Consider the following 71497-nt stretch of genomic DNA (forward strand, 5'->3'; position numbering starts at 1 on the left):
TGTTTCAGTCTGCCTTGCTCTTCAGCAATATGGGGCAGCCCTAATGGCTGTTTCTATTCTCCACAGTGGCCACTGTTCCTCGTGGTTTACCAGTCCTAATCCAGCAACAGGAATATCAGATTTAGGTTCTGATCTCAGGCATAGGGATAGGCACACGTATACATCCAGCAACCAAAGAATGACTTACAAAACAAAAAATCCAAACCCTCCAGACAGCTGGACGTTCTGTAGCTAGGAATTGCACTTTATTAGTCAACATCATCATCGTCATCATCAATGGTTATTCCAGTATTTTATGAAAGGTATACAAACAGTTTCACAGAATGGCATGTATATATTACATAACTTGGTCATTTAGTTTATAACATATTCTAGGAGGGAGCTGTTCTTCTTGAATAGCTGTATGATCAAAACAAAAAACCTTAAGGTCAACAGCATAAGAAAACTTAGACAAAGCACAATTTTCCAAGGCTTATTAATTCAGTATTAAAGATTTAAAATTCTACATGGGATAAGTCAGCTATTACTGATATGTGAATGCAATAATTATAACTATGTTTGGCTGCACACTTCACTCAGTTTTAGGCTGAAACTTATTCACTTGAATTTATAAAAGCATCCAAATATCTTGTCCAAGCCCCAAATGGTATCTGAACGAGACTAAAGTTCCAGAGAAAGAACAGTTCAATTAACTGAGCACAGGAAAATTATGAGCAAAGTCTCCTTTCAAAAGCCTCTTTAAAACTGAACTGCTTTTTCACACATAACATGTGAAAGCGCCACTGTTGATGTTAGTCTTTTTGTATTAATAGTGTTAATCATCCATAAACACAAGCCTTTGCTCACACAGGTTTATATATGCCCCACTAAGGACACCCCTAACGCTTTGACCATCGCTATTACTAGCTCCAGTGATTTTAAGAAAACAAGGATTTTATAATGCAATTTTTTTTTCTTCCATCACCAGACACAAAATGGATTTTTTTACCTTATGTATAACTACTGAAAATTTCTATTAATAAATCAGGCCAAAATTGCTAACTCCGTATAAAAAAGTTAAGCTTCCAACTCTGTATTAGGCATCCACACCGTAATGACCTATCCACAGACACTGAGATTATGTAGCTCCTTGTCATTTCAGGGAGCTTTTAATGTCAACACTGAAAAAATATTCAGAAGACAAGGAGGATTTTAAATCCCATTGGAACAATTAGTTTCAGGCACTTACATTTCAGCAGTTTTTGTTTTTAAATATGTAGCCTGATTTCCCATATAAAAGTAGCAGTTTGAAAACATCCACATTCAGACACCACACTTTAAGTATTTGCATGAATATGTCAAAACTTTTTTTTCAATTCCTCCTCACACTTTAGTAGTAACATTCAAGAACTGACAGATTTATGGAAAAAAAACCCTCTCAAGTTGGCCATTAGCTAGAAGTCAGTGATTTACATATAATTATCTAGACATCCACAACAGTGCAATTAGCCAAATAAATGGAACACTAATGTGACAGCTGAATCCTAATCTCCACATCTTCCTTAGAATAGTTTAAAAAATAACAGCAACAATGGGAAACCAGCCTTGATACAAGGAGACTTAGAAATTTAATTCACCAAATCTAATAATCTCTAAGAAGGATTCCAGTAAATCATTAATCATAAAACATCAAAATAATTTTCAATGAAAAACACCTCAACCCTCCAAAATTGCTGTAGACCTTGCCTGCAGATTAGGAAAAATACTTTATTGCTTTTCATTTCACCGGAAAAGGTAAGTCATCTGCACTGAATCAGCATTATCAGATAATGCTCAGAGAGAAATGTTGCTTTTGGAGGGTCCATATGCTCTTAGGGAGCACTTGAAAGGTTTCTTCTCTCAGATGGTTTGTTAGAAGTTTGTTCTCTCAAGACCACAAACTTTCATCACTCCTTGCTTCCACATGAATTATGCCTTTTTTTTTTTACATGACCTGTTGTCCTCATCAACAAAAATATTTAAAATACTTAACTCCTATTAAATTTAATGATTAACTGGATTTTTGTAACCTTCCTGCATGTTGACCCCTACAATCTTACCCAAACCTCGAGGGAACTAAACAAAAAAAAAACGCAGTTCTGCTCTTAGTACTTAGGTAAACAGCCACAAAACATCAGGAAATGTTTTCTATGCAAGCCCAGCCAGGAATGGAAATTGGAGTCGGACGGTGGTTTAATGAGATAATTGCCACAAGAAGAAGCTGAAATGCCCCTCAGTTAAAAACCACCAAACTGAGCAAGTTAGAACAAGATGTCTTGACTGTGAGAACCACTGAGCATGTGCTAAGCCCTCGAAGCTGTTGCACACAAGAGGAAGAGCAGGCAACCAGCTCAGGCAGCTTTCTACCCAGGCTTACCGCTGATTTTGCAAGGAGCGTTTCATAAGATGGAATTTTTATCGCTCTTCACGTAGGTGGCTGCAACACTAGAATACAGCAGGACAAGTGCCAGGCAGGCCAGATCTCCCGAGATTTGTGGCAGCTGTTTGAAGCACATTTTCCTGATGGAAAACACTGAATTGGGACTGGATTACTCAGGACTCAGCATCCCCATATAAACCCGAGATTTATCTTTTTGTGAGGGGGACACAGGGCAGCTGCATTTTCACCTTCTTCCTTCTCAGTTTCCAAAACGGAAGCTGGCATTTGTGCACTTGGAGACAAATATTGCTGTGCTGTCACTACTATCCCAGGTACATTCCTCATGGAAGTTTCCAGCTGAACACACAGCCGTGTCTTTTGGCGTGTGTGGATGTATCTGACGTACAGCAAAAACACCAGGAGATGCCGGTTTTTGGACATGCAGACTCACAGTGCGGGCTGATAATTGGTGTAATACAGACTGCCCCATCAGTCAGCCCGTCACTGCTTTTAGAGGCTTCAAGGATCTGGGGCTTTTTTCATCTCACTATAATCCTTATTTACAAGCTTTTGGTATGCTATAATTTTTTACTTTACCAAATTTGTAAAAAAGCAGCATTTCACTGCTTCATAGTCTTCAAAAATTTTCTTTACTCACTGAAACACAAAATTGTCATGCAGTCTACTTTTTTTTAAATGGCAAAGTTATTTTTCAGGTTGGGTGGTGGGGTTTTTTTTGTTTTGTTTTTTTTTTTTAACCCCATAAATATACATTACCTTGCACACAATCCAATACTGAATAACAACAAAAGACGACTTAGGAGCTATAGTAATTTTTGTCTCTTTTCTCCTTTGGTGAATTATGAATTATTCTACATGCAAAATATGGGAAAAAAGAGGCTAATTGGTGTTGTGATATATATGTGGAACACACTTCTTGATCTCAAACTGTACTATCGCCCTTTCATGCTCTTCAATTCAGGAAAAAATATCAGAATTAAAAACAAACAACCCCCTCCCCCCAAAAAAGAAATCAACCCAAAAAAGAGTGAATACATAGCCAGTATGTATTGAAATTGTACATTTTAAATGGCTTGTCTCTTTTTATTAAAAAAAAAAGAGGAATGAAAAATAGCAGTGGTGAGTCTCAGAGTCTTGCATATGCAGCAAGTACAGCCCTGATAAATACAGTTTTTCTCCCAGTATTCACTGAAGGTTCTTGGCGGCTGCTCTGCAAAATTTGGGTCCTGTTAGACTGGGATTAGCAATTACAGTGACACCTCTTTGACATCTAGCTCCTAACAGGTCTTCTCACAACCTGCTTCTGACAGACCCCTGTGTAACATTGCCATGCCATGCCATGCAAGTCTAAATAAACTCAAAAATAATCTGAAAGGCATCTTCAGTAAAACAAAGATTTCGTTTTTCTAGTATGTTTCTGAGCATGCAGCAATCTTGGGGAGAAACACTGCATGCCTTTCACGGTCCCCTTAAAAAGAGGAGGAAAAGGGTACACCAAGGTTACGTTTGTTCAACCCCATGATTCCAATTTTCTTTTTTATATTGAAGAGTACTTTCACCACAGAGACATGACAATTTAGAGCACATCAGATATTTTCAGTGCAAATATCTTATATCTCATCTCTGACATACAGCCCAGTGATTTACCAAACATTGTCTGAGGCTGTGTATCGGCAATCTTCCTTGACACGGAAGATGCAGAGAAGATGGATGTGACATAACATTGGGATAATGAGCCTCCAGAAAGCCAAATAAATGTGCAAGCATGGAAATAGGTAACTCAAGCTGAATGTCGGTGGCACATCATGTAAGAGCTGATCAATGAAACAACACCCAGTGGAACAGAGTCGAAACAGACACATCTCAAAGCAGCTGATGTACATCAAGCTGTGTTATGGTGTGATGACACTCAAATTCAGCTGATGAACTCGAGAGCAGAGGCATCCCTAGATATTGAATCACTTAATAATACAACATGCTAATAAAATATTTTGAGATCTCCACTATCTTTTTTCTAAAATTAGTTACAGAAAAATATACAAATGGGCCCTTAGTGAAGAGTCAGAAAATCTTTGTAGATCAGACCACCAAAATATTGCACTCCATATATGCATAAATTGTTTCTGGAGGAGCACTCATTAATACAATCATATCAACCTTAAAAATCTGTGTACAGACAGAAATTTCAGACAGATTGAAAGAGCAAAATTAAACACACACACAAAGGCATGAAAATCCCTAGAACGGCAGGATGTTTCGAGCACACCCTACATTCTACAAGTACCAGAAATCTGCACTAAATACAGTATTTTGTCTTTTGGGGGAATGCTGCCTTCACATCTGCTGTGTCAGTAAATAATAGTAAAGCTAACTTCTCTCTATTTTCAGATAGATTCCTATTGAGCATTCTCTCTCGTGCATTATATAACCTGCGGAATGCAGACCAAGGACACGACTGATGATCCTTCCGTAATTAGAGCTCCCTAATGATGCCGACATGGGTTCCACAACAAAGACTTGGCTACAAAGTACCTTGCTCTCTTCTGAGCCCTAACAATCTCTCATGCAGGCAGCAATCATAAGCCACTAGAGAGAACAAAATAACATAATTTATTTATATTTTTATGAAGAAACTCGAAGATATTACTCAGTTCATTTCAAAACTGATGATATCTACAATCTTCCTTATATATCCAACACATTCTTATAGAAGTTCCCCAAAGAATACATTTTAACAAAGACCAAAGAGAGTTCATTACTGCCTCGCTGCACTCTATCATTAAAACTGGAAACAATGTATTTCAGGGATCTCTGTATTTAAGAGATGAAGCTTGTATTTGTTTGCGTGGTAGTTGACTTGCACAGTTCATTGATAGCAATCAGCGGCAAAGCTGCTGCAAAGTGAACCACCCTTGAATACAGATTATGTAGAATATTAATCAGCAATAATTGGGTACTTGGAGGTTCACAGGTAAAGAGACTAATGTATTATACATCTTACATTATGCTGTGAGAGGTTAGAGGACTTTGAAGCCTTACAAGACCAAAACCATTAATAGTGAATATTGCATTGTCAAGAGGGAAAAAAACCCTGAACTTCTAAGACACACAAGATCAACTCGGACAAATGTAGGGGAAAAGTAGAAACCTTACACAGTAAAGCCACCCTTTGGAAGCAAACAATCGATACCTGCATTGTTTAAACTTTTAGAAAAGTCACAAAAGCATCATCAGTGTAATACTGCAGCCCACATATAATTAATATGGATTGAAACATTTTCTTCTTTTAGAGATAAAGGTAACCAAAGAGGTGGTTTCATCTATGAATACAGTTTCAAGAAACTGCTCTCAGGCAACTTTAAAAAACCCGAACCAACCACAAAATGAAAACAAAAGACCAAACCCACAAGTGCAAACCAACAAACCACCACCCTGTTCCACAGGCAACAAGCCAGGATGTCCTACCCAGCTTCAAGCTGCTGCTCCAGAAGGATACAGATCTGTGGATCTTCCCTTAAGCTGCCAGCCCTGTGCAGATGTCACAGGCTGTGGTGGGGGATCTGAAGTGGCCCCAAATCTCTATGTGCTACTACCAACTGATTGCCACCTAAGGAGACGCAATCTGACCTATGACTAAATTCTGAAAACACAACCTGATTTAACCATTCATTCAAAGTCACATTTCCAGGCAATGAAAGGCCACAGATACAGTCATCACAACTACGAACATTGCAGGGTCTGAACTGTGTGTGAAACCTCAAGTTTATTTACTTGCATTACAAAAGAAGAGTGGACTCCAAGTGAAGAATGATCCCAGATTATCCATGGATATTCTAACCAGCGACAGCTTGTATTTCTGATGCTGGTCTCCGGTTCTTTGTCAGTCTCTCACATGTTAATGCTGTAAATACTCCCATTTTTCTTTCCTTCTGTTTTCCCTCCCACAAGGCGGCGATCCAAGAAATCCCTTGGCTAACTTGGACAGGGTATTTTGTGGCAAGGTACAAATTTGTTTTTAAGGGAGAAGTCCAGGAAGGAACAGTATTTAAAACTCCCTTCTCTTCTACCTCAGAGGCCACGGACTTGCTAAAAGAAGCTTCCCAGAGAAGCACACCACCCAAAACTCGGCTGCCATGCTATGATTTCCCTGACAACACATCGAGTAAGATGCTTAATGCAGTGAATTTAAACACACTTCTCTGCCCAGGCCTCAGGGCAGCTGGCTTCATACAGCAAGTTCCACATCCTTTTTTTGTTTGAAAACATTATAAAGTATAAAAGGCAGCTGGCTGACCATCTGGGCTCCACAAAGGATACAGTATGTGTCTTTAGAGAACATAACTTTATTTAATAGAAGGTTTTTTTGCTCCAATATACAAAATAAGGGACTGCAATCCCAATTAACATTTACATAGTTACACAGCAAATAAATTCCACCATTTACAACGACTGACAACTTTCCTACACTCCTCACTGTATTACAGTCAAGAAAATTTCCTATAACGTTTTACATACCAATCAGTTATATTTCATATTTCTGTCTCTTAATTCCATTTTAAGTTGCAGTTTCTGACATCAATTTAATTAAGAACTTGCAATTATTTCAGCTGAACTAAAAGAAGAACGAAATATATAATTTGGAATACTATGTCAAAACTCCTATACAAAATAAAAGTCAGTATCTTATAAAAATACAGAGCAGGAATAAAACCAGTGAAACAACAAAAATGCTTTGAATTTTGCTAAGGTATAAAATGTTTATCAACAAGCCTCAGCTTTTAACTACATTAAAACAAAAGAAAACGAAAACAAAAGAAAACAAAAGGAAATAAAAAGAAAAAAAAAAAAAAGACCAAACAAATTAGCAAAAGGTACTATGATGGGTTTTTTTGCAATCCTGTACCTTTAGTATGCAAAGGACTTCATCCTTCTAACATCCATTATCAAACTGATTTACCCCTTTAACCCTTTTTCTATTGAAAGCCGAAAACAAATGTTAACATTATTTGAATCCTTTCAGATGAATCCAATCACATTTTTCTGAACGTCCCACAACGCTTAGGCTTTATTTCACAATGCTGGTAGTTTAATAATGATACATAATCTTTTATAAAAGAATTCTAGCCAAACCAAGGCATTAGAAACTCTGCATCTTACAAAAGCGATTTGTTATAGTATGACAGTTGCTAAACAGCCCAATTTAGTTAGTGACCCCGTTAAAGATTTGTTCAGCTGAGTGAATCGGTGAAGTCATTTCCTGAGCTAAAAGATACAGGTAAGTAAATAGTCAGTTATAGCAGCAGACAGGAGACATTCTTTTTAAAAGTTGTAACAGTATCAATAAAATAACCTTAGAAAATTACAGTAATGTAAAAATCACTAGCTGACGAGGGAGTGAGAAGGACATCGAAGACCTGATTGCCATAATCTGGAATGCACATCCAATGACCTTCCAGAAATTACATTCAGCTACTGTCAGACAATGTACTCCTAAGTGAAGAATGTCAAATAGTTCACATTTCTTACAGATCAGGTGTTTTGTCAAGATTTAATTCTTAATGCTGTTTCATAAACCTAAAGCAAGGTAAACTGCTTAGTTTCAAAAACTTCCACTACACAGGACTTAAATATTATTACTTTTACAGGAATGTGGTATCTTCAGTCTCATGAAATTCCAAACCTATTTCTTCTTATTACTCAGACTTAATTTAATGTTTAACAGAAGTTGATCTACTTTTAGGAGAGGAAATAATATTCTTTAAATTGTTTACTTCGATCCAAACCATTCTAATTTGCCTAGAGTAGGAACCATTAACAAATGATCAAGGAACTACAAAGACCAGTAAACCACCACTGCATCAACATTTTCTTATGATTTAAGTCTTTTACACAATAGTTGGATCACTTTTTTCACCCATTAATGGGAAGAGTCTATTCTGATTTAATTAAATAAAGTACCTGAGTTAGATACCAGTTCCTCCAGAAGGAAAGCTCTCCTCTGTGTTACAAATATTTTCAGATATTGTAAGCGTCATTTTTGTAATTTTCATTGTCTCTCCTTTAGTATTTAAACAGAATTAGTTTAAATTCAAAATGAATATATAAAATTTCCAATACTTGTTAGAATAAAGGACAATACACAAGATCTTACGTTACAATGATTTATAAATATAAATAAACTATTACAAACCCAATCTTTCCCCATACGGAGATTAAAAGCCATAATCTTGACTGATTGTTCCCGATCACACATTATAAATAATGTAAGCTTCTCCAGAGAAGCAAAGCATCCTTGCCCTGATACCAGTTTACACCTTCAGTTAAGAGGCAATCAAGAAGGCAATTGAGTTGGGCCCAGACATAACTTCTTGCTCACATTATTAACCCTCCAAACCACATTCTTTCAAACTTAAGCACAGAAAACTAACGTCAGAGGGAATCCTTTACCTTTTCTACACAAAGTCTGTATAAAATACAGATTTCTAACACTCCTGACTGCACCAATCCGGCAGCGCAGTGAGAACCCGATTCAAAGGCCACCGAAGTCCATGGAAGGCTTCAATGGGGTTTGAACTAGGACCACAGAAATGGTATTCCCCAAAGGAAAGCTCCTGCAAGAGCGGCTGGTATCTCTATTTTTGCTTATGTGATGCAGTGGAGATGTGCAGTCAGCATGATACCTGAGCAAATAAAATGAAAAGGATACAAAAGTTTTAAGAACCCCAAACTCTTTCCTTAGTTCTGTGCAAACTGTGCTATTGCCCCAGAGCTCCCTGCTTTCCTTCTCTTCAGTGCTTGCTCCATTCCAAGATAGAAAAGATGCGAGACACAAAAATCTCTCTTCACTACAGTTCCCCTCAGTCCCGAGACTGATAGAAGAGGATGTAACCAGACTCAGAGTTCTTTGAGATGTCTGATGTCAACCCGTAGAATTCTTCAATAGCTTGTGCATCAATTTTCTGGATGTAAAAACACAAAAAATTGAAGTAGCAATGTCTTGCATAACACACACATAAAATTAGGTTCTGCTCTAAAAGTTATCGTCAAACTGAATTAACTTTCACATAATTACATAAAATAATAAAATCCAAATAATTCGTAAACTTGTTATGTTCCAGCTTCCCCTCAGTCATCAACTGCACAGAGGGTATCAGCTATGTACATTTTATCTATAAATTTTTAAGTGTTGTTGTAAGTATTGCATTAAGTTCCTATGTATTGTAAGCTAAAACCCAACTTACCTATACCATTATTTGTCTTCCTGCCACAGAACAGTTTATTAAACAATGGTGAAAGACAGTGGTCATACACAAAAGAGGTTCTTTGAAGTATAAAAGCCTAAATGCAATTCAAAGTGTTGTACAGTCGAATTGTAAGGCACAGCTCTGCACGCACAATTATTGCTCATTTAGACTGGGGTTGGAGCCTCTTCTCATCAGCACACCAGTCATTCTACTTTAAATAACCATATCCACAAGTGGGGTACATGTGTTCTGGTTGGGCTTACCTCAACAATATCATCATCAAAAAGCAACCAAAAATCATGACTCTTCACTATTGCAATATAATGTCCTCTGTTAGGGCCACTGTAAAATAAAATTAGGAAAGAACATAAATCATAACACACATATATGTGGAGATGCATTCCCTTTAATTGTTCTTGTAGAAAAGCAATTATTTAACAGTAATTAAAATGGCTACCACTACAAATTCTGTTTGGATGTGTCTTGTCTTTTTTCTTTTACTCTCTACTTACTTCATCCTCATAATAAGGTCTTACTTATTATGCTTAACAAAGAATTATAATTTCAAATAAGGAATGAGCAGCACAGGCACTGAAAATATAAATGAAATCTTAAACAGAGACAGAGAAGAGAAATCAAGAAAGCATTCTGGTATTTCATACCAGAACAGACCCCAAACTATTGCTGATCTTCAGAAAGAAAAAAAGCCAGTAGAGCTGCTGCTCATCTTCAGTCTTTTTATCTGGTCCACAGTAAACAGAAACTGAATTAAACTGGGAGTTTAGGAGTCTCCAGAAGCTCAGCAGTGAGAAGGACTCCCAATTAAAAATGTTACAATGCTCAGCCTCTTCAGTTTTGGTAGACAAGAAATTTCTCCACGACTGTGCCAGAAAAGACAACCCACCAAAACTTTGTGAGTGTCTTATTTCTCAGGATGTTTCCAGCAAAAGAGTAGTACAACTCCTGAAACAGCTGAACCTTACAGCTGATAGTGTAAAACTGAGTTAAAGTGTTGGAGTCCAGGGCATTCCTTTGGTTGCCCTGGAGGGTCAGGGACCTGGGCAGAGGGGTCTGGGACCCCAGCCCAGAGCTCAGAGAGACACTGGCTTTGATTTCAGTCCATGGGAGAGGCTTCTTGCACTGCAAGAGGGTTTACAGGCCATAAAAGTGTGAAAAGTAGTAGTTTAGTATATCACGGGGTGAAAAAACAGTGGGTTTGGGATTTTTGGCATTGAAGTGAATGGGGCAAGATGGAGAATTTGGGGCGTTGTCTCCTTCTTCTTCCTTCTTGTTCCCTCACTCCATTTCTGCAGTGACATTGGCACAAAGTAGTTAGTGAGGATTGGGTCAGAGTAAAGATGACCTTTTTAGTAATAGTGATAGACATTGGTAAGAAATAGTAAATAAAGAATACGTAGCAATTAGTATAAAAGATAAGGACAGCCCAGAGACAGGGGGAGTCACCAGATGTCCGAGCCGCGGCAAACATCTTTTGGACACTGAGAAAATTGTAAGATAAGAAACAATAAACACAAAGCATGCAACCTTGAAGACTCCGTCTCTTTCATCTGTTTGGCTCAGAGCTTTGCAGAGGGCAAAAAAGACTCTAAGACCACCTGAATGCCGGGGAATTTAAACTCCTGCAAAGGAGCCCCCGACAACTGCTGTCCCTGTGAGGGCAGAAACATTAAAGCAGTTCTGGAACTGCCTTAACTGGCTAGCAGCACTCCTGTAACTTTTGTGCCCAGATCAGGGAGGAAGGTTGCCATCCCTGGGGGAGATGTCTGTGCACCAGATCACCAACACCATGAAAACAGGGGCCATCCCTGCCCGCGGCTGCAGCTTCAATGAAGGAGGCAAAAATGGTCAGAACGACCAGAAAGAATTCCCCTTACAATCGAGAACAAGAGTGTCCCAGAAAACCATGGCACAGAGGCTTATTTTCCAAAATTGTCCAATTGAGATCTATTTATCCTAACTCTACTCTTTAGCCACCGTGAGAACACTGAATAACTGGAGCAAATTGCCCAAAGAGAAAGTGAACTTAGGATTCCTTGTTCTGAAACTGGGACCAGAGCAACCTAACCTAATGTCAAAGTTATCCTGCTTTGAGTTTTAGTTGACCTCACAACACAAATTACTCTGTGATTCTAGATGTCAAACTGTAATTTTCAACTTTGAGGCTTTTACCTACTCAATAAGCAGTTTGTAGAACAACCTGGTTTTAAGCCTTGAAGCCACAAGAACATTTTGAATGTAGCATAATCAAATACAAATCTAATGATCCTATTTTGAAAGCAAAAAACAAAGTAATCAACAAATCTCATAATATATGGATATATTTCAGAAAATATTGCTCAAGCCTTAAGAAAAAAAAAAACAACGAAACACCCTAAAGGAAATGCTTTGTAAATTAATCTTTCTATAAAACTTTCCTTCCTAAAAAAGTTATTTTTTTTTTCCTTAGAAACTGTTGTTAAATATTATTATATGATATTGTGCATTTTGTGTTGAGTTTTTTTTAAACATAGTTGAGTTCACATAAAGATCTGTAATGTGAAATTCACATAAAGATCTGTAATGTGAAATACAGTTACCACTTTTCACAATGATCTGTCAAAGCAAGTAGGCCATAATTTCTGTCAGGACTAGCAGTTTCTCCCCACATCACTTTTTTCCTAAAAAAGTTTTCTTTTTAAGGTCTTTAAATGCTATTGATTTATATGATACTGGCTTTGTGTTACTCTTTTAAGCACAGTTATGCTTACAGAAAAATCCCTTGCTCAAAACAAGAGTTATTACCTTCCACAATGAACTACCACAGCAACAAGGTCATACATTCTGTCAGGATTGGTGGCATCTCCTGAGGTGTTAAATAAACGAAGCTCTAAAGGAAAAACTACTCTATAAGAGAGTTTTGTGTATCGATGCAGCTGATCCATGTACTTAAATCTCTTCAAATGGAGAGCTAGAATCATAGGCAGCTTTTTTACTTTCATCCTGGAAAAAAGAACAAACCCAGAAAACCAGCAGTATTTCCAGTATTCATCCAAAACATTCAGTCAGTATCAACAAATAAGAAACTTGTTTTACAGAAGTATTTCAAAACTTTTGCAAGCATTAAAAGAAACCAAAATAATCAGCTGTTTAAAAGTATGTGTTGCTAAACAAAATGGAGATTTTTAACTGAGAGAGAGAACTGAAAATGTATTTAAAATAGTAAGATAGAGTATATGAAAACAGCCGTGATGAACTCGCGTAATAATTTAGACATAAAGATCACAGAGCACGGAATTCAATTTTTAATTCTATCTACCCACAGCTTTCCAAAGTTCCCAAAAGCAAAACCTACATCCCACTTGATACACAGTGCAGGTATTACAACAGAGCTATTTCAGAGGTCCTGTTCCAGCTGAATTTCCCAGTAAACCAGCCAAGTCAAACAAGCTCTTTGAAACAAGCTTTGTTACACCACTTTGTCACACAAGCATTACTCCAAGCTTTCCCAGCCATTCATTTAAAATTTCCAAGGAACACGACTAGTCCACAGTTATCCACCCACCTCCTGCTATCCAAAGGAGATAAGGCTGTGCTCTGGCACAGTAATTTTGTACAAATGCTGCAGCAATGTTTTAAGGCACTCAGAGCCAGAAAGTGACCTAGTTTTCCTGAGGGCTCAATAGCCCTTTTCCCTAGCATGAGATCCAACATCAGTGCCTACAAATGCTCCCCAGCCAACCATAGCTGGCCTGGCAGCACAGACCCCCGGATCTCTGGGCAATAAATGTGCCCATCCTAACAGAACAGGCAAACCAGAACGCTCTGCTTCTTGGCACAGCCTTAGATCAGCACAGTGCTGGTTTTTCAAACTTCCAGCCCCAAAAGGCAGCTCAAAGGTCTCTGCAATACAGCCCAGGTTTCAGACACGTCTATTAAGACCATACTTTCGGAATGTCAGGAAATTTGTAAAAGACAATCCTTTTTCAAAAGACTGTGGACAAATTCCTTGACAACCGACCTGACCACAAGGGAACTAGGAAATGAAAACAGCTGGAGCTGGGCAGAAAGATGATGGAAGCAACTATTTTTTAGGGAGAGTTACACTTTTATTATACTACAGCTACAATTTCTACTCTCTTTTCAAAACTAAGTCCTCCTCTTATAATTGCGTTTGGTAATAGGAGCTCTTTTATTGGTGAAGAAATTTGGTACAATATCTCTGCTAGCTGAGTAGTCCCCATCCCAGATAAACTGTTTTACAGAGATAGAAGAAAAATACGACTGTAGTGAAAATGAACTTATGCCCCACGTGAAACCCAAAATACAAACAATCAAAGCTGTGTTTTGCTAATGCAGAAGTGCCTACAGTATGGGTTTATGTCATGCCAGTTTGTACTGGTCAGGGATCACATTGCCTCCCACACAGAAAAAGAGCTCAGGCAGCAGAAAACAGGCCAGGCCTGGATTCACAGCCTCTACCAGACACCAATTAGTAAGCTCAGGCAACGTGTGGAGGCAGACTTGGCAGATGAGATACGCAAAAGCTGCGTGCACAATCTATGGTAAACCAGATAAGCAGCAGCTGTGGTATAACCAGTGTTCCATGGCAGAGTTCCCACTCCTTCAGCCAAATACTTTCTCAGATAATAAATAACCGTACAGTACACAAATTGACAGGTTTTTCAAAGGTGTAAACAAGACTAGAACCATTAGGCAGGCAAGAATTGTTTTTAAACAAACATAATGATTTTCAGGCTTCCACGGAGCTTCTGATGACTTTCAGGAGCCCTGTCAAGCAGTTTAGCACAACTAATCAAACAAGCTTAAGAAATCAGAAACTCAGTTAACAACAGTAATTACCAAAAAAATCTATCAAATTGATTCTTTCAGCAACTGGAAAAATTATTTTATTCTCAAAACAAAACTAAGTTTGAAAAGTCACATGCAACCATTGACTTTTCATCATTGTTAATTATCTTTGATTAGTCACTGCCTGTTTCAACTCAGCTTTTTAACTTATTTTTTGTCTTAAGACTATTAATTTTCTCATTTGTAAAATAGATATTGATTAAAGGAGTCCCAAAATGATTTACACAGATTCTCACTACTCATGGAAAGAGACATATTGATTTCCAGCAAGAGGAATGAAGGAAAGTTACTTTTAAGTGGAAGAAGAGTAGAAAAATTAAGGGGAAAAGGGTTTTACCTCCTTGACACACACACACAAAAGAAATACCAGAGTACTTTCATTAAATGCATGGGTTATTTTTCTCCTTCCCTAACTGTGACGTACCTTTTATGCGCTTCTTGCTTACTGCGACACTCTTCACAGTAATACTTGTATTCACTGCACAGAGTTTCTGTGTTGCTGAAACCCCTGAGGAAAAAAGAAAGCTGTAAATACTAGTGATTTTTATATGAAATATCCATATAAATGTACAGCATCAACATAACTTTATACATGCAAATCTATATAAGAACTGTCAGCTTTGAGTTTTATCTCTTGTTCTTTAGGTAACAGGTAAAGACAAATCACAAAAATTCAGATTTTTCTGCCTACCTTAAACAGTGAGTGATTGAAGTATTCTGCTCCACATCAACTGAAAGGTCTAGGAAGTCTTCATCCTTGCTGCTGACCTGCATGAAAATAAGACCCAACAGAACATAGTTAAAACAAGTAACACTAATTTACCTCTTTTTCAGTACCACTTTCTGTGGACAGATGGTATCTTTTACCCTATAACATCCTTTTTAAAAAGTTTTGCAAATGGCCTTTCCATTTCAGAGATTTGCTGTATTTTCTGATTTTTTTTTCAGGAAGGGTGAAGTGTGTATGAGTCTCTGGGCGTATAAAATGCCAGTCATCATTATGCTGTGATTTCAGATCCACAGTATTAATGACAAGTTTCTTCTACACCTCAGATTTTTCAAAAGAACAGAACCACTGTGATTCTTCTGCTTAGTGCTCTCACTTCTGTTCTTCTCTGACTCCTGTGAACCAAAAATTATGTATTTGCACGTCACAGTGTACCTAATAAACAGCATGAATATTTTGAAGCCTCTTCCTGAGTAGACTCATATTCTTAAAGGAGAAGCAGACAGTAAATTTGGCAAATGAGAGCTTGGGGCTTGGTCTGATAGAGGCAGAATAGTAGCCAATTCTCACAAAAATGTAAGAGCAACAAGAAAGTAAGACAGAATATTCTAGAAGCAGAAAATAGATTCCACCACAAATCCTAACAAATGATGAAAAAAATCCACAGGTGCCCTGAAAACCAAATGTTACTGAAGTTTTAAAAACCAGTAATGTGCAACCTTTTCCCTGCTAGTGTGTCCTCTCTGTATCTAAAGATACCCAATGTCACTCGTGAGAATGTCCTCTGCCTAGATACAGAAGTAAATAATGTAGAAAATTTCTTGACTGAATGCAGGAAAATTTCTTGAATGCAGTGCAATTTCTTGACTGAATGCAGGAAAAGTGAAATGGCTACAGGGAAATAATGTAAGTTGATCTTTTAAACAAAATGAGATTTACATTCCCTCTTCAATTCAGAATAATAATAAAAAGAAGTGGAAAGTTGTTTCCTGATAATCAAGAGATGAGAAACACACAGCTTCTAAGGGCAGCGTAAATGGAGCAAAAAAGAAAAAAGCAGATGGTCAAGACAACTATATTTGAGAATTAATACCACAGGGCAAATCCAAACATTCATGAAATTAAGTTGAAAGCTTCTGTTAATACCTGTGAGAGGGCTCCCACTGTTCTGCTCCTAATCTTTCCAAGAGTTTAGTGTGCATGTCAAAAAATGCCACTATGTCAGCACATATAATTTTTCCTGCAATATTCAGATGTTCAAGTGTAATGTTTATACTTTTAGAGAGATCACAGAACACATGTGGAAAACTTCCAAAATATTTAGAGTGGGTGGAATAAAAAGCCACCTGCACCTTCAGTGTGCTGCACATTTCCCATATTCAGGGATGCATTATGGTTTAGTTGTGTGGACAATTCTTCAAAATGTCCCCTGGAAATTCACTCTTGCAGTTACCAGACCTGTGTTTATAACACGAAGAGCTCTGGTGGAAATCATTGTAACTGGGGATTAAGAATGGCTCAGAAAAAAAAAAAAAAAATCTCTTCTAGAAAATACTCAGCGGCTGCAGTCTTCAGCTAGGACAGCTGGAATTAGGGAGTCATGTGATCAGTGTAATTCAGACATGCCATTAGATAATTCTTCCTCGTTTGGTCTAATCAAAGAAAATTACGTGAAACAATACAGATTTCACAGGCAGCTCTATCCCACACAGAAGCTGTAAGGGCAGAGAGGATGTGGAGAGGAGGGAAGGGATGCGTTCTACTTGGTTAAAAAGAGATTGGTACTGAGAACAGAAGTTCTCAAAAGGACAATTTCCATTCTCTGGGATAAAATGGCCTTAAAACACCTCACTCAGGTTAGCCAGCCCACTGTGCACTTTCGGATCATGAGGAAACATTAAAGGCTTTATTGCAAGAACAGCCAAGTGGATTTTTTTCCATTTTTGCTGGCGATTTATAAATTGCTATTCTTAATTTTTAAGACTCTTTGAGCCTTAGTATTTGAACAGATTTTTCTAATATGAACTCATACCATTTTAATTAAAAAAAAAATAAAAAAAAAAAAGCCACTCTGGAGTCTTACAAGCGCTCTCCTGTTTGTAAAGGCTCTGATTCAAATAAACATCACTAAGCTTCTTAGACTACAGTCAGCAATGCTATATATTTCAATCATCTACAGAATGAAATAGAGATGGGCATGATCCAAAAACCTCATCACCTGCAGAACTGAGCCCTGATGTGTTCAAGAAGCTGTCTGAGTGCTCATAACAGGAAGATCTGAGTACTAGTGAGGAATTTGGATGTTCCAGTGTTCTGGCTGAAGAGGATGGTGTGCTGCTCTCAGATCAAGGACATAATCTGCACCCACATAGCTCAGCTGTACTCTGATGACCAAAGCTGCACAGAACACAAAGCTCAGAAGGCTGACACTCACAGAATCCATTATTTCTTACAGCTGGGAATTTCACTGGCAATGTAATTCTCCTCACTGGCAAAAGAGCTCTTGCAGCTAGAGACTGCCATGTGTGCTAAAACAGAAAGCAGTTTTAAAAGAAGCTGAAACAAAGTGTGTGATTTATCTTGGTTTAAAAAAAAAAAAAAAAAAAAAAAAAAAAAGAGAAATTAAAATTGGGCATAGCTAAAGGCTCTGTAATACTCATACGAGAGAGAACACTGGGATTTCCCTTATTGCTTTCTCTCAGTCCAAAGCAGAATTGAGCCACAGAATTTTATGCCTTGTAGAGTCATTTGAACCCACAAGCAAGACCTGCAGACTGATACGGTGGTTTTGACAATTTCCTGTATTTCTCTGTAGAAGTACTGGCCACATTTAGCTGTTTGAAATTTAATCTTAATGGAGCCAATTACAATACTTTCTGGTTTGTTGTTATTCTTCCTTCCTTCTGAGAGAAATCTGTAAAACCAATTAACTTCTTGATCATTTCCATAAATTAGCCATAAAATTTACATTCGCTTCATCATTCTGCCTCTATCAAGGAAGGGCGAGGGCATTATAAAGAGAAATCACATTAAAACATGTAAAGACAATTTACAATCCTTTTGTAACATATTCATTTAATAAAGTGGCATGATTCACAACACAAATCTCTGTTAAAGAATCGTATCTGTTCCTTATACTCCACTGTCCATTTAAACTGAGGATGCATCTTTAGCCAGTTCAATTTTTATCTTTAAGATGGGCTAATGAAAACAGTGCATCTGGAAAGATGCTCTTTTCCAAAACCAGGACAACTAAAGTTAGAATAAAATTTTGCTCATTTTAGGAACATTGAGGAGGCTTGTCCAGTTAGAAGATAATGACTGTCACTTTGAGCAAAGATATATGTTATGCTTTATATTTAAATATGCAATAAATTTCCAATTTAAATTGAAAATATACTAGGGCTCTTGTCTTTGTCGTTAAGAAGAAGTAATTCATCCACTATTGCTTATAATCTTGTACATGAGCTATTTCCAAGTACCCCTAACATTTTAACTTATATTTCTAAACACAGAAAAAATCTAAATGCCCACAGCTTCTAATAAACATCAAAACAATCATATATACTCAGTATTTTTGAAAATACAGTAAATATTTTTGAAAATATTCACAGTAATATTACCCATTAATGTGTCCAAATGTGTTTTTAAGTGTTGATTTTCAGGCCACTGTGTTTTAGACACAAGCTGATACACTAAAAAGACAGAAACTGATAAAATAGTTTCCAGATTACTTTGATTACTATCTTGTTCAGCAATAGCTGAATACTTCTATTAGCTATAGCTAATAGGAAAAAAAAAAAAAACAGAAAATGAGCAGTGTTAGTAGAATTCTCAAAATAGTGACAGGCCTGATAACTAATAAAACATGCTGGTAAAGAGCATATCAGTGTTTTAAAATTGCATTAAAGATGGTACCTAGATCAAAATCCTGACAGCAGCAATTCATAATGTCACAGTGAGGAAAGATAATGATGCCAGTTGTGTCAAAAGACACAGTGAACTCATGTTTCAAGGAAAAAAAAAGCTCAAGAACTAGAAGAGAAACAATTGACAGTTGCCAAGAAATACTTATTAGGGAGGGGAAATCTGCCAGAAAAAAAGTATGGTAGCATGGAATGAGTGCCTAAATTACTCATAGTCTGCAGTTACATTATACATGACATTATGGAGCTCTTTTCTTTGAAATAAAAGAGGTGGGTATTTCTAGAAGGCTGAGAAAATTACATGAGAAATGTACAGGTTTGATTAATTCTTCCTTTCCAACGTCATGCTGACATATCTGCATTACCTAATTAAGTTAAAGAAAACTGGTACATAGAGTTACACAAAAACCACAGTCATTTAGCTTTTTTACAATCTCTAAGGAATAGATCATGACATAATTGCTGTAATTTTCAAATTGTGCTGCTTTTAGTCTTTCTCAAGCTGGTGAAATCCAATTTTAAGTTTTTATGAAATATATTCTTTCTCTTATTGTAGAACTTATCAAAAAATATTTTAGTGTATCATACTCAGAGAAAGAGTTTATTTCTCAGGGTGTAACATTAGAAGAATTCCTGTGGACAGACATTTAGGAAAGGATTACTTTTCATGAACATGAAGGTATGTTTTTTGAGAATCCCAGTCTACTATCAAAGTGCCAAAAGCCAACCATCAGTATCTTGATTTCAGTGGCTTTAAACTTAAAAATTAGGAATTCACGGAAACTGATTCATAATACTTAGTTATGAGATGTATCATTAAGCATGACATTAGGTTACTAAGACCTTAAATTTGAGAACAACCTCATACCCTCAAATGACAGACTTTATTTTGTATAAGAATACACCACTTTAGAATTTTCTGATCTAAATTTTGATCACACTGACAAAAAATCCAGTTGGGCATTTTCTTAATATTGATCAAATGTCTCTTCCTACAATTCATGCATCAGCTGCTGGAATGTTCTCACTAACAAAGAAAAAACCCACAAATATTCACACAAAATATAAAGATTAGACACTAATCTTTAAACTAAACTAACCTAAGCTAAAGAAAGAAACCGATCTAATGCCTTGGTCTAAATGAACCGTGAAGCACGCCGTTCTGAACCACGGCAGAATTCGTGCTTACGAAGCACGCGACAACTCACCGTTTCACAGGTAAGACATCTGGTTTCGTTAGTTAATGTTCCCTGAAAGATTTCGTGCACCCAGGTGGGCTCTGGCGGGCTGTTGTTCTCACTGTCCACGTTGCCATTAGGCAGGCGCCCGTTCTGCTTCTCTTGCTTTCTCTCCTCTTGCAAGATGTCCGCGATGGTATTTAAAAGATAGTTCAGGAACTCGTGTGCATCCTGCTGCATGTAGTTGTCAAAAAGCTCTGCCGGACGAAACAGAAGGTTTACTAATGGATCAGTTAGTGCTATACTACAGAAAGGTTTTTAAGAGTCAGATTTCTAAACCGGTCCTTTATTTCACATCTCGAATCATTCACGGCAATAGAACATCAACCCAAAATGCCTACTTGATAAGCTAAGCCAAAAAAATAGGGGGTGGGAAGAGGGGACAGCAAGTCAGCTTGCACTGAGAGAAATCACTCAGCTGATTGGAATTACCAGAAAACTGAACCATACTGCAAGAAAACCAGGGCACAGTTCCATGGCCTAAACACAGGCGAACGTGGAGTGCCACCTGAAGTGGCATAGGTCATCCTGCCCAGCCTCCAGGTGCCACTGGATCTCCTACAGGGGCTACGCTATCTCTGCCAAGCTTAGGTCAATGTCTCGGATAACACAGATTTAGGAACAGCTACTTCTTTTCTCTCTGACCAGGGATCGCTAAGAGGAAATTTACCTGCCTATTTAGAAAGCATTCTGTATCCCCAGCTAATATCATGCAAATCCTTTAATGTGCAATTAATCACTTAGCTGTCCAAGAATGTTCTAAGAGACAGGCCATCAGTGTACAGATGAATGAAAAGGATACTCAGTGAAGTTCAAGTTTTGAAATGCATACAGGGACTCCAGGGAAGCTTTACAATCTTTCACCTGATGGCATCCGGGAATAAACTCCAAACAGAAAAAAAGGTCGAGGGTTATCTGCTAAGTAGGGAAACCCTGATGCTAATCCAGCTCATTTGGGGAGATTAAGTAGTGCAATAGGTCAGGCAAGAGTAGGAACCATGTAGTTTATTTAACAAACTACTACACTATTTTTGAGGCGAGTGAGGTCAATCTAGCCAACTGCAAGGTCTTTATTTAACCAAGTAAATCAAGGCAGAACGAGAGCTGAAAGTCTCTTGAGGTAAAAGATTTCAGAGGATCTCCACAGTGTAGTACCACAGGCCTGTCAGGGCTACGTGCCCAGTCAGCAATAAGCATTAACCACAGCAAAGCGAAAGCTATAGATTGCTCATTTGACAATTAGAAGAACTTTATGCAAATGTAACAGTACACCTCCAGCTGACTTCAAGCCAGCAGCTGCTTCCCAGGCAGCTTTAAGGTCATTAATACAGAAACATAGAATTGCTCGGGTTAGAAGGGATCTTGAAGATCACTGAGTTCCAGCTCCCCTGCTCTGGACAAGGACACCTTCCAACAAGACCAAGTCACTCAAAGCCCCATCCAACCTAGCTCTGGACACTTACAGGGATGGGTTGTCCACAGCTTCTCTGGGCAATCTGTTCCAGTGCCTCACCACCATCACAGCTGAGAATTTCTTCCTAATATCCAATCTAAACCTGCCCTCTGTCAGTTTAAAGTCATTGCCCCTTCCTGTCACTACACACCCTTGTGAAAAGCTCCTCTCCAGTTCAGAGATGTGTAATATACGCATGTTGTATTCAGATATTGCAAATAAAGGTGGAGCAGAAGCTTTGTAGTCTGGAATACAGTTAGACTGTGTCCTCAGTTATCACCCTGGTATAGATGGGTACTGACTGAAGAGACGCTAGACTGGTGTTGCACACCTACCTGGTTCTTAAACTAACTCTTCTTTAAGGCTCAAAATTATACACCTTTATAATAAGCACTTAGCAGCATATATGACACCCACGTAATTGCAGCCCGAATGTAGCTATTTATTTGTACAAAAGGCAAGAGTATCATCATTAAAAGAGACCCCAAAAGACAAGCGCTGAACTTCCACATCTGACTTTTCTACTGAAGGTTTTCCAGTTGCCTTGCTCTGTGTAGAATTTTAGTGGCATGACATAATTGCACATTACAAAGAAGACTTTCTATAATGAACTTAATGGCTCCTGGGGTTTGCTTTCTGCTTTCCATCTGAATGATTCTCTGCGTTTGTTATAACGAACTGTTTCTGTAAATGTGTCAAACACAAGCACAAAGAAGGGAATGAGTTTTCTACTCTGCACAGGCAAGTGATTGTACAGCACCCAAGAGCTTTTTTCCTAACAATATCATTACAGCTCATGGAATGCATTTGCTGCAAGAGCCCTGTCAAACTAGGAATGTCATCACTATGTTTTATTTCTTGTTTTTACTGCAGATAGTCATCGTACCATTTAAAGGCTTTTTCAGTCTGCATTCACAGTCTTGGAAAGACTGCAACAGTAGGAACATATCCATTGCAGCAGTGTTAAGTATGGTACCTCATACAGCTTATTTAAATACAGTAATTACTTCTAAAGGAAAAAAAAAAAGCTGTATTTTTACAAAAAGGCATCCAAATTGAGTAGCAGATTACAAGGCTTCATATATATTTAACATCAAATAATTTCTAAAACATTCTGACCAATTAGCCCTGCAGATAAGAAACAAGAAGTGTGAAAAATCCCTAGAAATCTCTTGAAATTTAGGATAACGATGGCATTTAAAAAACAATTTGCCAAAACAACTTAGTGGTTTTAAAAGTTGGCCAAGTTACGTATTGCATAAATTCTAAATCAATTTAAAAAGGTGAGGGTTTTAATCAAAATTCTTAAGGGCAAGTCTTTCCACAGACTCAGTTTGGGAGACTTGATTGCTCCATTCAAAAAAAAAAAAAATTAAAAACAAAGACCAAAGGTTTTACAGTGAATTTTGATTACAAATATTAAACTTCCAGAGAAACAAAGCTAGCAAGAAATTTCATCAGCAGGCAGTGACAATATGACAATTCACTTTAGCTCTATATGAAGAGAGAAAGACAAGGATTCTCTCTCAAAACTGCTCCAGGGTTACACCTTTATCCTGGGGCCACCTCTTGTTTATACCACTTGGTTAAGCACCAAGAGCACTTTCTATATAGGTACTCCACAGAGCACAAATACATAGGTATTGCACTATGTCAGCTTCAGAATTAAATCACAATTGCTGCAATTATTACACCAGAAAAAGAAAAAAAAAAAGAGAAAAGTTACCATTTTCTTTCCGTAATCTTGTTATAAATTTCTTGGGAGGTATTACTCCAACTTTTTTCTTCTGGGTGGCTATACTGTGGAAGAGATCAGCTAAGCATGTAAGGAGATTCTCTTTTTTTCTCGGCTGACTCTTGTACGCTAAGACTTTGTCTCGAAATGGTCGACAAAAATAAAGTGCCTGGAGAACTGAATTGCAGTAGCACGTATTCCCAAACTACAAAATAAGAGAGAGATCTGTGAGTTTGCATTGTATTACTGTAGAGAGGTAAAATTAATTCCAAGTTACAAGAGAGTGCATAATCAGGGGCCAACCTTCTGCAAGTAGTTTCTTCCTGACTTTGAGGTAGAAAAACGTATTGATGTTGCACAGAGGATTACCAAGTACACTGTATGCAAATGCATGGAAAAACTAGGTTAATTTGAACAATGCGATTGAATTTTGTCTCACTTAAAATTTAACTTATTGGTAATATTTTACATCTAATTGGGTCAAAACATTCAAAAAATACCCCCAATGTCACAACTCCCAAAATACGCTCGGGTAAAAATATCTGTCTACGACACATCAGTCACAACAGCAACGAACAAGCACAGCATGACCTTGTACTGTGAAAAAAATCAGCTGAAAATGGAGAGTCTCTCACACGCTTCAGGAATTAGTTTCTCCAAATCTTAATAGCTGCCATCGAAGTTCGAAATAACTACTTTAACCTGCTCCTACATTTTTGGTTCTGGTTCCAGGGTGACCAGATATGTTCAAGGAAACTCCTGAATGCCAATGTGACACGGCCTGCTTAGGATTCAGAGCTATGGCACTCAGTAGCTTGAAATCAAGATTGCAGGGAAAAGAGAACGCAATTGGGATGTGCACACTTTGAAGGAGACAAGCCACTGGACTGAAAGAGGAGAGCAGAATCAGCAAGAAAAGCATCCATAACCCACTTCGTACCAGGACACCCCAGGTGGGACACTCCAGGTGTCCCCCTTCCTCGGACTCCTTTAGGCACCTGAGGTCACTGACACCGTCCCCATCCTCACCCCAGCACTGCAAACATCCCCACCACACCTGCGAAGGCGTTGTGAGCCATCAGTGGATAAAGCCATTCTAATCTTACACTGCCATTCTAATTTGGTGCTGCCACCCTCGAGTGAAACCTATTATCCAACACTGAAAGCGTGGGAAAGAGCTTTACGAGGCCCTCAGCACGTAATCCAACCTTTCAGCTGCAGTGTTAATAAATGCAACCTGCAAACTGAAGCATGTACCTACTACACACATAGTGCAAAATGTGGAAATAACATTCAGATCCATGTTACACAGTGATAGCAGCACATACAGATAGCAAATTCGGAGACTTTACCATTGCAATGGGGAGACTCATAGAGGAAAAACTGCCTTTAGAGATCTTTTAAGAGCAGGTTTCTTCAACAGAGAAAAAGAACTAAAAGCTTTCACATCTTAGAAATAACAGGGTAGTAACTATTTTTTGCTCTCTCTGAATTAAGACAAACAAGAGCACCATGCAATTTCATTACAAAACTTAAAAATTTATTACTTTTCTTGATTTAAAACTGATGAAAAACGAAGAACTACTTTCTAAATAACTAAGACACACACAAAGAATAAGTAAGAAGCATATGTTAAAAAATATTAAGATGTCACTAAGGTCTCCATATTAAAAAGTGATGAATTTAACATCCATTATTTTTCTTTACTTAAGCTAGGAAAGTGCTTATATTAGCTTCTTTATGGTCCAAATCTGCAAATAAGTCAATGAACTTAAGAGGAAAACTGGGGCTTTTTACCTTAATGGAAGCTGGTGAAATCACACAATAGCTTCTATCAAAACATTTAATATTGTAAGCTAACTATTTTTGAGTTTATAATTAGAAACAGCCATAAAAAGAGAACTACGTTAAAGTGTTAAGAAAGTTCTGAAAATTTAATCAAATTGAAAAACTGCTAAAATTTCTACAGCAAGCGTCAAAAGATGAAAAGCAAGCAAATTAGAATTTTCGTAGGATTCTAATTTTAAAAAGGAGCAGTCTGACGATAAATTAATTAGAATGGCAGCCATGTGGTGAGAGACGACCAAAATATGAAGACCTCAGAACACTGAACAAAATTCAGATTAATTTAATAGGAATGTATGTTAAGCTACATGGCTCTGAGTATGCAATAAAAGCAACCAGATTTAAGTTCATTAAAGGCTTTCTCTAACCAGATTCGGAAACACAGCTGGCAACAGAAGAATGGTTGTAAGCAAATTCCTGAAGAAAATTTGTTTTATCTCTAAAGCATCAGTCTTTATCACTTAAAATCTCAAAGTATTTTTAAAACTAATGCTTCCAATCATTAAAAAAATTTAAAATGGCACCCGTACTAAACAACAAGTGGGAAATGGCTGGGAGGTTTCTAGACTATGCAAATACTCAATTTGATAAATGAACAAATAGCTGGGCTTACCACCATTATTACTTCCGTTGCCTTCTTTAGAGAAACACCCAACACCTTGCTCCAGTTTCCCCATGCTCCCACCACCCACTCAACTCCTATACCCTGCTTTCTGATCCTGGCTCTTCAGCACTGGGCTGTGCTGCCCAGAGACACCTTTTCCTCCTCCCCACCTCAGCCAGCACTGCCTCAAAACTGCAGCAGAAAATGAAAGAGCTCGTTGGGACCATCTTACGCTGTGCATGACTAAGAGATGTAAAAAAATTCCACATTTTTTTCTTTTTATCAGTTCATACCGTACTTCTACTCTAAATTCTGAGAAATCAGATTGCTTCCTTTCACAAAAATACTGCATTCTCTATGTTTTACACACACACAGCCCCCTTTAACTTTTTTTTTCTTTTAAATTCTGAAAGAAAAGTTACAACACCGAAACCTACGTGGAAAAATGAGACAGGAGGCAAAACAAAAACACTGCACAACAAAAACACTGCACCCCCACGAACACTCATAGTCTTACAGCTTACTCTTCTGATACACATACAACTGAGAAGAAATGTGGGTGTTGAACCCCATTCAACAAAGAGATTTACAAGAACCTAGACCTGTTTGGAACACTGTCTCTGAGCAGCTCCAGGGTTCCTCCCAGCTCTAACAACTTTTCATTATTGCCATGGGCGATTCCAGCGAAAAGGATTTCTCCAAAAGACATGGATCCACTGCAAGAGATTGACTAAGCAAACCTTCTGCTCTAGAAATCTGGTAAACCACTGAAGAGGTCTCTCCGAGATCAAAAATCTCATGTCATCCTCACTGGATAACATGATTGATTTAATTTGTGAAGCACATACCTGAACTATTGGACTGAACTGGACTATTTGAACAGTTTGTATTACTGCACTGAAGAGTGAAAGAAGAGTGATAAACAGACTTGATGTTCCTGGTTATCCATATGCATGGGACATCACACTCCTAACGCTTTCATCTTACCACATATCTTAAATATTTCCTGCTGATTTAGTGAATGATATTGTCCCTTCAAGTCTAAGCTGAATTTTCCATTCTCACCAACCATCTGGTCTTACATAAGTTTCCCATAATTGCCCTTTCTTAGGTCTTCTTTTACTTCTCAAATTGCTCTTTCAGCACATCCTCTGAACAATCTCTAGATTCTACCACAAAGCTGGAAAAGAGGTAAGCCAGTGCTTTTGCCTTCTCTTCTTTTATGCTACCGCTGACAGATCTCTATTTCAGGATTGTTATCTTTATCTAAAATGCTTTTCTGTATTCCAGACACCTCAGATGGCCACCTAATCACACAGTCAGAAGAAAGCTACTGACTTCCACATTATTTCCCTTTTTACTATTACTCTGGAGAAAGTTAGGACAAATGAAATCAATAAACAAATTAGAAAAACTTAGCCGTAAATGTTAATGAACCTCTAGGAGATTCACTTCTTGTAATTACTACCAAAAAATTAGAGAAATCAATGAAGGCAAAACCTGTGGTTTCAATTGCTTCTCAATCTAATAGTACTAATTTATTATCTAATTATCTAATATTTCTTTTCATTATCATTTTCTCTGTCATTCTTTCTAGGCATCTGCCATAGTTACTTCCACTTTTCCTGGCAGACTTACATGCTGCAAGTTTATTGCACATTTATGGTCTATACATGCTGTGTTAGCAAACACAACCTGCAGAACAAACCTGAAAACCATTCAGGCATCAACATTACTGAATTTCCTTAGTCAACCTTCGTACCTGAAAACCAGCACCAGTGTGCCATAAAGGTAATGAGATCCCATTTTATTATTTGTTACAATTCAAAGAATTTTACTCTGTAAAATGTTATTGTTTGAAGGTAAAATGAGCAAAATTCCTGCAGTAGACAGAAAATTAAAAGCACTCTGATATACTGTGGCTGCCTGTCTCTTATGTGTATGGTTGAGGGCAATGACAGATATCCCCTCAAATTTCTACTCCCTCTTGAGTACAAAAAGCCAGAATTTGTTGATCTTCATGACACATTAGGAAGATTACCCTCCCCTTAAGGGTACAAACTATGTAAAACTTCAAGATTAGGTGTACAATACAATTCCACTGTTAAGTCTTAAATCCTCTCTGGGCTTGGACAAGAAATTAGGAAAAGAGTTTATCTGTCAAGAGAGTAACAGATGTGCGCAAACCTGTCATTGGGAAAATGGAAAGCCTAAGCTCAGCTGCGGAACTGACAGGTATGAACAGTGGAACTGCTGTATTCCCCCTTCCGAGAGAAATAACGCGGCGCTCGGAGGGTATTTCAGCTTCCGTGAGAAAGGAAAAGAAATCACTTGAATTTAATGATGGTGTTTTGAGATGCATGGAAGTCACGTTATCAGTGTTCACTGACTCCACAGTGCGTGCTCAGGCTGCAGATTCTCGAACCAGGTCAGTGCTAAGCACCTGGAGGTAGAGACACGTTACAGTACCAGGACGACGTCTAAATAATCAGTTTCATTAAGAAAAGCAAGACAATAGCTCTTGTTAAATGAATCTGCATTAGCTGTGTAGTTTCTGAAGCCAAATAAAGAGAATAATTTAATATTTCACGTCGGTATAATGTAATTTCTAACAAGATGTACTTTTCATCAGTAATATCAGACATTAAAGTTTAAATCATTCCCTAAAATTATTTATTGATTCAAATAATCCAATATTTTTTTTTCTGCTTTCCTCTTTGGGCTGTATTTTTTTTTAATCTTAATATAAATAGCAGATATAAATGCTACATGGCATCATAGTCTTTCACAAGATTTTTTTTCTTTTAATGTATTTATTTTACATTTATTTATTTATTGGCATATATGTATTTATGAATTTATTGGCATTTATGTATTTATTTACTGGCATACTATGAACAACAAGCTACACATTTTAAGTAGCCTTCTTTAAGACTTACACATTTTAATAACACGAAAGTGATGCAAAAATTACCCTACAACTAATAAAATGAAATAAAAGTTTTCAATACAGAGCCCATTTCAATAATTCAGTAGCATATTTCAACAAGTACACTAAATACTGAAACCCATTTCAATAGTATGAATATTCAGTGATTATATCTTTCAGAATTTTAAGCATTCACTCATCCCAGTCTTGTAGTTTAACCAACCCATTCTTGTCCTTTCAAAGCAGTAAGTTACGGTCTGAAACTCACATTAACCAAACCAAAATAGTGCTCATTGACTGGAAATTGTTCCGGACCAATCTCTTTCTCCAAAGCTGAGGCATTGGCGCCCTAGAAAAAAATCAAAAGCAGAAAAATATTAGCGTGGAAACAACGAAAGTAGCTGAGGAAAAAAAAAGAAATGCTTTTCAGCAAGGATAAACAATCAAAACCAATTAGCCATCCATTAAAACACCCAGCAAAACACCTGATTACAACTAAAAATTACCTTAGAGATGTTCCCAAATATGCGCTGTTCAAAAGCATCTCAAAGTTGTACAATTTCCATGTGTTTTCATCCAATTACACTGTTTTGATGTTCTGTACTTATTATTTCCAGAGTCGAACTACTTTAATAACACTCACACTAATACCAGATGCAAAGCAGGTCATACAAGGCCAGCTGGCGTGCTCCTTCTAACAAGTGTAATTTTCATACCGTAAAGCACATTCCAGAAAAATTTAAGAGATGCAGATTGTTCATAGGAAGCAAAGAGACTGGTCTGTTTCACTTACATTGAAAATGTAAGTTGTTCAAAGCGCTTCGCTAAATACTTTGAACTCTGTAAAACTAAAAGCAAATGCAGTACAGCTAGTGATGGTGTGCACTAAAAATGCTGCAGCCTTTGCCCAAAAAATCTGTTGGGTTTGATCCTCAAAAAGAAGTCAAAGAATGGTATTTTGGTTACTCTGTGGCTGTTGACTGGACTGGTGTAGTAAACACTGGGTTTCAAAGAAAAGTGTTGTTTTCTTTTTTATTTAGAGACAGAAATAACTTGTATGCTGGAAAATTCAGAAAACAACAACAACAACAAAACCCCTAGCTTTGGATGAGCTCTTACACTGATTGCTTTTAGAGAAATGGAAATGTATACAATCTTTTGCACTCATCAAAGCATATCTATATATTGATATCTGTCTATATCCTCAATGAAACTAGTAGATGAGCATGAATATTCCAGCAGGTCTAAGTGCAGCTAAAATAGAGCGTAATACACAGCAAAGAACCAGGAGCAACTCCACCCGAACAAGTTCATTCTTTACACCAAAGACATAGCAAATAGCCATTACGTAGGATATTACAATCATTAAATTAAATCACAGACTGCATTAAAAACAGCACACAGGATTGCACAGATTAATTACAGACAGGGAGTAGTGGAACAGAATGAATATCAGAACTGCATCAAAATATACACAATTCAAATGAAATGATGATGTGGCATCTGCTGTGGTACGAGTGTGGTACAGCAGAACTTTACCCTAACTACCTTACCAGTTCTGATGAGACGTTAAATTTGAAGAATTAGGGATTTTTAGGAAAGTTAAGATAATAAGTTGCTGAAATAGCTGAAGCAGATAGGTAATCTTTGTTCACAGTTAACAGAAGCCGGATCTTAGATAAGATATCCCGGATTTAGTAACTCATTGCTTGTCAGCTTTATGTTTATGTAGCTGTGCTTGTAATGAGAAACAAAATGTGGTAAATAGCAGACTTCCTGCTTAAAGGACCCATCGAACTCATAGGAAACTATAAGTTCTACCAAGGATTCATTTTTCATGAATGCATTGAAAAGGTAGAAAGGTCAGGATAAGGAAGACTCATCTTACTTCCTCATTTTGGGTGACCCCTCCCCAGAATAGACCCCCGACTCATTTTAGAAACAAACTACGCATGCTTAATAGCCTTTTTGCCAATTAGCATAGGAAGTGAGGAATGGGAGGTGACAGAGGTATGAATTAGTATTTTGGGTATTTAATACTTTTGTAAATAAAAGGCTTTGTAATTACCTGTGAATTTCGCAGTGCGAATTAGGGAACTATCCCGCGCGCTGCCCGGCCGTAATAAACATACACTTTCTAACTTTAAACTGTTAGAGAGTTTTTGTCCGTCACAGTTGGGTATCGATACTAGATCAATACCCATATTTCTTTAATAAGTCACTGAAACTGGAAGCACATGCTCAAAGGCCCATTAGGAGGTAGAAACTTTAACCAGAATAGGGCAAAAGACAGGAAAACTCCATGCTTGACACATCATAGCTCTGCTTCATTCACAGCACAGCCCCAGCTGCTTTCATCAGTCCCATCCCCTCCAATTACCCAGTTTGATAAGCCTCTCCTTTACTGGGGATTTAGCTTCAGGGCTTATTACTTTAGGAAGTGTTCTCAAATGGAGATTATAGTGGTGAGGAAGGGGGTTATAAACCCTCATTTAAGATGAAAGCACTCTGTGACTCTGAAATTCAGATTTGCAGCCGTATTTAAATGCACCCACAAGCTCCGTCAAGGTGAGTATTACAAATAAACTAGAAAAAAGAAGGAACTGTGGGAGCCCTTTATGCTACTGTTAAAATCTCTACTTCTTTAAAAATAAATTCAAGAGCAGGTTTAAGGAAATTCTTTCTCTTTTCAAAGCTAGGGTGGAGTAGCTGCTTTATTCCATCTTTGAAAGGAAAATATTATGACACAAACAGTGATGTTTCTGTTTGTATAGACCTGAACACTGTATTTAGTTTTCTAGCACAATAAAGATCTGACTTGGCGATAAGAGACACGCTGTGATACTGCAAGATCGTCGCGGTTTTCCGATTATTCAAAGATGCTTCATCCAAGGCACAGACTTTCACATGATTTCAAAGCATGGCATCCTCAGTGTCTAAATGCGGTTCTTTATGAATGTTAGTACAAACCCGCACAGATGTTTTACACCAATATAAAACCCCTCGAGCTACTCAGGCTTCCCTTTACAGCTCTCTGTTCATCAGTCACAAAGGATGCCATCTCTCCCTCCAAAGTAATCATTTATACTGCGCACAGTGTATTGGCTGCAAAGAGCAGAAGCACAGGAACAGCGCGCTAAAATGCGCGTTCACAACTGACCCATAAAAGCTATCTTAAAACCTAACTCTGCCTTGCTTCAAAGTGTTTCCCTGCCGTGATTACAGTCCACACTATCAGTCCCACCTGACTCCTGCATTATGCAGACACAGGTGCAGGGTGGGAGCACTGCAGCACCACCAACTATTATGGTACTGTCCCATCTCTTGGACATGAGGACAGAAGAGGTTTCAGGCAGAAACGGGAGTGCCTCTCTTTTCATCTGCCAAGTTGGAGTTACTGGACTTGGGAAATTTCTGGCTGTGCTGTATGCTGTGGAGTAGAGAATTTATTCCTCTGCCACTTAACTGGGATCCCCAGGGAAAATCCCCAACTAAAACTCTCTTTTCTGGGGGGCTCACTTAGTAACACATACAACAGGTGTTCAGTCTCCACCCTGAGACCTGGCTTTGATATTACACAGGGGACAGAAAGGAACATCATCAACTTTGACCAGCACATCCACCTCCAATTTCCCTCGTCCTGGGGGGAAAGCACACATGGCCATTATCCAGAAATGAGAAGCAAGAGAGGCACAGCAAAGTCCAAGAAGATGATCATATTGCAATACTACTGGGATTTACCACTTTTTGCATGGTGTCAGTGTAAAAGCTATACAGCCACACAACCAAGCACTGCCTTATATTAACCCCCTTCCAGCACAGAGATAACAGTACAGGCACAGAGAACACTCATTTCTCATAGTTGATGAAACACAGCTTTACAAAGTGGAAAGTTCAGCAACTAAGGTGTGTTTACAAGAACACGATATTAAATCAAGATTTGCTTTTAATTTGTTACTGAAAATTTATCTTGGAATCAATGTTAAACTATCAATGATTACATAACAATCTTCACAAAACTAATGAAAGTTAGGTGTAAAACTGAACTACTGCAGATTTCATCCATCAAAATGATGTCACATAACCTTTATTTAATCATGTTCAACATTAATTGCTTTATCTCCTCCATGAAGTTAAAGAAAAGAAGCTATACCATTGGATTTATAAATTTTGCTTTAAATGTCAATTTCTTAATGAAGGGATAAGAATCTGTGTTTGTCATGGAAGTCCCTTAATTACATTTCTCAACTTTCATTTTTAAAAGATCTTGAGTTTTGTACAAATCAACATATTCAACACTAACTAGATGAGGGGTTTATTTGTTTAGTGGAATCAAAGCCCAGGAAATAAAGTGGAATAGGAAGGTGTATTATCTTTGAAATGTGTACAGTTGTATTTCCCTGATTTTCATGTTTTACAAATATACATCATGCCAAATTTCTAAAATAAACTAAAAAGCCTGAGGATACTGTACATTTCAATGAAAAAGGGTGGAAAAAACCAAAGCACAGACAGATGCAGATGCGTTTGTTTAGTTTTTCACTTGCTGGAACAGTATCACTAAATGCCATTTATTATTGCCTTCTCTCACAGCCTCAGAGGCCACGCTGTTGTGGTGTTACATGTTGAACTAGTCCTTCTGAGACACACCAACAGCTGACACAGGGATAAGATAACTGGAGCCGATCTGTAAAACGAATCAGTTGGTGCTCAGGACCCGACATGCACACCTTGGGTTTCAGAGCATTCCTGCCAGATTAGTTACAGGCTGGCTTTGTGACTGAACACCAGCTGCAGCCATCTAATTTGTGCACTCTAAGACCGCTCCCAAAATGCAACCCGAAGCATGGTAAATTGGGATGCCACCCTACGTTAAGAATACTGTCTAAAAACATGTCAGCAAGCAGGCAAACAATTGCAGTTTTAAAGTGTCCTACCTTGTCATTAGCATCCAACCTAGCAGGCACAATTTCCCTTACAAAGGCTTGATTCATACCCAGCCTAACGTGCTTGGAAGCTTACACACCTTATTGGCCTGGGATAGGGGGGGCTTGATCCATCCCTTCCTAGAATAAAGATCAGCTGATAGATTGGTGGGTCACCTTTTCAGTTGTTAAACAGCTTTAGCCTCTAGTTTGACTAAGCTGTAAATTTCCTGATTAAAATCAGAATTTCACCTTTAAAACTAATTTCTTGTCTGAAAACTTGCATTTGTCACCAGCATCCTGAAGATCCATTTCTCCCTTCACACATTCACTATGCTAGATCCTTCCCTACAGTGCTCTCCACATCACTCAAGAAGCAAGGAACAACACTGATTAAAGGCGACTCAAATGACTCAACCATGTTGCACAAGTATATGTAAGCCAAATTTTTTAAACATGATTTTAGCTATAGGTAAATGAACAATACCACCACACAACACAGAAATATTACTCATTCTAATGACGAAAGGGCATTACAAGTAAAAGGGAAACTCAGTAATCAGGAATGAAAATGTTCCTGAACAAGTGTAAAAATAATGGGATTATTTACAATTTGCAAAAATAAATCTCAGTACAGAAGTACTCACAAGTGGTTTCACTCTTTTATTTTTTTTTAAATCTATTAGAAGAGTCTTCCTTTTCTGTGCCACTAGTGAAAATACACAGTGTTTCACAGCCCAATGTACCAATTAAAGCACTGTGACTGAAGGAATTCTCTGTTAAAGAAGAAACGCAGAATTCCACTCTTCCAGTCATGTTTTATCAGAATATGTGAAATCATACATTTCTGTGTATTCATATGAATCAGGATTAAGAGCAAAGAGAACAGCTGTCTTAAATCAGCTTATATTTGTTGCTTCAATTGCAACCAAAACTAAAATACAATTCTTTTGATACTGTTTCTAGCCAGGAAGTAGCAGTGAAATATGAGGGGTATTCAATAACCCTTGTTGTTCATTTCTTTGCAAAAGAACATGCATTATTAATATATGAAATATTTGGATAGTTTCAGTTAACGCTTTTTAAATACTTCCAAACAGTGTTATTTTCTTAAGCAGTCTAAGACATAGTCCTGCATACTCTTATCATGTGCAGATAAGACAAAAGATTTTTTGAGTATGAAGTAAAAACACCTCTGCCTGGGTAAGGAAGATTATATCAAACCACAAAATTAATTTCTCTTCACCTTTTGTATGTCTACCAAACCCATCTTTTCAAGTCCCACTGAACTTCCACAATGTATTTTCTTTCACAGCAACTAGATCTAGTCACACTTCCTTGTATATAAAAGTGTATGATGGTGTATCCTTTTGAAGACTGAAGTAAAAGACAAGTTAGTAATTCAGAAAAATTAGACTCATTTAACTAGCCAAAATGTAGGGCAAGTGGGGAAAACACATTTGCTCATTGTTTTTGATAAACTGCATCCTGTGGTATGTTTCGTATGCTTTTATTACTTATTAATTCCAGTTTCAGAAAACAAATACATTGCTTTTAAAACTTCCCATTTTCATGGAATCATAAAAAGAATTTGAGTTTATAAAAGATGGTAAAAATGTTTATTCTGGTCTGCTTAAGTTATTAAAACCTTCTGGTTTTACACAGCAGAAAAGATCTCGATTCTTTTTTTCCCCTCAACTGAAAGATCAGATAGATCTTACTGAAATAAGCTATTTGTTAAAAGCACTTTACATTGGCAATCTTCTTAAGCTATGAAAAAAATGTTATGCCTTACACCTGATACACCTCTTCCCCTCAAGAAATTTGAAGAGAAAAGCCCCTTTTGCCACATTTTTCCAGAATCATTCCTAGACGTTTTAACGCAAATTAGTTGCCTCAAGAATGTAAAAAGTAAATACAAAGACTACATAACTGACCCATCTAAACATTCAAGCGTTGTCTAGTAACGGGATCAGCTCTTCCCACTGACACAGCTAAAAATTCTGCTGCCAAGATGAGAGCCCAAATTCGTATTTCATTGTTTCTTTGTGCTCAGAACGTGCGAGATGAAAATACACAGGTATGCGGGTAAAAAAGAATACGGAACACTTACATAAATAAAATGGTCCAAATAAGTAATATGTCAACTAAATAACTCCCCGTGCTGGTACAAATACTGCTTTACAACTGCGTAACTTGAAGAATTTTTTCTTTTTGTTTCATATTTGACAATTGTTTTATATTTAGAGTCACATTCCTATTTTGATGAAAATTGGAAACAAACGTGCCTGAATTAACGTGCCACAAACCCAGTATTCTAAAGACCAAATAGAAATATTCATCTTTTATTACCACATTGTAGCATATGACAGCTAGAAAAATGATGACAGCTTGATTCTTAGTGTCGTGTTTATCTCCTGATAAGAACTCCCAACAGTCGAGTGAACCCCCCCACCGCGGTGTGAGCTCCTACCCCAACTGCCTAACAAATACTTCTCCAAAATCTCCTGAGCTTGCAACAGAGCCACCACAACGGAGCACGTGCCTGAACACTCCAGTCCACGGAGCACGGCGGATCCAGGTCATCGTGCCAGGGTGAAATGCAGCGGCTGAGACACAGCACATGTTCCTTCTTGCCAACTGCGCTACGCGAGCAAGTCAGACAGCCGGGTAAAGGAATGCCACAACACTGCTGTTTCCTCTGTGTTGCTTTGGTCCTTTCCTTCTCTGCTGGCTTTTTTTTCTGTCACCTCCTCATTTTGAAGCTGTTTTCCCGTAACTTTTCTTTCCTTGCTTCAATTCTCCAGCATGGGTTTCTTCCAGCATGGGTCCTCCGTATGCTTTCCTGTGGAATCTGTTAACCTGATCACCAATTAATGTTTAAGTATTATAATCTGTGCTTCAGAGGAGACAGTGCAATTAGAAGGAACAGGATTGAATACATCATTGCTGGTTGGCTGCAGACTCTGGCAAACATCAATTTACTTCAAGTGTAGATTTCACAATCAGGTTTGAAATTGTATTGTAAACTAACAATTCCCGAAGCAGTAAGAAAGCCCATAAATCCACACCTCTCTCACAGTTAGATAGAAAATTTTCCCGCAACTGGGAGTTTTTATAAAGCTCTGCTACGACACTCAAGGTAGGTGCACTTTAACCTTCCCTCAGCTGGGCACTTCCAGGGTCTGTTTCCTCTAAGACGCCTTTTCCCACACATGCTAGTTTGAACTCTGGTACCTCTGAAACGCCTTCACCCTTGTGCAATGTGACTGAAGCTGGCAAAAGGGTGCTAGTGCCAGTGCCCCTCCAGAGGAGGCAGCAGGAAAAGGACAACAGCCAGGTATTCAACGTGACTCCACACGTCTTAATCCTTTCAAAAGCAGAACAAAAATTTGCATTGTAAGATAAGCGGAAGTCCTCATGCAGAGCACACTGTTACATCACGAAATCAACATCTAAACCACAAACCATGCATTTGATGTGAGTGTGCTGGGGGGCTGAAACAATCACTGAGGACATTCCGTGACAGACCCTGCATGCAAGATGCTGAGCTGGCAGACAGAGAAGGGAATGCATAGACAAACACACAAAACATGAAGATTTTGATGTCTAATGCTACAGCTTCTAGATTAGCATAGTTTTAAAATATCATCGCTCTTTTTCAGGTTTTGCCAACATCACCAACCACTCTCTAGAAGAAACACTTGAAAACAAGTACTACTACCATTACGACTTCCTTGTGTATGTCTGAAACTGATATCTTGGAGGCTTTTCACAGCTTTTAAGCTACAAATGTACTTTCTATCTTCTCTTTACTTCAGCTACTCAAAGGCTTGATGCCTTTTAACTGCTGGCAAGTGCTTCCTGGATTCTAGACAACAGAAGCAGAAGTCAGAAGTACTAGATGCAGTCTGTGATTATAGCATGGGGCACAACATCATTGCAGTCAGCCTAGGTTATTTTTTCCCTCCTCAGCCATGCATAAAAATCCCATATAGTTCAGTCAGATAAGACTTTTAAGGCAGTTTTAACTCATGGATGAAAGTAAAGACCAAGTTCTACTTTTACTGCAAAGACTTTAAAAATAATTTTGAAAAGTAGACCACACAATTTTAACCTCATCCATTTTGCAACAAGAACAGTGGCTAAAGCTCTCAAGGGCAAAGCTATTTTCAGTGCTTTTCCACAATCTCCAGCCTTGTAATTAAGACTTACTACAGCACAAGGAAGCATGTGAATGGTGAGAGCAATGAATTCTAAGGAAGCTGAAAAGCGATACAACACTAGGACACACTACTGCAGAAAGAGCTCTGTTAACATTGGTATGAACACTGGGATATAGATCAACGGACTAATGCACATATACAAAGGTACCAACCAACACAGACAGCTTGTCCCTCTTGGGAGATCATCCCCAAAAGGTACCACAGACAAACTAAACATACTGGTTATCACTCTTCATTGTACCCACACAGCCTGCCCATACTGTAAAACATAATACACTGCTTTACAATATTTGGGGCTTGAACAACAAGGGTAAGACACATAAAATATAAATGGATCAGCAGAAGCAAAACTTGAATTCAGATTTAAAAGGAAGTAATGAATTGCAGAACTACAGTGGAAGAGTTTCTTCAATATAGTTCTAGACTGCTCTGTTACAGACTATAAGTGCACATGCATGCTAGTTTTGTGTAGGCACAACCTGTCTCTTGACAAAAATTGCCTGTTTCTGGTTTTGTACTAAGTAATCAAAATAAGACAGAACAGTCTGAGAGGTCTTATAAGAGGCATGGGAAAAGGTAAAAAAAACTTGTAAGGATTCTTAGGTAATTGTCTGGCACGCTATCAAAGTGTGCTGACATGAAGAAGCATTGCAAGAAAAAAATAGTATTACTCAGCAATTATAATGCTCTTCAATTTTGTAAAACATATGCTTAAACATATTTGACTCTTGTTAGAATTAAAAAGATCTGCCTCACCTCAACGACACTGTCCTGAGCAACACCACAGTAAATACCAAGTGCTCCTCCACACTATCTTTACAGATATACGTTTAAGCACAATCTGACATTAACTGCTGAAAAGTTTTTACAGCTGGTATCCTGTGCTAGGTGTCCTGTATCATAGAGCTGTTAAAGCTCATGGATCAGAAAGGCCCAGCAAAAATCTTATGCCTGGAGTTTATCCACCTCAGCGCACACGACAGTGACTGGACAGACGATATCTAACTGCCATCAAAACTTCAGCTTTATGGATACAGACCCCTTAGTTAGTAATAAGATTTTAGTTGAAAATTTTGTTTCAGGATTGACCTACATCTCAGTGACATAACATCATTTCTAATAAACATACATAGAGAATAATCTTAAACTATCTGCCTGTCCAGTCCAGACCTACGGTCCAGAAGCAGAGCAGTGAGGTCTCACACTTGACCCAAATCAAGAGGCCAGCACTGAATTTATGCTGACACAAAGGCCAGCAGCCAACTCTCGGTGAAAAGATGTCAGCCAGAACTGCAATAAAAGATCGCCCCGGCTCAGGGAGCAATCACACCGATCCCTCAATAATCTGAAGCCTTTCCTCAGAGAATAGAAACTCCTGAAGCACAAGGTACGTGTCTTACAAATCTGGCCGCATAAAGATGTCAGTATGACACCTGATAAACACACAGCTGATAAATTCAAGAAGACAGGCTCTTCCAATTCCAAACTAAAAGATATCGTCTCCCACGTCAAAAAAAACCCCACCATTATTCCAGTGACTAAACACCACCTGAGCAATCTCATCCTATAGGCATACAGATATTCACTCAAAATTCTCTCTGATTTACCTCTGGAGTAACAGGCTACCTCTGCAGTATCTGTTTGAGACATTAAAGCCTCTTTGCAGCAAATTTATGAAAAACATAAATCAGTTTCCAGTAATATGAAACGTAAGCATTTCCCACTGTTTGATGTCATGAGACATCATAACGGCAATTGAGCAAATTAACAGAGTAGATGACAGAGATGTTCTTCCCCTTATGCATCCCTTCCCTTTCCCTGTGGAAACAGATTTGATAACAAGAACTTTCACATGGCCGTGGAATAGGTAGAAGAAAGCACAAATGTAAGAATTTCTGTTATGAAGCATCAGCACATCTCTTCCATGACAAGCAATAACTTCTACTGACTAAGGGATATTTCCTTCCTTAAATTCATCACTCCTCCATCGGCGAATCCACAGAGCTCCTCGCCCCTCTTTAAAACAACCCAAGAGAGCCTTATCACACCTGCGGTATCTGTGCTTCTGCTTACGGCTCTAATTCATCACGGGAGAGTAACGAGAAAGCAACCGCAGGGAGAAGCCTCCTGTCGGGCTCTGGCTGGACGCGCCCCGGTCAGATGACACGGGCGGGATGGGATGCCGCACGCGTCCCGCTAGCCCGGGGAGCACCCGCCCGCGGGTGGGCGATTCCAGCCCCAGCACACGAGCGCTGCACTCGCAAGGAGAGCAGGGACGCCACGGAGTGTGCCGGGAGAAGGCGGGCGCTTCCAGAAACCCGACCGTGACCACCGCACGCCCGCAATAGGCAGCCCCGCACCGGAGGCGATGCCCTGGAGCGCTGCCCCCGCTTTCGGCGAACTCTGGGGAAAGCTGTGCCCGGTCCCCCCCGCGCTCCAGCCCCTGCTCCGCAGCCGGGACCCCGCTTCGCCGCCCAGCCCAGCCCAGCCCAGCCCCCTCATCCAGGCTGAGTCTCCCAAAGCCGATTAACCCCGCTCCGCTCCCGACCGCCACCCACGGCAGCGCTCCCGCGCCGCACCCCCGCCCGGCCTCCCCCGCAGCCCGCTCCACCGCCCGCGTCCACAGCCCCGGCCCCCCGCTCACCATGGTACAGATGGAGGCGATTTTGGAGACTGTCATTAGGATTTCCATCCGCCCAGCGCCATCTTCCGCCCAATCACAGCGCCGAGCCGAGCGGAGCCGGGCCGGGCCGGGCGGGAGCAGGAGGAGCAGGGAAGGGAGGGAGGCAGGGAAGGAAGGGAGGCAGAGGAGGAAGAAAGGAAAGCAAGCAGGCAGGCAGGCAGGCAGGCAGGCGGCGGGGGCAGCTCCCGCCCCCGCGGCGCGGGGCCCCCGCGGCCGGGCGCGCAGCTCCCACCGCCGCCGCGCAGCCCCGCTCCCGCCGCCCGCGCCGCCGGCTGCCGGCGCTCCCGCCCCGCCCGGCACCGCCCCCGCCTCCCGCCGGGTCAGCGCCCGGCCCCCGCCGCGCCGCGCCGCCCCGCTCCGCTCCGCACCGCCCCGCCGGACGGGCTCGGCCCGCAGCGCCCACCGCCGCCGGACGGGCTCGGCCCGCAGCGCCCACCGCCGCGGGACGCGCGGAGCCCGCCGGCAGCTCCGTCGGTGGCCCGAGAGTTAACACAGAGTCATCGAATCGTCACGGTTAGAAGAGATCCCTAAGATCTTCGGTCCAGCCGTCCGCCCAGCACTGTGACCCCTAGAGCACGTCACCCAACGCCGGATCGAGACGCCTCTTAAAACACCTCCGCCACCTCCCTGGGCGACCTATTCCAACACCTGACCACTGAATCGCAGGATGGGTCAGGCTGGAAGGGACCACCACAGTGCCCCAGCTTCATACATCTGGGAAAATAAAGCTGATGCGTAGAGTAGTCATACCAGGTAACCGAGGGACCTGCTTGAGAAAGAGCTTCACTATGTTGGTTGTCTGTAGATTGTAAGAGGGAATCTGGATGACTTGTTCAAGGTGTTGATACCGGCACCGAAGAAGCACAAAGCTAGCCAAGATGCCTGCCACCCTGTCTTTTTTCATACCTAGGAAAAATCTAGTGGATCAAGATGCATTATTATACAGAACAATGTCAATGCACACAAGGTCTTGATCATAAATACGGCTATTCGCTGTAAAAAATGCATTTTAATATCTATAACATTAAATCATTACAATTTCTACGATCTTCAGAAGTAAATGTTCTTTAGCAACTAAGTTAACAGAACAGTAAATTTTCCTTCAGCTGAAAGATATAGAATATGACTTTAGAAAATAACATAAATGAGCTCCACTGCAACCTGAAATATCCTGAAATATTACATAAAACCATTTTATATGATACCTGTTATTTAGAATTGTATAGTTCAAAAGTATAGTAGCTGAGGAAATGAACACCTCTTGGATGACTACATTCTGAAACTGTTGCCACAGAAACCATGGGGGAGGACAGCATCCGGGGAATGAGAAAGAATAGAAACAAAAGTAGTGGATTGGCCATTTATGAGAAAAAAAAGGCAAGAATGGGTACTTAGCAGAAGAGTCAAACCTTCAGATATCCAGCAGTTCATCTACTGAAATACATTTGCTGCCAGAAACATCTCCAAAACAATTCCTCATAGTATTAATCAGACCCACCACAACAGATATTCCTGTGTCATCCACAACAGACCAAATTTCAAAACATGACATGAAAAAATATAAGGCAGTAGGGTGTCTCCCTGAAGCAGAAAAGCACAAAAAGCAATTGCACTTTTGCAGAAGCTGATACCATTATCTGGGAGATAATTCAGTTTGGAACCAATTATGTGGCATCAAGTGGAACTGTACAGGCCAAAGAATACCGCAGGAAATTTTGAAAGGCACTCAACTGGAAAGTCAGAGATTGCCTAGAAGTTTCTTCCTGCCCATAAATTAGAGAAAGAAAGTAAAATATACTTGTTGTGAAGTGCTCTTTCTGTCTCTAGTTCCAAGGCAAAAATTCAGTTATTTTGGAGCTATTTCAGTTATTATTGGATTACATTTCAAAAAGGGTGGAGAATGTATGGCTGTGCTGGCATGTATCTGGCAGGTGTGGGTAATCGTGGTTGGAGACTAAGCAGAGCAGCTGGGAAGATGCTAAATTAGTAACATACAGAGAGACCAATTTTGTTCTGTGTAAGCTGTGTTGCTGAGTTATAAGCAAACTGAACTCATGCCACATAGAATGAGGGGAACTAGAGAAACACTTTCTATATGAGCAACCATTAAACTAGAGTATAATATGAGGAAATCAGGAATAGAATTGAAAATCATCCCGTAACTGTCTTAATCAAGCCCTTTGGGACAACTGGAATTATTCAAAACTTAAGTATATTTGGTGAGCTAAGGAAAAATAGGGTGGGTAGACCAGGACTGTGCATGTGTTTGTGTACACTTGAGGCTCCAGAGTTTTGAAAACAGAATGTAATTGACATAGATCAGCACGGTAACTGACCTGGTTGTAGTGACTGAGGAGTGGAGTACATGATCCTGTGCAGGCTGAGGAAGGGGAGGAGGAGATTATCTGTCGCTAGTGGACACGAGTAAATACTCACAGATTTGGCTCCACAAGATGAAGGCTGAAGAAGAAAGAAGTTTACTGTTTACAAAGACCTCGCTTTTATAGGTTTTGAAGAATGACCAGGATTGGAGAACAAGGCTACCACCTCTCCATCCCACTGGCCAGGCTAGAAGTCCTTCAGTTGACTATCATCAGAAAGGAATGTGGAAAACAAGATGTTTACATCAGAAGGCTGTGGGAAAATTCAGTCAGAGCTATAAACATCTCACAAAAGCTCACATAATATAGCAACAATAATCAACCCCGGATTCAGAGGATCAGGCAAGTTTATTCAGGAAACTGGTAGATGGGATGCCATGAACAGTAGCATTGTAGGGTAAAGTTACTCAGGAAAGCTGGCAGGAGAGTTTTTCCCAACAGTGGGAAAAACAAATAGCGGTAATTGTATTTTCCTCACTGAGAGAGCAAAATTGATATGCTGTCAAAATAGAAAGAGTAGCTAAATGAGAAATTAAATTCAGTCTGGGGTTATTGTAAGATCTGCATTGTTTCGTAAATTCATCCCATTCAGATACGTTGTATTTCGATATATACTCAAGTAGAGTGACTTAAAAATACAGTGAACAGGTCACATCTGCAGAGATAAGGGGCTTTCTTGTGCACAGCAGTGACTGAAAAGAAATTTAGAGTGGCCAGGGGCCAGTCTAATGCTATGGTATAGGAAAATAAGGGAATCCTTGCCTATATAACAAGGGAACCAGAGATGTGGCAAGCAGGAAGAGATTATTTTCCCTTCAGATATGGCATTGAACAGATTTTTGTGGTAATACTGCACTAGCCTCTGGTGCCCTTGTTGTCAAAAGAGTGCTGAGAAATTATTTGAAGCAGGAGAAAATTCTTCGTATGGAGAGACTTAAAGAGCAGAATCTGCTTGACTTTTCGAAAAGACTGGAAGGTGTCTACAGTGATCTTCAATCTTGCACAGTGAGAGGCAAAACATGAAAAATACCTATAAACTGAAATGAAACAAAATTTAATTACAAATGGCGCACATTTTTTATCAGTGGAAGACATTAATGGTTGGAATATTCTGCCAAGAGAAATGGCACCTACAGTATCTCCTAAGGGCTTCACTAAAGAATGGATCCTTTTCTTACAGAGGTACATCGGTTGAACAGGTAGAATCATTTCCCTGTCCTGAAAATCTCTCAGAGCATGAAGTTGTGGTTATTGCATAGCATTTGTACCACCACAACATCTAAGAATACAAGTCAGAGGCACTTTGCCTCCTCAGTCAATATGTGAGACACTAAGATACCCTATTCTACCTTCTGAAGAGCTTACATTCCAAATGTACAGAGACACAGAGGAGCAAAGAGAAAATATAACAAGGGCGAACATGCTGAGAGGCATGTGCCTCTCCTTGTTTCATAATGTTGTGATTTGGCAAGTGCCCAGCTTACTCTAGGGTGTATGGGTAGGTTGGCTTCAGAAACTGAAGAGTAGGCATGGCACAGGTGTATTTGTGCCTGCATCATCCATCTGTGACTATAGATGGGTTCACTGAATCTGGGGCATGTCAGGTTTTCATAAATGTTACTTGACACCAGAATTGGTCCCACGAGTCTATTTACCCCGCTGCTGACCAGTCAAACCACCGGACTATTGATGCATTACCTGCATGCAGACATACCACACCTGTGGTTGGACTGGTGTACAGGGCAACTGCAAGAGCATACCATAATAGGATAATTCAGGTTGGACAGGACCTCTGGAGGTCTTCAGTCCAACCTTCTGCTCCTAGCACAGTCAGATCTGAGGACAGAGCAGGTTGCTTTGTGTATCTGGCAGTTAGGGACGTGCTAGTGTGGAATAGGCAATGTTGGGTAAATGCTTGGATTTGATTTTAAGGATCTTTTTCCAACCTAAATGGTTTTATGATTCTGTATACGTCCACTTGTTCAGGAAACTCTTACATTTGGATCCAGATGTAGTAGTGGGGGTGGAGGAGAGGCGGTTTTGTGCTTGCAGGAAAGGCATCTGAATTCACCATCTGCATTTTTATTGACACGTATCCCAGTGAAGGTCACCCACTTCAGATTAACCAGCCTTCCTATGGAAATGCACCTTACTTTGTGGACAACGGGTGTTCCAGGATTTGCACTACGAGGCAGTAGACAGTAAGACATAAAGGAAATTTTCCCAACTCTTATCTCATAATTCCAAGAAAACTTGGTGCTGCATAAATTATGCAGTACTGGAATCTTAACACATTATGAAAATTGAAATTGGATCCTTCTGGGGAACTGAAGAAACAACAGGAAATATATTTCAAAAATAATGTTATCAAACCATCTTGTACTGACTGACAGATAATGAAATGCCCGTATTAGTAAATTATTTTTGTAAATTATACTGAAAGTACATTTTCAGAAAATCCAGCTATTTTCATACCAGCTGTACATGCTCTCTGGAAGCCACGACAGGGGTGCTGGTAAACTACCTGCATATGGGAGGATCTGAGCAAATAGTTAGACAAGTGATGCATTTTATTCATAGGTTCAAAAGCATGAGTTGTCTTAGTTGTAATCATAAGCAAGATATGAACAAATTATTATCATAGCACAAAACCTGTATTATCATAAGTACATAAACCGTATGAATTATGATGTATAATTGTACTATAGATAAATATTATTTTATTTCTTAGCATTTTTTATCAGTAGATCTCATAATATTTTACAAAGAGGTATGAGAAATTATAATTATTAGACCAAATCTGTTAAGAAAATAGATTAGGCAAGAATTCTCTGACAGGGTAAAATTTGCTCATGATGATTTTTCCCTTACATTCATTTTAGAAGACCAAAGATTTCCTCAGTAAGGGTGTTGAATTTTGTTGGCTTTTTTGTTGGTTTGTGGTTTTGGTGGGTTTGGTTTGTTTTATATATATATATTTTATTTCTTTTTAAGCGGAGGATAATATTTGTTTCTTGCTGAGTTCACACATGGAGATATTTTGATACTTTGATTTTCACAGCTCAGCTGATACTGGGCGTCTTGCCATATATGTATAGGTGGCAAACAATTAATCTGCTATATAGAGGATAACCAGCATCTGAGAAGTTAAAAGGGAAAATAGGAAACAATATGCTACTAAATGGAATAAAAATTTCTACGAATACAAAATATACATCAGTTAAGAGAGATTTCCAATGGACTGTAAAATGTAAGAATTTAGTTGTGTTGAAAATGAGAGTAGATTTCTAAACTGTTATCGCTGTTTGAGTCTTTGGACTTCTAAAAGAAGGTGTAATTCTAACTGGAAATAAAGTTACAATTTGTAGAAAAAGAGTCCATTTATAAAATGGTAGCTCATTTGAAAGATGTTATTGTATTCTGCAAGAGAACCGTGCATATCTTGGGTCTCGGTGATCTTGATATAAAAGGATGTGGGCTAGACACAAAAATAGTAACTGTGCTTTTTTACACTGTTCTGAACAGAATATTTTGAATAAATAAGGCCATAAGTATATTTAAAAAGAAGGGGTGGGGGTTAATATTGTAATGAAATGCTTTAAATAATGGAATTTTTTTAAAAATTAATGGCTTTGATCCTTGACCCAAGCACTCGAGATGTCATTGTTTCAGTAACTCCAGTTTCTCTTTAGTCTGAAACTTTGTGAGTCAGTGAGAGTGTCTAACACTAACTTAGAAAATCCATTATTAGAGGTAAGAAGTCCAAGATGCTTCCTCAGTCTCTGTGTTCTCAACTAGAATACCAAGCAACGCTTCCCGTTGCAGTCAGCAAGGTTTTATTTTTGTGATCTGCGCAGCAGTTTCCCAAAAGCAAAATTAGCTGTCATGGAATAACAACAGTGACGCACCATCTGACAACAGGCAGCCTCCAGGTGAAGAGTTTGTGTCGTTACAGTCTCCCCCACTAATCAGTTCTCTACAGTACCATGACACAAGGGAGGCTAAGGAGGCATATGTAAACCAGCATGGAGAAAGATACGCAATAGGAAAAAAATATCCAATAAGACGTAGAAAAAAAAAAATAATGGAAACCACTTTGTGGAGATAATGAATTTGTTGAAGAGCATTTACTGTTAATAGCCTGTGTCTTTCATGACACTAACGCGTGGTGAATTACTTTTGTTTTAATTGAAACACATGTCACAGCAATTTTTTGTGCTTCCGCTGATCTAAAGCTATTGTTCAAGTCCTTGTTGCAATCAGTTCTCAAACAATGCACTCTTTGTCAGCAGCACAGAAGTAGAATGATTTTGATTTCTTCTCTTGCAAGATGGATACCCTGGAGAATCCACAGTTCCCCTCTGTACTTGCAGATGGTCGGTTAAATACTCCCATCTGGTTATGCTTGCTTTCTTTTTTTTTTTTTTTTAAATTTATTTCTTGTTATACTTAGTTTTCTCTAAAAACAAAGCTAAGTAATACCCCACAAACAAACAAACAAAAAAGGAAAAACAAACAAAGAAAAAATCCAAACCCATCAACCAACTACAAGTTATTGCATGAGCAGCAGAAACTCCATTTCATACAGTTTGTGCCCTGTGTTGTCTTCATACTGCAGTAGTTCAAGCATCACCTGTTTGTCCCGTATGGTCTCATTTCCTCCTTCCCTTTCCCCTGCAATTTCATTTCCTTCTCTCTCCCTGCAGCACTTATTGCACCTATGGGAATTTTTCCTTGTTTTGTCCTTTCACGTGTCTCTCTCCCTTGGATAAGTTGCAGCTATCTTGGAGTAGCCCATATGCTGATTAGCTCACGTTGCTATTTTTGCATATTCCATGAAGGACTCCACAACATTTCACAAGTATTAATTAATGGATCCTTAACAATAACCCTGCACCATATCTATGAGCTATTATTCCTATTGCATAGATGGGAAAGTTGGTCTAGCTTATCTTCGGCCGGTCAAAGTTTGGTCAAGTTTATCCTTTGCTAATTCTCTGTTTCACTTCTCCTTGACTGACCATTTAGTTTGTTATTTTCTGGCTGCAGTTTTTGTTCAGAGCAGCTATTGTTGTCTCATTGACAGGGGCTGTCAGAGTGTAGCCAACTCTCATTATTTTATCGAAAGCCTTGTGATATTTGATAGCTCCCTTGCAACTACAGTTCCTGGGATCAGGTGATGAGGATTACTTGAGAAATTCACCTTATTATAACAAATTCATGGCTCAATAAGCTAGAAAGCTGGAAAAATATGGCAGGACTGAAAGTGTTCAAAACAGGGTGAAAATAAAGGCACATGTCCTTTTTAAAAATACAACAGTTTTAAGGCTTATGATGTCAAGGGCTTTGTCTCAGGTTCATCATTTAAGATACTGGTTTGTGTAAGATTGCAGAAGCTACAGACTATTTCCCACTTTGGAAAGGAGGCAGAAAACAAATCACACAGTGAAGGCTAACATTTTCTGACCGCAGATCCAAACTCTGCTAAAGCACCTAGGAGAGAATACGTAAGTGGAATTATAAACACATGTGAAGTGCTCTAATGCAGATAACAGTGTGCTTTTTACTCCTGTAGTTTCTGGATGTGATCATTCCTTCCTTTTCTTTCAAGAAGACACTAAGCAAGCAGGATAGGAACTTCTTTTGGCATCCAGAAGATTTAAATCTAGAGTCAAGACAATAATGTTTACTGAAAGATTGTTACAATGAGTTTGCAATAATCCTGGTTAATTCATGCATTATTAAAAAGAGAATTTTGTAGCACTATTAAAATCGTAAACATTCTACTTTGTCTTTAGGCATTCATACAGAAAAACAAATTTAATCTGGCATTGTTGGATGAGAAATTTAAATTTGTGCTTATTGGAGTTCAGCTAACACTAAGTAGAAAACATTCTTTTACCTGAAATGAAACTAGCAATATTTTATATAGCCCTTTCCTTCCATCAAGGTTCTTTGCCGTTTCATAAGTAATTAAAAACAATTACGTTAATAGCTGTGATCTGAACAATGACTGAGAAATGCAAATGGCTACTTCAGATGCCAATTTGCTAATAGAATGCCATAGAGTATTTATAGACTAGAAAATAATTGCACCCACATTTTTACTTTGTGTTGTTACATCCATCAGACCTTTTTAAACTACAGCACCTTTATTTTGTTGTGATTGTGATCATCCTCAGTAACAGCAAAAAGTATCTCAGAAGTAATGGGTGCACAGTAAGCAAGTTAACAGGGACTGTTGTGTATAAATTGGATCACTGATATTCAAGAGAGGTGTGTGGGAATGGGAGCAAATGCACAGAGCCTGCTAAGTGTGTGGAGGCTTCAAGACCATGGAGTATTTAATTTGGTAAAATGAAAATGTAAAAGAGATATTCAGTGCAAATAATTACAGAAAAAGGGCAAGCATTGTTCTTCCAGCTAGAAGTATGCATAAGATCAGACATAAACAAAGGAGGACAAACTAGCATCCTAAGCATTAAGCCAGTTTTTAAACTGTAGTAAGTATCTCCCAAGTGGGTTAGCAAAGGGCTCAAGGTCGGATGGCAAAAGATCAGATTTTTAAAATATATTTGATTAATTCTATACTTATATTTCATACATTAAGAGAAAAAAATCCCCACAAAAATCCCCACATTATGCAATTTGCTATTGGCAGCAGCTGAGTTCCTCCATGACAAAGGAGCAGAATTATCTGTAATTATCAGCTGTATCAGTGTAGGACTGGCTAATCACCTTTAGCCAAAATAAGTAAATGTACAGTGAAGCTGACGGTGTCTATATAAGGAGTTGCTTGTTCTTGGGTAACTGGTTTGGACCCAGGAGAGGTTACAGAGAGACAAAAATGTAGCAACAAAAGAAATTTAAGAAAACCCTGAATGATGATACCAGTTGAATAACTGAACAATGGGTACATTGAATAATAAAACCAGTTGATTGAGAAATTGCTCTGTTAGTAAAGAAAGAAGAGGACCTTAATTGCTTTTGAAATGAAGTCTGATAAATCTGAGGTTTAATAAATATATTATTCGACACCTGTAAGAAGATGGTCATAGTTACAAAACAGCTTCCTTCAAAGTTCCCAATGATTTCTGTACGGGTAGAATGCCCAGTTAATCAAATAAGCAGCTGCATGAGAGAATTTGTTCAGTATTTCAGATTTCACATTGCAGTCTAGATAACGATGGAAAAAAGGTCATTTGTTTCACTCTGGTGTCAATCCACCTGCATCAAGGAACACTTTGAACTGGCAACAAATTTTTAAGTGCCATAAGTGTAATGAAAACTTCCACCCATGTGTGACATGCGGAGCCCCATCACAATTCTTGGTCCATAGAGTTTTTGCCTTTTCGTTTCTCTCAAAGGTAGGCTATTGTTTTTCCCATCCCTTTCCCCATGATATGCCTCACTGGCAGTGCAGCTCAGTACGGCCACCTGTACTGGCACTTCTGCTATTCCACAGTCAGTCCTCCGAAGAAGTTTGTTGGCACTGTCATTTTTGGGGGAAGGGGAGTGGTTGATCTGACACTAATTTGATTGATCTTAACTCCCATGGAACCAGGCTCAGACTTGTATTTACAGAAGGGGTTTTGTGAGTAAAGAGATGAACTAACTACAGAAATAAAAAGGTTGGTTGTTCGGGCTAGAATCACGGGGGAGCTGAAGAGACCATAAAAGGGGACAGAAGCATGACTCTGAGATGCCATATAACATGATCCTTTTGGGAAGAGTGAACAATGGAATAACTGGGTCAGCTGAAGAGGTGACACAGATTACTTTGGTCAGTAACTTTTTGATGAAAAGCACAGTATAGATGCTGCACTTCTGTGGATGGGGTAACCAATTAACTTCACAATCTTGATTTTTCAATTTAGGATCTTCATTTTGCAACGTTTTCACAAAAGAAAGTACGGGTTTTAATCCTCTTTAACATATATTCTCAGTTTTTTCTGTTAAAAATTTACTCCAGTCCTTATCAGCCTTTTTCTCTTCATGTAATGAATGCATTTTGTGAGACACAGGAAACCTACACCCTAGTGAAGGGGAATACTTTTAATTTTTCAACTCAAAGCCCTTTACAAACTCTCATTAATTTAAATTCTTTCCACACACCTGCTGAATAACCCAACACAAACGGAATGTCACACTCAAGATCTCTGTGTGTATCACTTGGTCCACTAAGCATAGGAGCAAGCCAGATCCCACTGTGCATTAAAATTTCAGTGAAGGATTCCTGGCAACCCCATGTGCAGAATCATCACAGTACATTTATTCTTTACAGAGAGCCATCACCCACACAGATGCTGCAGGGAAATGTCAGAAGCAAAATAGGGCTCTCCCAGAGAGGATACCAGGATCCCGACTGTGGGAGCTTGGGAAATTAAAATGGTTGGGGTTTGGCATGGTACTTTCCACTCTGAAAAACAAAGTGATGTTTATCTACTCTCCACTCCTCTGACTTCTAATGAGCCCTCCCTTCCAAGCTCCCTTTCCCAGCAACTTTTGAATTGGCTCCCACTGAAGCTGTTTTCCCTTTCTTGCTCTACCTCCAAGCCAGGCAAAGTGGGAGGGAAACAGTTTACCATGGTGTAGAAAGATTTTTGGAGTACATCAAAGGGTGGAGCACCAGCCTGGGACATTCATGGTGTTTTGGATGTGTTAAGCTGTGCATTGCTACTTGTGTTCACCCATCTTGAATACCTGGTGTTTCTGGAGCAGAACCAGATGTGGTGCTTGCCTACAGCCTAGGAGAAACTGGAGTCTGGATCCTACAGCTTGCAGTTTGATCAAGGAAAAGCAGTTTAGGCTGGGCTTTTGAGAGGGCAGGGCAGGGCAGTAAGGGGAGCAGATGCAGTCTGGAATGTAGAGCTGCAGGTCTCCCCCACATCTGCTTGGCTGCTAGCTCCAGTTTCCAGACCAGGACTCATCCCACAAATTGTGCACCTTTATCTGCTGGAGACAGCCATTATTAAGAAATCTTCTTGTGAGCAACATCCAAAGGCTTTGCAGTCTTTAACTGCTCATCAGGTCTCAGTTTTGGAAAACCGTGTATCAAATGTTGGTAGATAGGATGGACTTCTGGATCAGATTTGACATGCCTAGGGAATGATTCAGTGGAGACAAACTGAGAAACATGATTGTCTTTGAAATGTGGAGCTAAAGAAGGATCTTTGGGAATGTACTAATCAAGGTAAATTTATGAATAAAAACATTACAGAAATTTTGAATCAAACTGTCATGCAATTTATTCAGGAAAAAAATATGTAGCAAATTCTGAATGTGTTACTTAGCCACAAACAGAGCAGTAACTAAGTTCCCAAGTACTGCTCCCTGAAGAATGACACTTTCCATACGTTTCCATGTGTGTTCTGTATGCGGACATGGCTTTCAACACGTGGTGTTTCTTCCCCATTCCTTCCAGGCTGATGTGGAGATTTGTCCTCCATGTAAATCACTGGTAAAATTAAGGCTCTCAGCTCACTCACCGTAAATGCCTAGCTTCCTTCATCCAATAATGCCTTTTAGGATTTGGTTTCCTGCTCTTACTTTGCTTGCTATCCTCTCTGAAATCTGTTGCCAATGCACTTTCTCACCTAAGAGCTGTTCAGGCTTGTAATGATCCTCATACTTGGAAAAGTTTCATGGTACCTAGGCTGAATGTATTTTAAATTATATAGATTTTTCTCTGCATAGATATCAGGTGATGTAAATTCTAGATTTTTCATGGTGAAGGGATGGAGTACAGGCACATTTTTCTAAATCTAACACTTTACTAAAAAAGGTTTCATGTAGAGACAGGGCCTATCTGTCAGAACACGTCCTGCCAGGTAGCTCTGCAAGCAGAACTTGATAGTGTATTTAATTCTCCATATCCATTCTTGTGATTTATAACTACTAAACTTGCTTTAAAGTGATGATTGAAAGGGCTCGAGTTTTGCAAGACAACATTAGTAGAACCGTGAAGTTAGAGGATCAAGTATGTTTTTATACCCCACTTTAAGTAATCATGCCTCCCCTAAATTAAATAAATGCTTCGTTCATTCAAAACAAAAATTTCTGCAGTAGGGCAACTCCTCGCTGAGACAAGTTTTGAACCGTCCCTGCATGTTTAGCTTGGGGGAAGGAGGCCCTCTTTTGCCTCATGGCTATCAGCTTCCCATGGTGATTTCTGTCTGCTCCGACACTGGAGATGCACAAACACAAGGAGTCACTTGCCGGCTCGGGAACCTGCTCACCATTCCCTTCGTTCTCGCAGCCGATGCGACCTGTGGCACTTTTAAGGGCTCTTTGTGGAGAATCCGGGCTTTATTTATCCGGTGGAAATCACCACCACACAAATGGGACATTATGGCATCACAATACGAAGAAACCTCAATACAATACTAAGAAACCCCAAACCTGCGCAGCCTCTTTGCCTCTGGTTGTTAGCATGCTTCCCCCACCGCGCTTCCCTGCCCGGGAATCCGGGATCTCCGGTCGGGCAGCCGTGACTGACACACGGCAGCGCCAGCAGGCTCACACTGCCGCGGATTCCAATGTTCGTGTACTACTTTTATGGCGTAAAACACCCAGCTGGCTGCTTATGATTTGCATTTTCAAACTTGATGGATGTATTGGATGGCGGGCCAGCTGCTCACCGCAGGATCTCCTCGAGATCCCTGACAGACACCTCGCTCGCTTTCCCGGTTCCCCGTCACCTCCGCTGCCAATCCTCTCCCAGCCCCATCTCAGAGAATCACGGAATGGCTCAGGCTGGCAGGGACCACCGCGCGTCAATTAGAGCGAACTCCCTGCTCAAGCAGGGTCATGCCACAGCACAGGGCAGAGGATTGCATCCAGACAGTTCTTGAGTATCTCCAGTGAGGGAGACTCCACAACCTCTCTGGACAAGCCGTTCCAGAGCGCGGTCCCTGCCCGGGAAACAAGCTCCTCCTCGTGTTTAGCAGGAACTTCCTGTGCATCACTTTCTGCCCGTTGCCGTGAAAACACACGCACAGCCGTGAAACCCCCGGCGCTTGTCCGTGCTGTAGCAGAAGGGTCAGGCTTGTGCCGCTGCTGTTTTTCGGGATCAGCACCCCGGGGGCCGCTGCCCCTCTGGCGGGTCCCGTCCCGTCCCGTCCCGTCCCGTCCCGTCCCGTCCCGTCCCGTCCCGTCCCGTCCCGTCAGGCGCGGCGCGGGCAGCCCCGCCGAGGCCCCCCTGTTAAGGGCGGGCGCGGCGCCGCCCCCTTCCTTTGGAGCCGGGCCGCCATTTTGTGCGCACGCACGGTGAGCGCCCGCGGCCCTCCGCCGCTCCGGGGGGACACGGAGGGGACACGGGGGGACGGGGACACGGAGGGGAGACGCGGCCGGAGGGGTCGTGCTGCCGGCAGGGGTGGGCGGAGGGCCGCCGGCTCTGATAGGAGCACCACGGCCTTCTTAGGGCGGGGAGTGGGGGAGCGGGGAGGCCGCGGGTTGCGGGTGGCCGTGCCGGGCGGACTGTGGGGGCCGGGCAGGGGGGAGGCTGCTGAGGGAGGAAGGGGCCGCTGGGCCCCGCGGCGGGGTAGGTGCGGAGCAGCAGCGCTGCAGCACGTGGCGTCGGGCCCGGTCACCCGCGGCCGCCGGCGGGATGTCGGGGCTGGGGTGGCTCCTCGGGGCCGACACCCCCGGGATGGCCCCGTAGGCCTGCGGAGCACGTGAGCCTTGTGCCAGACGTAACAGCGGCCCATAAATGTTGTGGTGGAAATCCTGCCTTATGGATGCCTTGTAAGGAGAGGCTTAGGGAGCAGGCAGAGGTGTCATCGGGGCGCTTCTCACAGCGCCGCCGTCGAGAGGATGTATCCTGGCGCCTGGCAAGGGCATGTGGATGGGGCATGAAACAACCAGCTGAAGTCGGGAGAAGCTCAGATTGGATATAAGGATAATAATGGAAACAGCTAGGCCCCCAAGCATGCTGCACAGGGATGCTGTGCAGTAAGGTCTGGAGGGGAAGTCATACAAGGAGCAGCTGAGGTCTCTTGGTAGACCTCATCACTTCAGCATCTGCATGAGTGAAAGTGGAGGAGCAGGCGCTGATCTTTGTGTTGACCAGAGACAGGACCCGAGGAAGTGGCATGAAGATGTGTTAGGGGAGATTTAGTTAGGTTGTTGGGGAAAAAGGTTCTTCATCCAGAGGGTGTTTGGGCACTGGAATGGGCTCCCCGGGAAAGTGGTCACAGCTCTCATCACTGAGAGAGTTCAGTAATCTTCTGAACAATGCTCTCAGGTGCATGCTGTGGCTCTTCAGGTGTTCTGTATAGAGCCAAGTGTTGGTCTTGGTGGTCCTTGTGGGCCCCTTCTAATGCTGAGTATTCCTTGATCCTTGAAGGATTTCAAGACCTGACTGGAGAAAGCTCTTGAGTAGCCTGGTTTGATCTCATAGTGGACCTTGCTGTAAGCAGGTGTTAAGCTGAGTACCTTGCTGGCATCCATTCTAACCTGAGTTAACCTGTGGTCCTATGAGCTCTGATTTCTTTGCCTGCCTAAGTGAATATCAGTTCACTGCTTGAATTGGAGCACTGTCATTCTGAATAGACTTAAAGACTCCATTAGTCTGAAATACCTGAAAGTTCCATTAGCTTTGTGGTGAGTGAACTAGTAGTTCTGAATAATTTGCCTTCATTTTTACAGTAATCAGCCAAAATGACGAACACGAAGGGGAAGAGGAGGGGGACGCGTTACATGTTCTCGAGGCCCTTCCGCAAGCATGGTGAGCATCCCATACAGCACCAGCACCGCATCCAGTTACTGACCTCACGGGCAGCTGCAGTCCCCAGGGATGGACTGTGAAACAAGGGCTTGTGCCAGAGGATTTCTGACAGCTTGGGCTAAAAACTGTAGAACTACACACAGAGCTCTGAGCTCTTACTGCAAATGTGTTGGTATTCTGATTGCTTGACGATACCTGCAGTGCTAATTCTGTCAGTGCTTGAAAATGAATTTGAAGGTGACAAAAATATTTCAGCAGTTACTTACAACATACAGAGCTTTTTCCTCTGATCAATAAGCAGTTGCATTTATATTGATATATTAACTAGTTTAATGTCTCTTCAGTTTTGGCATTAAGAATACAAATCTGATTTTTCTTTAGCTGGGTATTTTAAAAATTTGAAGTCTGTAAATTGTGTAATTACTGCTTTAAAAAACGTGGTTTGATTTTTGAGGTATTTAGGAAAATTGTATCAAATGCATGATCTGTGTCCCCCATCCTTTTTTACGTGTGTGTGTGTGTGTGTGAAATTCCAGGCTTCCTAAGTATATTCAAATTTGTATCTCTTAACAGGAGTTGTCCCTCTGGCTACCTATATGCGGATCTACAAGAAGGGTGACATAGTTGATATCAAGGTACTTTCTGCAGTGCTGTGTAACTGAAAGCTGAAGCAGTGTGGTCCTGTGCAGGCTCCAGTTCCTTGGGATGGACTCTTCTTGCTTGGGTCACGTGTGTCAACACAAGTGCCCACTGCTCCCTTGGGGAGCAGTACTGGAATGACAGTGCTGCCGAACCAGTAGTAGCACCTCAGTGTCATATGCTGGTGTATGTGGGGTTTTGTAGATACAGATAACTTGGCTGTGCTTTGTTACTGTGTGTTCAGCTGAAGAATGGTAGTGAAATAGGCCACAGCCAACGTTTGAGCCAATGTTTGCTACTGGCACAACTTTCTCAGCTGTCACTTTAATAGGTGTTCTGTTAAGAGCTGTGATTTATGGTGGGGCAGTTCATAGTTATGTGATTGTAAAGCTATACTAAAACTAGGAATCAGGAAATAAATGTAAGGATGCATCATATGTATTCATAAGGGGGGAAAGGTGAAGCAGCATTTCCCATGGTATTTTTTTAGAATTTGTCTTTTAAAGTCACCTGTACTTTCACAGCTGAGTTGTAGTGAATGTGAAAGCCTTTCATCAAGGATTCCTACTTGGTTGAATCCTTTGGAATGCCATGTTCTCGTAGCAGTCACATGGAAGGTGGTGTTTAATTTGCTGGTGTGTTGTTTGACTTGGAGAATGTATGTTCAGAATTGACGCTTCCTCACACACTGGAGCTTGATGATGATTGTCTCTTGTGATTGCTTGCGCTTTCTGTAAGCAAGGTGATCTGTCATTTCACCGACACTGAGAGCTACCAGAACTGATGTAGCAAAATTTGGTAGTCTTCAGATAGAAAATTGGTTATAAATTCCAACTTTAAGATAAAATGGGAATATTTTAAAATAAGTCTCAAATTATTTGAAATGTATACTTTAAATTACTTCTGAAAGAAAAATCCTTGATGCTACTTTTTTTTTCCCTTTTTTTTCTCCCTCTTTTCTTTTTGCTTCTTAACAGGGTATGGGTACTGTTCAAAAAGGCATGCCCCACAAGTGTTACCATGGCAAGACTGGAAGGGTGTATAATGTTACTCAGCATGCCGTGGGCATTATTGTTAACAAGCAGGTTAAGTAAGTAATAAAGTTCTATGTACTGAAACTTGGTTTTTGAGAAAGTTGAACTGTAATTGCACCCTCCTTTCACTTTGCCAGTTAGACAGTTCTTGTCTTGATTGGTCATTCAAGGTGGGTAAAGTGTATTTCCTTTTTATAACCCAGGCAAATGATGCTCATTTGACTTGGATCCTGTCAGAGGAGACAGTTCTTGTTTTTCTTACAAGCACCTGAAGTCACATTACTTGGCAGCGCTTCTCAGGCAGTGTGCTGGTATTGAAGCCCTTTTTAAATACTAGTCTGTAGCTGTATCCAGCTGAATTTTGCACAGTTTAGTCAAAATAAGACAAGTTGGTTGTTTTGGTGCCAAGGGCTGGACTGCTGTGCATTGGTAAGAAAATTACTTGTTTGTGTGCTAAGAGACTAAAATTACATATTCTCCACAATTTTAATTTGAAATTGTCAGCATTGTTACACATTACATTGTTATACAAGCTTTTCGTTATATGTAAGTTATACCTGATATGCATCTGCAGCTGTGTTCTGAGGTATTGCCCCCTAAAGAAAAATGGCCTGGAATTGAGCTTATGGAGTTACTTCCATAAGGACTGTAAATCTTGATTTAAAGTGACCTTTTTCAAGTGAAGATTAAAGACTGCCTCCCTTTCTTAGGGGCAAGATTCTGGCCAAGAGGATTAATGTGCGTATAGAGCATATTAAACATTCCAAGAGCAGAGACAGCTTTCTGCAGCGTGTGAAGGAAAATGAAAGGAAGAAAAAGGAAGCAAAAGAAAAAGGCATTTGGGTTCAACTGAAACGTCAGGTAATGTTTCCGTTGAGGCCACAGTCCTTCTGCAGGAGGTGACTTAATTCTCGGGGTAGTGGCCTCACGCAGTGTTTCGGCACCTGGGCTGTTTGGTGCCTGTGCAGAACTGCACTGTGCCAGATGGCAATTGTGGTTGTAGCTCTGGACAGAGGGTTGGGTGCTTCCTGTGCTGTTGCTGTCTGCAGCAGCAGCTCTGGATGGTTTTAGGGTCAGTAGAGTCTTTGGTTAAATGGAACTTCTAGTTGCAACGGGTTCTATTGTAACCCTTGAAGGAAAGAATTAATAATCAGACTCCAGAGAAGAGGTAATGGATATTGCTTCTGGTGCTGCAGGATTCATCGCTTCGTAAGTTCATTGGGTTGGTGAGCAGCAGAGAGTAAAGCATAGAGCAGCAAGAGTCAGGCATGCTTTCTGGCAGATTTTTCCTTGCTGCTACTCCTTGAACCAGACTTAGGAGACTAGGAATGGTAAAATTGCTGTAATGTTTATATAATAAGGTGCTAAATGGCTGAAAAAGTGTTATTTTCTGAAAAGTTGCTTTTGAGTTGTAGTGCCATGAGTTTTGGTGTTTTATTTTTCTGTTAACAGCCTGCTCCACCAAGAGAAGCACATTTTGTGAGAACTAATGGCAAGGATCCAGAGCTGCTGGAGCCAATTCCTTATGAATTCATGGCATAATGTATGTTTAAAAAATAAAGATATGGTTTTGGACAAGTGTATGTGATTGTGGCTGATTCATTTTGTCGGGTTTGGGGCTTTTTTGTTTGAATAGATGCTTTAGAAGCATCTTATTGAAGTTTATTTATTTAGCTTGCATTTACCATGATGCTTAGTCATATAAATCATCTGCAGCTTTTGCTGACGAGTTTTGTTGTTTATACAGATGATAAATGCTAGGAACACTGAAATTTGGTAGTGCTTAGTAATAATCCTGAGCTATTATAAGGGGACATGGAATATTTGACCAGCAAACCAGGAGCTTGTATCAAGAACTGCCCAGTGCTGCTTTAAGGCTTGATTTTTTTTTTTTTTTTTTTTTTTTTTTTTTTTTTTTTTTTTTTTTTTTTTTTTTTTTTTTTTTTTTTGGTTGGTAGGTAGGTAGGTAAAGAGATAAGGGGCTTCACATTTCATTGATACAAGGTTTTGGCTAAGGGCCCTCATGAATACCAAGGAATTGTCGAAACCATTTGTGAAAACAACCTCTAGGGAAATGTCTATAGGCAGATTTTAGTCTTCCACCATGCAATTACAGCATCCCCATGCCAATAAGCATTCTTAAAAATAGTAGTAGTTTAAAATAAGGGTTTAATTCCAGAACTGCCAGCCTTTGTATTTTGATTTTTAACATTTTAATTGGCCGGCATAGCCAAACACTTGCACTTTATATGTTTATTATATGCATGTTGAATGTTGCAGTGAATTCCTCTCATCCCAGATTTACTGATATCTCAGCAAAGCCCAGTGCTACCTGTACAGTTTTTAAATGAAAGATCTTCAGCTGACTGTTTACTAACCAGTGCTGGTTTAGTGAGCTTTGCTTGAAACAGCATGACGCTTGCTAGAGACTGCTGAAGGGAGCCTGCTTGGTTAGCCTTGAAAATGCACAGTCTTAATTGTTTTGTAGTTACAGGGGAATAATAGTTTACCTTGAAGTGTCGCGTCAGACATTGCTCAGCTATGCTCAGTCAGTGATGAAAAAATGATGTCTACATGTAGAGAGAAAAGTACTAGAGAAGCAGGTGACCTCAAGCTGTAGGTGTTGACTGTTGAAAGATGTGGAACAGTGAATTGCAGGCGGCTTGTGAGTGTGGGAGGAAGGAACAGAGGTTCCTGTGTTGATGAGGTTTGCTTTTTACCTAATTCCATCGTGGGTGTTCCCGTTCTGGAATGTAGGTTTTGGACCTTGAATTCAGAGTCTGGCTTGGGCTGGTATTCACGGGCAATGGGCTTTAGGTGCTGGAGTTTCCAAATTCCAGTGAGCACATTGCTGTTCGAGGTTCTCCAAGCTCCCATCTCAGAAGATGCTGCAGGCTGTATAGATGGAATGAGTTTGGAAGTGACCTGGAGGAGCTTGTCCCTTAGCAGGCTGCTCCATGAGAATAGTGCTGTGTTCTGACACCGGAGGTGTTGGACATGGAATGCACCACTGTGTCCTGAAGCCCTCACTGCTGCACTTTATGCACTTGGCTTTTATGGTCAAGGCCTTTTCTTGGAGCAGCAAGAGTTGTGCATTTTATCAGCCTCTGGCTTCTCAGTTTCCACAGCCATTTAAAATTGGTATTTGCCTTCCAAGATAACAATCATTTTCCGCTAGGCTTTGTAGGAATTAAGTGGGAGGCTATTGGATGCAAACTTTAGTGATGGCATTTTAAATTTGCTTCTCATGCATGCATGTCTAAGCTATTTTGGTTCTGTGTTTGGGCTGTACTCATTTGTCAAAATCACGGCGGATTAACTAGCAGCATGATGAAATGATTAACATCATAAGTGGGGCATAGTTCTAAACTTTTGAACTTACATTCAACAATTTGGAATAAGACTGGACAGCATTGCAGTGGTCTTGCTTAAGAGCTGTGCTCCCAGAGACACTGCATTGCAACACTTTGCAATTTATTTAGAAAAATTGTTTTTAAGGTCACTATGCCAACGGTAGTTGGTTGTACATGCATATTTGGAAGCCCTGTGTGGGCTGGCAAGAGGGAGGGAGGGCTTTCCTTGGTCAGGATTCCCAGAAATGACCGAATTTGAAGCTGGGTTTTTGTGCAGGAAGAAAATAACCTTTTTTTTTTTTTTTTTTTTTTTTTTTTTTTTTTTTTTTTTTAATGTTTGGAAACCTGTCTGTTGCACTCAGTGCAGTGAGGGTTTTCATGCTCATCTGAAGTTTGCAGGAACACAACCCAGACACTTAGCAGATCTCCGTACCTACTGCTGCTGAAGTTTGCTTCCTGTGTGTTTGGCTGCCCTGTTTTTGCACAATCCTGACGAAAGAGGGAGATCTGTGAATTGGGAAAAGCTGAAGAGCTGCCTGTCGGGACATCTTGAGTCCTAAGCTGAAACATGAAGCGTATTCCTTAGAGGGTTTGGAGTCACCAGTTTTGACTTGCCCTGGAAGAGGTTTTACACACTAAACCCATAAGCTTTAACCAGTTCTCTGCAGTCCTGTTCTGAGCCTCCTTAACAGCCACAAACCCTGGCAAAATGTCCTGTTGTCTCCTAGAGAAGCAGTAATGAAGCTGCCTTCTGAGCTGTCGGCTTCATCTATTTCAGCATATTGGCAGCACCGGGATTTGAGGTTTCCTGAGCGCTGTGTAGGCAGTGTTAGGCAGGGAAGGTCAGTGAACAGGCAGAAAGGACTGGGGAAGGGGAGGAGGAACCATTGTCAGTGCAGAGGCTGCACAGGGTAGGAACATTGTTCCCACCAGCAGCACCCATACAGCTTAGGAGCACAGAAAAATAGAATAAAAAGAAGCTCCAGATGCTCTCAGGATGTCTTCCCTGCCACCATCACAGGAGCAAGCCACCTACTCTCTTCCCCCAAAGTACTGCTGTTGAATGTTGCCAGAGCTTGGAACAGTGAGACATGTCAGGCAGCAGTATGGCATACCTGGCACCAAGCGGCATTGCTGTGGGAAAGGGGGTAGTGATGGGCCATAGGGATAGTGGCGTGGGCCATCTGCAGAGGGTGGGTGAAAAGGTACAGCCCCGTGCTTCCAAGTGGAGCCTGCAGAGCAGAGAAAGGCCCTCGGTATAGCTTTGGGGCCCACACATCCCAGGGTGCTTAGTCTGCACAATGGGGACAGCTAATCTGGGCCCCGACTGCTGCAGTTTACTGAGCTGCTCCTGCTGCACCTGGGTAGGTGATGATGGAGACATAGTCCATCACTCCCTGGACATTAATTCCTTCCCAGTGTCCTAGCTGGGCTTGGGCAATGCTATCTCTCTGCTTGACCACCCCCACTTGCCCTTTGGGGATGCTCCCAGGAGCAGGCAGGGCAGCTTGAGCTGTAAAGCTGCCCAGAAAGAGGCAGCCCTTCAAGGTTTGAGAAGGGCGGTTGTTTAATACTGCTCTCACAGCTCAGCGCCTGGGAATCATCTGCCTGGAACAGACTTGTTTCGGTAGCATTCTTTCAGAGGCACACTCAATGTACTCTGATAGCTCTTTTGTAAAGAAATGTATAAAAATAGCTGCTGCTGGCACTGTGAGTGAGGCCAAAGACAAGCGATCCCCTGACAATAGGAGCAGATGACAATAGCAGGAACCTCTGGAAACCAAAAGCTTTAGTGATACAAGAGAAATCTTGTTTCCTAAAAGAAAGGAGCTCACAGGCATGATGGGAAGTAAAGTAGAAACTTCAGGGGCATTAGGTTTTGTAAGTTAAAAGGTGCCCTGGAAGTTAAAAGAAACCCCATAGGGGTTCTTAGGCACTAGAGTAGCACAAATAATCAACAGTGCTTCTTGCACCATGCTTTTCTGCATCCACTACTTTAATACTACTGATATTAATTTGTACTGTCTTAACTCAGCCGCCTGTGTGTGAGCATCCCGCATCAGTTGGGCCCTCTAATCTCAGCCTGCATCCAGGGCCCAGCAGCTCTCACAGTGGCTCCATCCCTCCGTGCCATGAGATCGGTCCATTCCAGTACCATCTCCACTGCCCTCTTCCATCTTGTGTCCTGCTGGCATGTGCTATCTCCCTGATTGTTTATCTTTTAAGCACTTACACAGTCGCAAGGCAGCGCACAGCAGAAGCAGGAGCCAGGGCAGTGTTTTGTGGGGAATGAAACATCCACACAGCTGCTTGCAGCTCTGAGGCTCATTTAAGGGCAGCCCGTGGTGGAGCACCGTTCTTCTCCAAAACTTTTCTACTTCAAAAACCCAAAGGGCCCAGTCAGCACCAGCTGGGTTTCAGGGCTAGGCTGTTGCTTGATCCACGAGCTGGCTTTTCAACACTGGTTGTAGAGGAATATGTTCAGGTGTGGGAAACAAAATAGTCTGAGGCAAAATAATAATTTCCTTTCTTTCAAGACTAGAGTCCCTCCCTGCAAGGGAGGGTGGTGCATTTGCCCGTCTGCCTCGGGTCGGGGGGATGCCTAGCAGGGTGCTTGCCTCAGTCGTGGGACGCAGGTTGCATCGCCTGCCCAGGCTGACCCCGGACCCCCGGTGCCTGTGCCCGCCGGGGCCACCCCACGCCCTGGGAGCGGGGAGGCTGGGAGAAAAGGGAAGGACTACATCCCGGCTAGGCAAGTGCGGGAATGGCTGCAGGGGGCGGCCGGGGCTGGAGGGCCCCGGGGCGGTGCAGGGGCAGCGGGACGGTGCCGCAGGGGGAGCGGGGCGGTGCAGGAGGAGCGGGCGGTGCAGGAGGAGAGGGGCGGTGCAGGAGGAGAGGGACGGCGCAGGAGGAGAGGGACGGCGCAGGAGGAGAGGGACGGCGCAGGAGGAGAGGGCGGTGCAGGAGGAGAGGGGCGGTGCCGCAGGAGGAGCGGGCGGTGCCGCAGGAGGAGCGGGCGGTGCCGCAGGAGGAGCGGGCGGTGCAGGAGGAGAGGAGCGGGGCGGTGCAGGAGGAGCGGGCGGTGCAGGAGGAGCGGGCGGTGCAGGAGGAGAGGGGCGGTGCCGCAGGAGGAGAGGGGCGGTGCAGGAGGAGCGGGCGGTGCAGGGGGAGCGGGGCGGTGCAGGAGGAGCGGGCGGTGCAGGGGGAGCGGGGCGGTGCCGCAGGAGGAGCGGGCGGTGCAGGAGGAGCGGGTGGTGCAGGAGGAGAGGGACGGCGCAGGAGGAGAGGGTGGTGCAGGAGGAGAGGGGCGGTGCCGCAGGGGCAGCGGGCGGTGCAGGAGGAGAGGGGCGGTGCTGGAGGAGCGGGCGGTGCAGGGGGAGCGGGCGGTGCAGGAGGAGCGGGCGGTGCAGGAGGAGAGGAGCGGGGCGGTGCAGGAGGAGCGGGCGGTGCAGGAGGAGAGGGGCGGCCCCACGGGCGGTGCTGCCGCCGGGGCTTTTAAAAGCCGCCGGGGCCGCCCGCTCCGCTCGCTGCCGGCCGAGCCGAGCGGAGCCTTGCGAGCCCTCCGGCTGCCGCGCCGCCTCTCCCATGCGCCTGCCGAGCATGTCCCAGCCCTTCCTGCTGGCGCCCATCGCCGAGTGCCCCCCGGGGCCGCCCGGCGCCCAGGTCCGCCTGGCCGTGCTGGGTGCCCGCGGCGTCGGCAAGAGCGGTGAGTGCGGGGCTGCCCTTTCCCTTCTCCTTCCTTTGCCCGCCCTCCCGTCCCGCCTAACGCGGCGCTCTGTGTTTCAGCCATGATCGTGCGGTTCCTGACCAAGCGCTTCATCGGCGACTACGAGCCCAACACAGGTGAGTGAGGCGGGCGCGGCGGGGACGGGCGCGGCGGGGCCCCGCGCCCGGGGCTCACGGCTCTCTGCTCCCCAGGCAACCTCTACTCGCGGCTGGTCCATCTGGACGGGGACCGCGTTGCCGTGGAGATCCAAGACACGCCGGGATGCATCCAGGTACGGAGATACTTTGGATCAATCCGTTCTTCTCTGCTACCCAAAGGCTCAACTTTTGAGCCCAAATTTCCTGCATGCCCCGACTTTGTCTCCTGAGACAGAGCTCAGGCTTCCCTTTGGACCCCTTTGATGGTGCTATGATACAGCTTCATGACCCAGTGCCGAATCTGTGCTCTCTGTTGTACCGCAGGTGCAGGAAGACTGCGTGCAGGTGCTGGACTCCCTGTCCAGGTGTGTGAAGTGGGCAGAGGGCTTCCTGCTGGTCTACTCCATCACAGACTACAGCAGCTACCGGTCGGTGCAGCCCCTCTACCAGCACATACGCAAGGTGCACCCCGATGCCAGGACTCCCGTCATTATTGTGGGGAACAAAGCAGACCTCCTCCACGCCAGGCAAGTACAGGCAAAAGAGGGACTACAGCTGGCAGATGAACTGGGCAGCCTGTTCTTGGAAATCTCCACCAGTGAGGACTCCCAAGGTGTCTGCGACGTCTTCCAGTACCTTTGCAAGGAGGTCAGCAAACTGCAGCATGCCGGCAGCACGGACAGGAGGCGGTCATCCATCATCCCTCGGCCCAAATCTCCCAACATGCAAGATCTGAAGAGACGTTTCAAACAGGCTTTATCTTCCAAAGTCAAGTAAACCTCCCGATGAGATCCTTTGGGACTCAATAGAATTTATTTTTGTAAACTAGTTAATAAAAATCTTTATTTTTGTACTAATGCCAGCAGTGTAGAAGTAAGTATGTCAAAGCTTGCAATTTCCTTGATGTTCTCTCATTTGACTGGGTGGGTTATTTTGGGGAAAAAAAAAAAAAAAAGAAAAGAAAAAGAAGTTGCATAGCAACTAAATAGAGGTCGTTGGAAAGGGGACATTTGCCATAGGCTTTGATTCCATTTCTTTTTTGGGAGGACTGGGATTTTCTGTATTAAGCTACTATGATTTTCCTTGGAGGCTTCCAATTCCTGTTTGTAAAATGGTAGTGTTAATGATGTAAATCATTACCTGCCTTTATACAATGCTTAGAAAGCCTTTGGTGGAAAGCTTTGTAGGAGACCAAAAAAACCATGAAAATATAAACATTAAACATGAAAATATAAAAGTGTCTGTAAGAATTCAGAATATAACAGAACTGCTTTCCTCCTTGAGGCTGCTGTTTTGCTTGCACCTGTAATAGCTTAAATGCTGATAGGCCGTTAGGAATGAGCCCCAATTTCTGATATGCCTTAGAGATCTGTTATACAGAATTAATCATGTGAGCCCCAAGCATTTAACTGGAGGGTTGAGTTTCTCCTACAGATTGCCGTGGAACAAAGTGCTGAGCAATCCGCAGCAGAGGGGTGTGTGGGTTGGCTGCTGCTTTCCCTGGAGATGTGCGATAGGAAGGACTGATGGTAGGCTCCCTGGAGAGAAAATAGCTACATTTAAAAGGAATCACACCTTTCTCTACCCCAGAGTAATTTTGTAGCTATTGGAAACAGGTCAGACTTTACTCCGCACAAGCTCTAAACCATACTGGAATGGGTTTTTTTTTAACTGTTTGCTGGATGTCTGAGCATGGAGTATAGGTTTTTCACTTCCAGTATGCCTCTGAATTATGTATAAGAAATAAAACTACTCCATGCTGAGTAGAAAGCGTGGAAGTGGATTAATCGGTAGCGGGGAAATTCGCTGTCCTCACTCAAGCGCAACTCCAGTAAGGTTTTATTTTATGAAATCTCATAGATTAAGTCAAAAGACCACTTCCTTCTTCCCTTGTGTTAGGAAAGGCAGGTGGGTGCTGTGCCTTGCAGTTAGGGGGCAGTCCCTGTTGTTTCTGATCCCTGGGCCTTGAAGCTTCCCGGGCCCCCTTCACTCTTTACCTGCATCTGAGTCTTCTTGATGGTGGTAACCGAGGGTGTGTGTGTGTGAGCAGTGTGTGAGCACTGGGCAGGGGTGTGGGGCGCCAGCAGCACCATTCCCCAGCCAGGGGACCCTCTGTGTACATCTTCAGTCCAGGCATGTCACCTCTATATCTCCTCCCTGAAGGCGCTGTGCTTTCCTACCAAAGCTGATATCCCGACCTGCAGGAACAGACTGAGACTGGGACTGCAAGCTGGGTTCAAAACTCTTGGAGCTAATTCATGTCAAAAGCATGGTGACAGCCTGGACAAACCAACGTACTGTTTAAACATGTTAATACAATATTTAACACGTGGTAAATATTTCTTCACTGTGACAGTTGCTCTGCCAGGCCCAGGACTCAGGGTTTGAGGGGAGCAGGATGATGGGGTTGGTGAGAGCGAGCGTGTCCCTGGCAGACTTGAACTCGCCACATGGATCATGTGTCCATGGGGTAATTTGGAGAGGAATTGAAAAGTCGCAAGTGGGAGTTTGTGCAGGAACCAGTGGGCTCTCTCGGGGCAGGGATGGGCAGGAGCAGGTGGATAAATGTGCTCATTTTCCCCATCTCTCTCTCATGGGAAGAAGTTAGGGATGGCTCTTGCTACATAGGCACCCATGCTCAGGTCAAGGCACAAAACCTCCTGTCTCCACCCCCTGCTGCTCATGCTGTTGGGCTGCTTCAGCCACATGTCAGGAGCAGGATGAGACCCTCGGGGTGTCATGGGGAATCTGGGTGATTAGAGCATGCTGATGGCAGGGAGGGAGGGCTGCTCTGCTCTGATCTTCGTCCAGCTTAAGGCAGCAGCTGCTTTGGGCCACTCTGGGTAACACGTTTGGGTAGAGTTTTGTAATTTAAGCATTTATACTGTTTGTCTGAATTTCCCCTGGCTGGCACAGATCTACTCTCACCCAGAAGTTTTCAATCCTGAGCTGACAGGTACGGCACATGAAGGTCCTGCTGGCTCCCAGCACATACCCAGAGTTTTCTTCAGTCCTGAGTGGGCAAAGAGGGACACACCAGGACAGGGAGGGCAAAGCATCTCTCAAGTACTAGCAGAGCAGCTCCAAAGCCTTGTTTCTCCTGGGCCATGGCCACTTATGCCTTCCTTACTGAATACTTGCCATCCCCAGTCTCTAAGCCCTTCAGAGAGGGGGCAGGGTGGCTTCAGGAGGCTAAGTGGTGCCCAGCCTGGCCTTTCTCCTTGATCAGAGGAAAATGTGCATCTGCCTCTTTCCTCCCACCACCTCCGCTATGAAACAGAATCACAGCAATTTTCCCTGACGAGATGGGTGAGTGGGTTTTTAGGAGCAGGGGTGTGTGTGGCATCGCACACTATTATGGCTGCTACTACATCAGCATCTCCTCCCTGTTGGACTATTTTGTCTACTTACCTCCAAGCTCTGAAATCATCCAGTAATGCTTTAAGGCCTCATGAATTTTAAAATAGCAGCTGCCATCAACTTGTTCTGTGCACTTCAACTCAGCAGCTGCACATCCCTAGACAGAGATAGGGATGTTTTCTTTAAAAAGTTTTATGGATGTCCCCTTTATTTTCTGCCCTACTCAAGCACCTGGTCCCAGGCTGCTTCCTCGCTGTCTCTTGGTGGGGGCTTGCCTCTCAGCACAGGAAATGGTCCATGCTGCAGGTTCATGCTGTACCCCATGGTTTGTTTGTATGAAGGATTGTGGACAAGGCAGACTGTGAACAAGGATTGTGTTCATACCACGGGCAAGAGTTGGCTTCAAGCTTCAAAAAGGGAGCAAAAGTGATTGAGGTATGGATGGATGGATGGATGGATGGATGGATGGATGGATGGATGGATGGATGGATGGATTGATGGAAACAAATCTGCATCCTATGCATGGACCATCTGTAAAATGATTTTATTTCTGTGGGACTTCATTAGCTTTTGGTGGAATGGAAGGTCTGAACAGATTCAGAATAAAGTCCTTTAGGCAAAGATGAACTTCTATAGCAGTTGCCCTTGGCACATGACCACTGGTGATTCACATCAGTATGGCAGCAGGATCTCTTCGGTTTCTCCTAAGTGAGGATCCAAAGTCCATTGTCCTTCTAGGATCAATATCTTTGAGGGTGATGCTGTTGTTGGGTCACTGCACCAAACTGTAGGCAGCACTCCAAAGAACTGTGTCCCTGAGGTACCTCCAGTGACATCCTTGAAAACCTTGTTATGAGTAGACCATGGCTCACAAAAGAGCAGCTCAGATTTGATCTGGGATAATTAATGACAATTCAGATTTCCCTATTGATTCTCAGGCTTGCTCTTCCACCATTCTCCTCATTTCACCTATCTAAAAAGAAGGAGAAAGCAAAGACTTTTTATTGAAAATGGTTTTGAGGGAATTGGTTCTTGAAGTTTTTTTACTATATTCGATGCTTGATGCTTTTGACTGAAAAAATAATAAATGTGTATTGTGACTCGTTATGCCAGTGTATACTGTGGAGCATAATCAGCTTTCTTTCCACACTACCAAAAGAAAAATTAGAATATAGAGACTGAGCTTTCATTTCAGTGCCCTGTGATACTTGATTTACAACTGAAAAGCTACGTAGTGAATTTTGCATGATTATAGAGCTTCACAGATGTCATATCTGTTGTTTTGAAAAATGTGCTTGGTTGTTTGCCATCCCCGTTCTTCCTTTGTGACAGAAGATGACCAGCCCTAGGAGCAATCCTCACCAGGGACCCTCATGGTGTGAGCTGCTGTGTAGAGCTGGCTGCTTCAGCCCCATGCTCTGCCTTTTGAGCTTTGCTGGACAAGTGTTTGGGCAGAGGCAACCACGTACCCAAGCTTGTGGGGTCATGGGTCAGCAACTTTATTTTGCTCTTGACCTGCGCACAATATTTCCGTTTAAATGCGTCTGTCCGGGAAATGGCGAAATTTGTCAGCCTACATTACTGGGAAGTAGTAATTAATTCTTAAAGCTGGAATATTTCTCTTCTAAGGTATTTGGCTCTTTTCACATTACTAAAAACATCCCCCTCTCAGGTTTCAAATGGTCCTTGTAAACATTCCACTGTAATTTTATCCCTTAGGATGGTAAGCCAGTATCAACAAATATTGTTTCTGGGAGCAGCTCAGAGAAGAGGGACTACACTCTCTCCCAGCTGGGCCAGTGAGGTGAATTACAGTCTCCTGTCCTGCAGCTGATAATTCCTTCCACTCCTGCAAACAAATCCCCGAGCAGGCAAAGAAATATGCCTGTTGTTTGGGGCTCAGAATGTGAACCCTTCCACGAGCCTTTAAGAGCTCGGTGGTTTGATCTGAACCACGCTCAGCAAGCAGAACTCCCAATGTTACCATTTCTTTTTGGTAATAGATGTCCAAATGTCTCTTTTAACCCTAGGAGGCAGATCTGGCAGAAGCCCAAGGAGTGCAGAGATCGTAGAGAAACCATAGTGACAGCAGCGTGGTGTTGGCAGCACCTTAGGATCTGAAGCAGATAAGCAGGTGTCACCTTCCTGTAACAAAACAGAAGGCAATAAATATGGATGTGATTAGGGCTGATTCGGTTGCAAATTCACTGGTTGAAAATCCGTTTGGTTGAAAACACACAGCACTCAGATGCTGAGGAAGAGAAGGCCTGGCTGTCACCCCAGAGTGCCCAAGGCTGGTGAGGAGGGCAGGTGTCCCCAGCCCCCAGGAGTCTGCCCTGCTCCAGGGTCCTGCCCGTGGCTGGGGAGACTCCCCTCACCTCAACTGAGACTTCTCAGCCGCTTCTGAGTAACACACGCACTACAGCCCACCGAAAGGAGATATGCCTGAGACAGATCATTTTGCTCCTCCACAGGGAGAAGCCACCCTGCATGATGCCCCCGTCGTGGGGGCACCTTGGTCTGTGCTGCCCAGCAATGTGGAGGTAAGTCCACAATCCAGACCTACAGTATTTTTTCATCCTTCACTATCTTTGAACCTCTGAACTGAGCTGCAGAAGAACTGGCCTGGGCTTTAGACATGAAGTGATCACTCCATCAGTAGAGACAGGAGGAGCATTTGAGGATTTTATATCAAAATTATGATTTTTTTTTTTACTCTTTCTCATATGCCTCATGTCTCAGACAGCATATAGAGGCTAAACCAGGGAGCTCTGCTTGGGTTTATTGCATTCTTCAAGATGCCCAGTATCCCATTCAAGTGGCAATGTCCCTGCAGAATAAGGTATTTAAAACACAGCATTAGTCAAGAGGGAATTTTTACATCTGCCTGAGTGCTGCTCACATATAGCCTATTGAAAAGCCTCCTAATGGGCTGGTTTGTGGCTGTTGCACAATGAGGCTTTGGCTGTTGTCAGAATGTGAAGATGAGCTGCAGCACCTGCTCTGTGCCGGGGGTCCCATCTCTCAGCCACATAGCAGGGGGAAAGATGCTGTATTCTTTTAAAGAAGACCTTGGGAGAGCACTGGTGTTCCTGCAGTGAGCTCAGTCAGGTGCAGGTGGGCTCCATTTCCTTCAAACAGGTACCAGTAAGTGATTTGCTATTAAAAAATGTTTATAAAATGTCATATCTGGATGCTTGTATTTTTTCAGCACATAGCAAATGGATGCAGATGGAGTGTGACTTCTGGTGACCCTTCAGTATTTAAACAGGAAGATCCAAACGTAAGAGTTAGCCTGAGTCTCATTTACCTCTCT

The 71497-nt window shown here is 41.6% G+C and overlaps 3 protein-coding genes and 2 non-coding genes across 5 annotated transcripts; 4 read left to right on the forward strand and 1 right to left on the reverse strand.

Annotated features, from left to right (window-relative positions):
- Nucleotides 1-6744: 6744 nt before the first annotated feature.
- Nucleotides 6745-40986, reverse strand: USP12 (ubiquitin specific peptidase 12). Its single transcript, XM_040056729.2, has 9 exons — nt 40785-40986; nt 29258-29338; nt 23603-23816; nt 20394-20620; nt 15224-15300; nt 14957-15040; nt 12466-12663; nt 9927-10005; nt 6745-9378 (listed from the first exon to the last, which is right to left on the reverse strand). The coding sequence occupies exons 1-9, from the start codon at nt 40830-40832 to the stop codon at nt 9277-9279; spliced, it is 1110 nt and encodes a 369-aa protein (XP_039912663.1). The 5' UTR covers nt 40833-40986; the 3' UTR covers nt 6745-9276.
- Nucleotides 40987-54399: 13413 nt separating this feature from the next.
- On the forward strand, nt 54400-59182 carry RPL21 (ribosomal protein L21). The gene is made up of 6 exons (XM_040055081.2): nt 54400-54472; nt 55853-55931; nt 56505-56566; nt 57548-57660; nt 58315-58465; nt 59057-59182. The coding sequence occupies exons 2-6, from the start codon at nt 55865-55867 to the stop codon at nt 59144-59146; spliced, it is 483 nt and encodes a 160-aa protein (XP_039911015.1). The 5' UTR covers nt 54400-54472; nt 55853-55864; the 3' UTR covers nt 59147-59182.
- Nucleotides 57263-57343, forward strand: LOC120749702 (small nucleolar RNA SNORD102). Its single transcript, XR_005699752.1, has one exon. It is a non-coding gene; the product is annotated as a small nucleolar RNA SNORD102 (small nucleolar RNA).
- On the forward strand, nt 57720-57852 carry LOC120749715 (small nucleolar RNA SNORA27). Its single transcript, XR_005699765.1, has one exon. It is a non-coding gene; the product is annotated as a small nucleolar RNA SNORA27 (small nucleolar RNA).
- Nucleotides 59183-64524: 5342 nt separating the features above from the next.
- RASL11A (RAS like family 11 member A) lies at nt 64525-65967 on the forward strand. Its single transcript, XM_040055919.2, has 4 exons — nt 64525-64663; nt 64744-64800; nt 64876-64955; nt 65146-65967. Exons 1-4 carry the CDS (start codon nt 64543-64545, stop codon nt 65596-65598), a joined length of 711 nt encoding a protein of 236 aa, XP_039911853.1. The 5' UTR covers nt 64525-64542; the 3' UTR covers nt 65599-65967.
- Nucleotides 65968-71497: the final 5530 nt, after the last annotated feature.

This window comes from Hirundo rustica, chromosome 2 (assembly GCF_015227805.2).
Source record: "Hirundo rustica isolate bHirRus1 chromosome 2, bHirRus1.pri.v3, whole genome shotgun sequence".
Taxonomy (NCBI): domain Eukaryota; kingdom Metazoa; phylum Chordata; class Aves; order Passeriformes; family Hirundinidae; genus Hirundo; species Hirundo rustica.

Coding starts and splice junctions, on each gene's coding strand:
- USP12 (XM_040056729.2), bottom strand. CDS start 40,832: ATGGAAATCCTAATGACAGTCTCCAAAATCGCCTCCATCTGTACCATG. Junction 29,339..40,784: donor TCGCCTCCATCTGTACCATG/GTGAGCGGGGGG, acceptor ATTTTTTTCTAG/GGCGCCAATGCCTCAGCTTT. Junction 10,006..12,465: donor GTGGTAGTTCATTGTGGAAG/GTAATAACTCTT, acceptor TTTATTTTACAG/TGGCCCTAACAGAGGACATT.
- RPL21 (XM_040055081.2), top strand. CDS start 55,865: ATGACGAACACGAAGGGGAAGAGGAGGGGGACGCGTTACATGTTCTCG. Junction 55,932..56,504: donor GAGGCCCTTCCGCAAGCATG/GTGAGCATCCCA, acceptor ATCTCTTAACAG/GAGTTGTCCCTCTGGCTACC. Junction 57,661..58,314: donor ATTGTTAACAAGCAGGTTAA/GTAAGTAATAAA, acceptor TCCCTTTCTTAG/GGGCAAGATTCTGGCCAAGA.
- RASL11A (XM_040055919.2), top strand. CDS start 64,543: ATGCGCCTGCCGAGCATGTCCCAGCCCTTCCTGCTGGCGCCCATCGCC. Junction 64,801..64,875: donor CGACTACGAGCCCAACACAG/GTGAGTGAGGCG, acceptor TCTGCTCCCCAG/GCAACCTCTACTCGCGGCTG. Junction 64,956..65,145: donor ACACGCCGGGATGCATCCAG/GTACGGAGATAC, acceptor GTTGTACCGCAG/GTGCAGGAAGACTGCGTGCA.